This window comes from Plectropomus leopardus, chromosome 8 (genome assembly GCF_008729295.1).
Source record: "Plectropomus leopardus isolate mb chromosome 8, YSFRI_Pleo_2.0, whole genome shotgun sequence".
In the NCBI taxonomy this organism is placed as follows: domain Eukaryota; kingdom Metazoa; phylum Chordata; class Actinopteri; order Perciformes; family Serranidae; genus Plectropomus; species Plectropomus leopardus.
In genome coordinates, this window is record NC_056470.1 from 7,906,195 (window position 1) to 7,962,305 (window position 56,111).

General features: G+C 39.6%; 2 protein-coding genes across 2 annotated transcripts; one reads left to right on the forward strand and one right to left on the reverse strand.

Moving 5' to 3' along the window:
* Positions 1–1,012: 1,012 nt before the first annotated feature.
* On the forward strand, positions 1,013–30,532 carry LOC121947337 (LHFPL tetraspan subfamily member 4 protein-like). The gene is made up of 4 exons (XM_042492342.1): positions 1,013–1,768; positions 23,760–23,996; positions 28,486–28,502; positions 30,331–30,532. The coding sequence occupies exons 1-4, from the start codon at positions 1,360–1,362 to the stop codon at positions 30,382–30,384; spliced, it is 717 nt and encodes a 238-aa protein (XP_042348276.1). The 5' UTR covers positions 1,013–1,359; the 3' UTR covers positions 30,385–30,532.
* Positions 30,533–43,971: 13,439 nt separating this feature from the next.
* Positions 43,972–53,270, reverse strand: si:ch211-220i18.4 (SRSF protein kinase 3). The gene is made up of 12 exons (XM_042492446.1): positions 53,114–53,270; positions 52,193–52,296; positions 50,519–50,627; positions 49,148–49,235; positions 48,848–48,935; positions 48,422–48,528; positions 48,102–48,264; positions 47,648–47,724; positions 46,861–46,968; positions 45,531–45,600; positions 45,284–45,376; positions 43,972–45,178 (listed from the first exon to the last, which is right to left on the reverse strand). Exons 1-12 carry the CDS (start codon positions 53,155–53,157, stop codon positions 44,994–44,996), a joined length of 1,236 nt encoding a protein of 411 aa, XP_042348380.1. The 5' UTR covers positions 53,158–53,270; the 3' UTR covers positions 43,972–44,993.
* Positions 53,271–56,111: the final 2,841 nt, after the last annotated feature.

A 56,111-nucleotide genomic window follows, 5' to 3' on the forward strand; every position in this document is an offset into this window, starting at 1 on the left:
GTAAATACACTATACAGTATATTAGTCCGACACCAGCAGGGGATATTCTTACTATGGATTAGCTCATTGCATTCACTAATTAGCATTAGCACTAAAGGCTTGGAGTATTCTGATCTCAGGATGGACTCTTTTCATCTAACACGGTGACACACATCTCTTCCCACTGGGCTCCCAGAGTCAAACAGGGGTCCATGATGCAATGCGTGTTTTTTTTTTTTTTTTTAAGGTGTTCTTTTCATCAAAACGTCCATTGCTCTTGAAAACGTGAGGGAATATTTGTTGGTCTAATTATAAATTCAAGGTGAATATGGGCGGAGACGCGCTTTGATGCAAATCACCCCCCGCCCCCCACTACTGCTGTTGCTGCGCCCGCGCACGAGAGCGCGCCCCATCGCTGTCATCAGTACAACATCAGCATCTTCCGGGGGGCGCGCAGAAAAACGGGAGGAGGAGGACAGGGAGAGAGAGAGAGAGAGAGAGAGAGAGAGAGAGAGAGAGAGAGAGAGAAAGAGAAAGAGAAAGAGAGAGAGGAGACATACTGGATAAAGGCTACGACAAAAACCATGATGATAATGGAGTCGAGGCGGTGGAGGATGTCGGATTTACGAGAAAGGACTGTTGAAATTTGACAGAGGGCTCGCGTCGAAACCCCGTTCTCGGTTTTTATTTTTTCCTTTCATTCTGTTTGGTTTCCACATGCTGCGTGGACAGTGAAGGCGAGCAGAGAAAAGGGGAGCACCCCACGGATGCCTCGGAAGGTAAAAAACGGGGTCCACCGCTGGCGCTTACAGGCAACAAGACACATCTCGTCTCGCGGATGGTAATAAAGGACATCCTGAAGAAAGCTCTGTGCTGATGGATGAGGATGAAACACAGCTTTAACCCTCCCCTCCACCCGCGACCACTGTGAAATAAAGAAAATCCTGTTTTGATGGATTTTTTTAATCATTCATGGTGTAGCCCCAAGGAAACGAGCCTTAGACAGCAATGTTGAATCACTGGTCTTGGTTAATTATTCATTAGTGGTGTAGGTAGGCTATGATTTTGTATTGCTTCAATGTAGCACTCATTTTTACAATGTTTAGTCTTGTGATATCATACACATATTTGCAGGTTACATTTTTATCGTGTGGTTATGTAGGCCCATTTAATAGCCTTTAAAAGAAGAAATAGGCAAAGAAAGGGGGATTTTGGCGCGGGAGAGCTTTGATTTTGAGAGAGGGGAAAAAAAAGATCTGTGTGGTTGTGAAGCTGTCTGGGCATTTCTAAAGATTTACAATTTTTTCTTAAAGAGGAGGAGGACGGGGGTGGAAAGAGAGATTGCTATAAGGAGAAAGAAAGAAAAAAAAACGACCAAACATGTTGCCTTCCCAAGAAGCCTCCAAGATCTACCATGACAATTATATGCGCAACTCCCGAGCCATCGGGGTGCTGTGGGCCATCTTCACCATCTGCTTCGCCATCGTCAACGTGGTGGTGTTCATCCAGCCCTACTGGATCGGCGACAGCGTCAACACGCCGCAGGCCGGCTACTTCGGCCTCTTCCACTACTGCGTGGGCAGCGGGCCGTCGCCCAGCCGGGAGCTCACCTGCGTGGGCAGCTTCTCCGACTTCAGCTCCATCCCGTCCGGAGCCTTCAAGGCGGCCTCGGTCTTCGTGCTGCTGTCCATGGTGCTGATCCTCAGCTGCATCGCCTGCATGGCGCTCTTCTTCTTCTGCAACACCTCCACCGTTTACAAGACCTGCGCCTGGATGCAGCTGCTGTGCGGTAGGCATCCTTAAGAAATACTTTAACTCAAAGTAGGGTTTGTGCTTGGTCTTTTCAGTCATGCACATGCACAAAACAAAAAAGCCCAGGAAACCCACCCTAAACTGAACTGACCCTCATGTTTTAATTGCACGATTGGCCAGCTTGCAGCCAGGAGTGTTGGTGCTGCTGTGTATTACTGGCAATTTTAATGAATGCATTCTCTCTATATGAAACCAACTGATGATCAGCCACACCATCATCCCATTGGGTATTATTTCAGCCTTTTGTTCGCCCCCTAAGATCTGTTGGTCTTTATTACTTTAACCCTTTGTAACCCGGATCGACATCAGTTTTCTTGTGCCGCGTTCAGACGACTTTAACAAGCATTTAAACCTTTGGAACATGAGCGAACTGGTCTGATTTCTATCACAGACGTGGGAAAACAAGAGCATCTGCAAAATTGCGTGAAATGTCGCGCAAATTGCAAAAAAGGGTGAAATGACCTGAAAATTATCTAAAAAGGCGAGAGGGAATCATTAGAAAATTATATATAAGTATATATTCAAAATTAGGTTAAAGCTTAAAAAAAAGATTTTTTTTTTAAATGTATTATTTTATTTTTAGCAGGCAATCTCCTGTTTTGGCTCTTTAAGCTTTTTTGTGATATTTTCAGGTAATTGTCTTGTAACTTTTTACTAATTTCTTGCTAATTTTGAGTCATTTCTTGCCTTCTTTCCATGTTATTGAAAGAAATCGAGCAATTTAGGTTTCAAAGGGTTAACAAGACAAGACCAGACAATAAAATGACCCTCAGATACGTTTCAAAATGTTACAAAAAGGCCATATAAAAGTGCAAAACTGCAAATTCCCACGCGAAGGCTACTATAGTGACATCATCAAACATCATTACGGACTTCTGAGGTCAGTATACCGAGTACCACTGGCCATTCTTATAGAAATATCACATCACGTGACTTTCCCGTGGTGTGAAAGGTGTTTAAGCAGCCATTTCATTGTCTATTACTTTGCTTAAATCAACCTGCTGCAGTCTGAAGGGTACAGACCATGTTCTGTTACAGTTAATTAGGGACGTTGTGCAGATTCTCCAGTCCTGCAACAACGGGACTGAGACAGCAGGAATACATTGAGCGATTATTCACGCGCTGAAAGCAATATAACAGGCCCGGAGCTCCCCTGGCTGTTACCATTGATATTCCGAGGATACACCGCTGCATCTCCAAAGACAGCAGCATGCAAGCAGCGAGCAGGATCATAGCTTTATGCTGATGAAATGCAAATATCATTCATTCATCCATTTCAGCTCATCGTATATATACACGCTGCAGTGCTGAGCGTACATGGGGCCATATCGCTATTTTGAGAGATAATTCCAGGTCGATTGGATTACTGTTTTCGGGGATGGTGGTGTTTTGTCTCCTGCTCTTGTGGGTAGATTATTGTGCTACCTTCATGGACAGCTGAATAGCTTTAGTAATGACGATTGGAGAGTAGGTAACATCTACAAATGGTAGCGTTGATGGTTCACTTTGTGCAGGTAGAGCTGAGGCCCTTTTAGAGATGGCGTTGTATTAGAAACATGGGATTTTTATGAGCACTTATTATGTCATCTTTGGGAATGGTGTGTAACTAATAGCACCATAACTGAAGTATGTATCAAGTTCAGATTTCATTTCAGTTCAAAAAGTACAACATCAAATGTTATACACCTCTAGGGGTAACACTCACAAGTATTGTTTTTTTAAAACTTTTTTTATTTGTTAATCTACAGATTACACTATTATTGACATTAAATCATTAAATAACTGATTTAATGTCTGTGACATGGAAAATGTCAAAAAGCAACAACGTTCTGACAACAAGTTTTAGGAACTTGCCACCACAATTAAAAAATCTGCTGCAACAAATAGATTATATATATATATACATACCATTCAGTTATTCATTTCGCCACAGAATCAGAGCGCAGAGCATACTGTTGTCACCAGCACGTTGGTGTCACAGTAGAACACCCGGCACAGTGAAAGTAAAACATGGCATTGCCTTCATTCATTCTGCACGCTGCTTCTCCTCTCATCCATCGATCTGATCAGCTCTGATTGCATCAACTGATCAGTTATCTACACCATGACTCAAACTACTGCTAATGGATAAAAATAAGTCATGCTGACTTTTGCCTGCGCTGTGCTCATGGACTCATAAAAACATCTGAGTTTAGAGAGGCAGGACAGAATCATGAAAGAGACCCCATCCCTCGTTGCAAACTACTGCCACAAATAAAGGGAAACACCAAAAAGTAAGGGTGCATCAAAGGAACAAAATAACAGCATGTGATTTAAAAAAAAAAAATTCTGACCTCAATTGCATTGTGATTAACATGTTAATGCTGCCTGTCCTACATAAACTGTCTTGTTTACTTTGACAAAAGTCCAGAACCTCAAATCCTCAGTTTACTATTGAGGGGACCAAGAAAACCAGCAAGTATTCACATTTGAGAGGCTTTAATCTGAGAAATGTTGCATTTCTGGATTGAAGAATGACTCAATTGATGAATCAACTCTGAAAACAGTTTCTCATTATTGATGATCAACAATTTGATCAACTTATTTTTTCAGCTTTACTTTTCCAGATTTTAAACCTTTTTATTCTATACCTTAAGGATGACCACTCTAAAGCTCATACTGACTGATAATTCTGAGGCCCTCACAGATACATTATGACTCTTGGCCTGATTTATGGCTACTGTCTTTTGTAAATTCTCCTGATCTTCAGTGCTGGTGGTTGTGTTGTGTGCAACAAAATGTAAGATTGTTGTTTGAGAAAAAGGCTGAAATAACAGTTTAATCAATGGTGATTAGATATTATGAGGCCAAGTGAGTAAAAATGACCGTGTCAGCAAGACTTAACCTCCGTGTAGCGAGAGAGGCACACATCTATCAGGGAAAAAAAAAATCATGATCTCTCTCATACGCATATTTCTAGTGAGCCTCCTGTGTATATCCAACTTCTTTATAAGCTGATCAATGTGATAAATAGGCCAGGCAGAATAGTGTGGGAGTCAGTTTTCTGTACAGAAACAGTCAGCATACTGAATGAGAGGAATGGAGAAAGGAAGAGAGAGAGAGAAAGGGAGAGAGAGAGGGAGAGAGAGAGAGAGAGAGAGAGAGAGAGAGAGATCAGCACTTTTTTTCCTTCTGTATTGTTCTTTCCCTCATCCTCATCTGCCCACTCTGTCCTCGGTTCTGCCGAGTGTGGTGAAAGGGCTCGCTGCTCTACAATCAGCACGAATCAGACAGAATAGCAGAGGTACAGATTTTACTCTCTTTATCTAAATCTTCATGACTTAACAGGAATTGAACCCAGGTCTTCTTCCACAAACCATTAATCAAGCAAGACATTTGAAAAAAAGTGGAGGAAGGAATATTCAGATCCTGTACTTAAAGGGACAGTTCACCCCTAAATCAAAAATACATATTATTTACTTTTCTTGTGGTGCTGTTTATCAGTCTAGATTGTTTTGGTGTTCAGGGTTTTCAGAGATATTGGCAGAAGAGATGTCTACCTTCTCTGCAATATTGACGGCACTTGAGGAGGTCAAAGCGCCAAAAAAAGTAGAGAGGAAACTCCATCTCACATGGTACACATCTAGCAACTGTATCCCTTAAATTCGTTCCAGGTATATATTAGTTAAGCTGTATTCACATCACTACAATTCTGAGTATATATATTTACAAACCAACTTTTTGAAAAAGTTAGTTTTCTTAACCCTTAACTCTTAATCTTTTGAACCCCAAGCAAATTGGTATGATCATCAATATGCCTGGGTTTTTTTGTGCAAGTTTTCAGGTAAGTTTCTGTCTTGCTCATTTTTGGGTCATTTCTTTTCAAGATGCTCATTGCCTTCTTCCCATGTTTTTGAAAGAAATCAAGGGAATTTGTCCAGGTTTCAAAGGGTTGATTTTTGATATTCTTGGCATCCCACATATATTCAGCACTGACTGTAATAAAGTAAACCACTAATTATTTTTTCTAAAAGCAAATTTCTATCCGTTCCCTCTAATTTGCGAGTACATGTCAAGTTTGTCAAACTTCACAAGGTTTTCCTGTCCTTCCAGGGGATGCGTATGATGCGTGGTGGAGGTAAATTGTCTAATGGACTTGGTTGGCAGACAGCCTGACACTGCTTGCCACCTTGGAGATGATCATTTAATCATCCACTCTGCCCTGCTGGGTGCAGCAGCAGGTCTCCTGGCATTCCACAGTGACGGAGTATACCACAGCAAATACAGTAAGGGCCAATTTGAACCACTGGTGGACCAGATTTAGGCCAAATAGACCAAAAGTGTCAATTAGGGAGCAGTTTGGACCACGATCAGGATGGTCTGCTAGCATGCTATTGCAAAAGAAGGGCAAAACAGAAAAGAAATGTCATTATCCACTCAGTGTCATGTCAGCTGAAAAGTACAGTAAAGTCTGAACATCCAGATAGGACAACAGTTTTACTATCAGACCTGTCCAGTTCTACGTGAACAGTTCCACCAAACACGGAGACACCGCAACAACCACACCAAAGAAATCATTGCTGTGGTAAACTAATGGGACTTACTAATTAAACAAAGGTCAGAGAAAAGATGAATGGAAAAAATGGAACCAATGCCAAACACTGGGATGCAGACCTCTTGGCAGAGCAGAGTGACAGTGTGTCTTGGCTTCTACATGCTGAAAATGGGCCAATGTTGGCCAATAAGGTTAATGCACTCGAAAAGGACCCTAAGATGCCACTCATAACTCTTGGCAATAAATAGTGACTGTATTTACGAAAAGGCTTAAAAGAAGCAATATTGACCCGTACAGCTGCGGGACAACAGCAAAGCAAACCCAAGCCAAGGCAGAGTCTGCAAAAGAAACTAAAGCACCAGCAGAACACGCATAGTGCACTGCTTCTGCATTGCTGTTAGAAATACAAGAAGAATTGATTGCAAAACCCTGCAGCAGGGGCCTTTATCACACAGCAAGATTTATGGGTTATCCACTTATGGGCTTAACTCAGGTTTTCTGGTGTCACAAAGCTGGCTCACTAACTGGGCATGGTTTGAACTTCTCTCTCAAGTTCTCTTTTAGCATTTGCTACACAACTATTTCTGTTTTTTTTCCTGTGTATAAATTAGAGCAACACTTTGAGTGCTCTAAAAGTGAGCCTCATTATCCCCATATTCAAATGATAAGCTCATCTTTCCCCGCCTTTTAGTGATACAGTTAGGAACATCTGAAAACAGTTCTGTTGTCTCTTTTATTCCATTCACTTTTGTGCCCTTTATCAACCTAGATTGGCGTGAGTTGCTGAGTGTTGGAGATATTGGCCATAGAGATGTCTGTCTTCTCTCCAATGAAATGGACCTAGATGGCACTTGGCTTGTGGTGCTAAAAGCACCAAAAAAAGACATTTGGAGAACTCTAAAGCAATGTCTCGTTTCAGAAATCACGACCCGGTAACTCATGGTAATCCATAGACCTTGTTGTGAGTGGTTTAATAGGAACAATTTTCTTTCTACTGAACTACACCCACTAAATGTATCTCAGAGCAGAAGGAAGGGTGCATCTGCTCAGGCCTTTGACAGTGCGTTCACATTCTACTTGCTCAGTGATTTCCACAACAGACACCACTGAAAAAAGTAATCCTTTTGTGGCAGTATGATATGCTGCCAGGTGGCGTCACTTTATAATTCTACAGGACGGCACAAATTTGAAATGTAGCCAGACAATAATGCAACTTTAGGAGCTGGAAAATCCCCTCTGGGTGGGCAGAAAAAGTTATTAATGGGTCCAACAAACACCATACCTTTACCTCTTGGAGCCCTGCGTTTGCTTTCCCATCAATGTCAAGCCAAACCATGATGTTATTTGTAAACCTAACCATGTGTGCTAGCAACCTAGCAACATATGTTTGTTGCAAAAGGAGATTAACGTAAATATGAGGTTTGTTACCCACATTTTACTTTTTATTTTGAAAAAGACTATGCATCTAACAAGCAAACACTGTACATTTCCTGTGAAATCAGAAGTATATTTTGAAATGAGGTAACCGGCGTAAAATGGCACGGAGTGCCAGAACTTCAACAACAGATGTACCCAGCATACCTAGCATATTATGTATAGCTGTCAAAAGTCCAGTGAACTTGCTGCGATATGTGACAAATTGGAATTTAGAATATATTGTAGTTCAAAATGTAAGCATCAATTATGGCATCCTACTCGTCTGAGTTGTAACATTAGCTAGCTTAGTGATGCAAGGTGAGCTAGCAGTAGATGCACTCCTCCTTCCATGCGGGGAAGCAGTTGCTGAGTGTATTTCAATAGAAAATAAAAATGTTCCTACATGAAACTGCTCACAACAAGGTCTGTGGATTATCTTGAGTAACTGGGTAATAATTTCTGGAGAGAGACATTGCTGTTGAGTTTTTCAGTTTTTATTTTTGGCATCTTTTTATTATATATTTATTCATTTTTGTGCTTATGGAACCACAAACTAAGTTCCATCTAGTTCCATTATAATCAAAGGAAGGCAGACATCTGTACAGCAGATATCACCAACACTTTGTAACTCCCAACAAAACAATCTAGAAGGATAAATAGCACTACAGGTGAAAGGACCAATGTGTGTTAATTTTTGGGTGAACTGTCTCTTTAAGTCCTCCACTCATGATCCAGATAATGCTTCTTTTAATAATTCATTCAATGTTTGATCCTTATTAATATCAACTTGAGGACACCAGCTAGCCAGGATTAGCCATGTTGGCTCAGTGAAGCAGGTAACTTAAAAAGTGGCAGACTCAGTTGAACTTCCTTTGGTTTACAGGCCCCACAGCAACAGGGATGAATCAGCATCAATAGCTACCACTGAAATATTCAACAGATTAGGGTTCAAGGTGGACAAAGAAATAATACATATTTATTTAGTAGTAGGCAATAATGAAGTAAGGAGCAAACCAAATGTGGCTCTAAGTGGCTGCCTGCTTGGTGACTTCCCATCATCCCTGAGTTGTGTGCCACCTCAATGGTAAAGTGACTAATGGGCTCATTTTACACTTAGAATCTACACTAAGCAGCATTTTTCCACACACGAACAGAACAAGAGGAGGGACAGATTTCCCAAAAGCACCCAAGGTCTGTGATGAGCTTTGCTGCTCACACCTTTGCCTGGATTTAGATTAATTCAGAAGGAAAGGCTCCTGGGAAAACTGCTAGAGCTTTAGTTTTAACTCGCATTTCTTTGAACAAAGATGAATTTAGTGCAAGAAAATTAATTTCTACCTTCCCACAGACACTGAGAGGTCTACCTTGTTTCTTTATGTCTCCTCTTTTTTTCTGTCCATTTGGTCCCCAGTTCATATCATTTTCTTCCCTCCTTTCAGCAGAAATGAGGTACTAAAGGAAAGCTCAGTAGCCCACAAGCCATTGCAGCCTGATGACTCTCTTTGTCCTCCATCAGCTCATGCCTCCATCGCCCCTTTACGTCTTTCCCTGTCTGTTGCAATATTAAATAGAACTAAGCAGGACATGGGCCGTGTCACAGGGGAGGAGCTGTCCTGGGAGAAACGACCTGTCAGTGACTGTTCGGTCTCTCTCCACGCGTGTGTGTGTGTGTAATAGCAAGAAAGGAAAATGATGGAATAGTGGGACAGGAATAGAAAGCATGAATGAAAACCACCTAATGCTAAAAGTATGTAACAGTATGTTTGATATCATATTATTACAGCTACTATAATTTATTTTTAGGGGTGGGGGGGTTCTTCGGGGTGGAAGTTGTTGTGGTTAACATGTCGCCAAACAGCTGCCTAATTACATAGCATACACAGAGAAACATTAGAATTAATTTGGAATTGTATCTTCTGACACCTGGCAAGTCCAATATTTATCCAATATTAAACTTCTTTTAGTCCTGTTTTTGGTCTCTACCAACCCCTGAGGGAAATAAATGACTCTCTAGCTTCTAAATGATCTGTTATGTTCACCAGCTGCTAACCTTGTCCTTTAGTGCTGGGCATGTAGTCTAAAGTGGGTTTATCAGAGCCAAACAGGGTTGAAAAAAGCAGAATAATGCGTCACAAAACCAAAATAAACGGCTCCATAGAGCTTACAGATCTATGAAGGTGTATACTGTGGGTAACATATTTCTCTTTTTGAGCAACACTTATATAGCCAACTTATTATAGCCAAAATAGTGATTAAACTAATTGTTAATATATTGTTAAAAAAATTTTGATTATTGCACCTTAAAGGCAGGTCTTAACCAAGCAGCAACCGCTCAGGCTGAAAGATGAAGCCAACACGGAAGTGCTAAAAACTGCAGTTCTTTAAACGGCCACTTATGGCTGGCTCCAAGACAGAGATCTACATAGACCTCCATGTTAAAATACCCAACTTTACAGCAGAAACAAACATGTTTGCAGCCTGTTACAAAAACGGTATGGGGGTGAATTGTTATATAGTTCACCCATTTATATTTCATTAAGGTTTAAAGTCATTCATAATTAAGCTTAGGCCATTTGAGTGACAGACTGTCTGCCGATAGTGTCCTCGGCTTCTCAGTAAGATCCACCCCTCGCTCCTCTAAAGTGCCAGCCTCTCCCCAAGATATGGTCACTTCTGGCTCCAAAAAAACAAGATGGCATCTGCCAAAATGCCAAAGTCAAGGCTTCAAAATAGCAGTCTGCAAACCAATGGCACAAACCAGTGACATCATCATGAAAGCTACATCCATTATTTTTTTTTTACAGTCAATGCTATAAACCTGTCACTAATAGCCTGTTATGCAATTTGGTTGGCTGTTACCAATCTATTCTAGTGGCATTGTGGTGTTACGTTAGTGTTTTCTGCCTGCCTTTATGTTTTAGTAAACTTAAGCGTAATTTACAAAACAAAAAAGTCAGGCATAAAATGGATAAACGTATTTCACCTGTGTCCTCATTTTTTTAACTGGCATGTTTGCAAGTATGAAACAGCATATCTACAACTGGGCACAAAGTTGTATTAAATTGTTTTTTGGAAAAACAAAAATGTATTATCTTTAAGTTGAACAGAGGATCACTGACGCATAGAGCTTGTGTGTGTGTGTTTCTGTGTTTGTGATAGTGACAGAGAACAGAAAAACTAGTTTAGTGTGGTGGATTTGTAGATGCAAACTATGGTGTTAATCTTAGGGTCGGGGATAAACTGATTTTATTCATAATTGTTGACAATGAGAATGGTAGTTTTTTGTTGCTGGTTTAACAAAGTAAGATCTTGTTTACTGTTGTCATTTGGCAGATTACTGTGTAGCTTATTGTCCTGCATGGCTACTTGTTTCTTGGCAATAAACTTTTAGTAAAGGCCTGTAACACCAGGCCAGGTGTGGTGATCCTGATGTGAGTGTTTTGCAAATATTCTGCCAACTCTGGTCAGATTTGGCTTCTGAAGACATGTCGCTTCCCTGTTTTCTCATCATTTATCATTTTATTATCCTGATGTCACATGAAAAAAATATTAGGAATTCACTACCGAATAGCCCCCAATGAATGCAAGCGAAATCACAAGCTACTAAATGAACTATGGAAAGCAGTGTTAAATCCAGAAACAGCACTAAACAACACCAACAGTGCTGACAGAGCTAATGGTGTTAACTGGGGGGAAACCGGCAGGTGACACTATACGCTCCTGCTGCAGCGCATTCCGCAAAGTGCAGAACGGCATTGAGAAGGTAGCCAGTAGGATACACACACACTAATAATTATGAGTGGAGACTTACAACAATAAACGACAGAGAAGCTCAGAGCATAACAAATCACAGAAAAGCTAAGAGCACAACAGACCACAGAGAAGCTCAGAGAATAACAAACCACATAGACGCTAAGAGCACAAAAAAACACAGAGGAAGCATAACAGTATTTTGCAGAATCAGCAGCATAGTGACACTTCATGTCTGTGATTAACTCTGAATCACCTGTTAAATGACACATACAAATATTTATGACTTATAATGTCCTAATATATGCATATTGCTTACTATTTTTCTGTTCCCTTGAGTATTATGTACATAATATTTGGAGCTATTACTAGAAATGCATCATTACTTAATGATTATTTACCATTACTCACCATTTCTGTGTCCTCTCAAATCCACACATTCTTCAGGATTGACATAGACCAGAGAGTAGAGCACATCTCTGGTGAAGAAAAAAACCCACACGTCATATTCTGAGCACATTAGCGCTAATTTTCACATCTATATGCCACTTCGCTTGATAGAATATGTAGTTTAAATGCCACCAGAGCAGCTCTGTCTCCAGGGGTTCAGAACCTGGAATTTGCTTACATCTTATTTCTGTTGCACCCTGGACTCTTGTCTTCTTTTGGAGAAATGACTGTAAGTTGTGCATTGTAAGAGGGCCTATAAATGTAGGTGCTCCGGAGGTGCTTAGATAGCATGTGCACACCAAATGACATGCGATTTTGACCTAATATAGCAGCTTGAGATGCCAGCCCTATGTTTCACTCCAGTCACTATGGTCTCAATTTGGTTTGATTTACTGTATCAGAAACAGACAAAAATGCAAATAAACAGGCTAAAAAAATCATTCATTCATTCAAGGTGCAATTCCATCTGTGACCACAATGCGTGTTGCATTGGCAAAGTGGCGCTGTCCATATTTTCACTCTTTGACTTCATGGAGAGAAGAAGAAGCAAGTTATTTATGAAATATTTTCATATAAAATGGACACAGGCAGTGGGTGAATGAGACAAACGGCTTTGTCAGGAGAAAAATGGAGGCACACTGACAGACGGATAGACAGAGTTGTGTTCATTTTATATTAGGATTTCTACTACAAAAGCTTTTTATTTTGAAGTGCCGTTTGCGATTACTCTTTCAATATGATTGATTCCATTGTATTCTAAGCTAACATGTTGTTTACATTTTGTGAAATAAAATTGAATATACGATTGTTTATCTTACGTGTGGCCTTTAACTATTGACTAAGGAAAAATCTGGAACCCCATGGCTGGACCAGTTGGGAAAACCTGTACTAGCAAACAATGACACAATTACAAACTGTTTTTGCTAAAAAGCTCAATAGTTTTAAAAAATATCTTACCTCATAATACATTTGTTCCGCCTTTGGCCATTTGTTTGCTTTCCTCCTTCACATTTCTCCTCTTGTGCACTGAGCTGAACTGCCAATCTGAGTGATTTCATTTCACCAACAGGCTTTATTATCTCCAACTCCACTACAACATGCTAAATTGGCTGAAATGCCCCAATCCAAGAAGGGCTGACTAGTGCAAACAGTGCGTGACACACAGTCAAAACTAGGGCCAAACAACGGCTGATTTTCAGCTTGGTTTTGCCCTAAAGGTGTGAGCACCTCCTGCTCCTAGGAGTGCAGTTGCAGTTGTGTTTTGCAGGTGCTGCATGGAAGCTTGTTAGCTCTATGAGCTGCACCTGGGCCCAGTGTGCTCTGCTCTGCAAGCACCTCTCTCATTCTGAAGTCTGTCTCTCTCTCTGGGCACTATGACAGCTTCTGGTTTCTTTTCTTTTGTGTTTTGTTATCCACATTCACTGCTATACATTTATACATTACGTTACTGATTTCTACACACTGGCTTGTGTTTGTAGTCGATAAATGACTTTTTGTAGCAGACAGCTCAAGTTTTCTCTCTGCTTTTTTGCAGCCTTTGAGTCAGGTTGTGACACGGCACACTTTTTCCTGCATTGACACAGAATTTTGGTATTTAACAAATATCATGAATTATGGAATGGTCTAATATAATCACAATTCCTATGGATACTGGACAAGTGTATTATATTGTCCATAAATATCCTAAAACTGCATGGCTGCCTTCTTGTCCACAGTTTTTGTGTTTAGTTTGCAAACCAAAAGACAAAATTGGATGTCACTATATTCCGAAACAACCCATTTAAACTTCCTCTTTGTTTTGAAAAGAATAAAACATACATCGCATCTGAAATTGTACACTATGCATTACATTATTAATATGTACATGATATGTTCAGCAAACTTTCGCATAAATTAACAATAGTATGTATCTTTTCAAACCAAGAAGCATCCTCCAGAGCTAAAAAAATGAAGCCAACACAGAAGTGTCAAAAAACTGCACTTAATTGATAACCACTTGAGACTGACTCCAGATGTTAGTCAATCTCCATGGGAGCTTATGTTAAAATGCCCATCTTTAAAACAGAAATTTGTTTAAAGTCTGGTAGATTGAAAAAACAAAGCAAAAGAGAATGAATGTTTGAGTCTCTATAGCTTACTTGGGGCTCGGGGGTACAATTTTTATATAAGTCACTGGTTTACATTTCATTAAGTCTTAAAGTTACATATAACTAAGGGCGGGCCACTTTGATTGACAGGCTGGCTGCAGATAGTGCCTTCGGCTTCTCAGTTTGCCAAAATTTGCTCACTTCTGGCTCTCAAAAAACAACATGGCAATGGTTGAAAAGTCAGATTTGAGGCTTCAAAATTACAGTCGACAAAGAAATAGGTGTTGTCATCCACCACAGGTCCCACCTGGCCTTATTTGGTATTTCCAGCTCCTTATATAACGTCATCACGTCCAGCATTTCAAGCTGACGCCGATATTATACCCCCATGACAGGTTCCATTCGGCCAGGGTTATGAACTGACACTGACATGGCGTATCATAATCTAACCACATTACAAACTGATGCCACCAGGAGGCCAACAATACCGCCATGATAGGTGGCGGTGGTGGTCTGACAACAAAATTACTGACAAAGCAGCAAAATTGATGACTTTGGAATTGCACTGTTTTAGCATACTGAGTCCAAGATAAATTTCCCTGCATGGACAATAAAGTATATCGTATCGTATCGCATCGTATCGCATCGCATCGCATCGCATCGCATCGTATCTTATCATATCTTATCTTACCGTATCGTACATAGCATATCAGTATGATATTTTGAACGCAATAGGTAGTGTTTGAGAAATAACCCATGTTGTCTCTTTGCTGCTCTCTCACGCCATGTCGCATTTTGCTCTTACAAGCAATATGAAGCATACAGTATTTCTTACTGCAACAGGGAAGCAGCAGAGCCATTGAAAGAGAGCATGTGCGAGAGAGACAGAATGACAGTGAGTGAAACACAGTGAGTGAATGAGTTTGTGAATGCTGACGGTATGCCTTTGCTCCTATGGGTGTGTGTGTGTGTGTATTAGCGCATGTGTCTGCGTGGCCACACATGCGTCTGTTCACGTGAGCATGTAAGACAGCGGGTAAATGTGTATCTGATGGTGTGAGAGCTGAATTATTAATGAGAGTGTTTTCTCTCTCCTCTCCAAAGCCAGTGTAGTGTGTTTGTTGGTTTTTTTTCTGTACTAGTAAATGCGTGTGCTTTTTCTGTTTGTCCATGCGTACAGCTTCATATGTGTGGTCGTGCAGTATGTAGATTAATGCGCCCACATGCATGTGTTTCCAGCAGGAGCTAAATAGATGCTGCATTGGTCGAGTTAAATATAGAACTACAGATAGAGAGAGAGAGAGAGAGAGAGAAAGAAGAGGTTCCCTGAGGGATATCCCTGCCTCTCTCTCTCTCTTTTTCTCCCTCTCTCTCTCTCTGTGATTTCTGGCCGGCTTTTCCCAACCAAACGTACATGTTTTAATTATCAGGCGCTTAATAAATAATTCCAAAGTCACCGGGGTGTTTCTAAAAATATCCTGACAGCTGAATAATAGATTCCTTTGACCCTTCTCAGCATTGTCACTGTGTGTCTCTGTGTGTGTGTGTGTGTGTGTGTGTAAGGGAAAGAAAGAAAGAGGGAGAAAGCCCCTAAAGCATGTTGATAAGATGTATAAGTATGAGGAGAAAAAAACTGAAATTTCTCTGCTATGCATCATCCGTGCTCCTCATTAATATGCTATCTTTACTGAATCACATATACCTCAATTTCAAAAGGATATATTGTTCATTCTCTTTCAGTGTATCTGGCTTCATATGAGGCTTTTCAGGCTGTTTAACAAACTGTATTCTTTTGAAGATGACTGTGATGATTTGCAGCCGAGTGTTTCATCCTGATCACATTATGATCAGGGTGTTTTCACTCATGTATGTACTGTGCAGAGCCATCAATGCAGTGGTTCCTTTCTTTTGTTCAGTTGACCAGGAGCATTTGAATGCATTTTTTTCAATGAAGTAATTCAATGAAATAGCTGTTGATATGGTAGGCAGATTGCTTCTGTGTGAATCGAACCTGCCAGTATGTTCTCGTGTTTGCTAAAGTTATCTGGTAACCCACTAATTTTTTTTTTTTTTCCAGTTGGTTTTTGGACTTAATTGTCACAATTTTAAGACTCCATAACAATAGATAATCCGCCGCACTGTGACATTTTGTTGGAACTCATCTTTACATGCTGTAGATTATTCCAGCACAGTCATGAGAAAATGTTGGCATGGTACATTTCTGCAAGCCATGGATACATTATGCTTGATACGTATTATATTGATGTTTCTTGTGACATAGTGTATAAGCTGACTTTTTCAGCAGGAGGACGAAGGAATAGTGGATGGTGTGAAGTAGGCGAGACGTCTACCAAGCAGCTAACCAACTACAGACCACGATTCAAGACAGAGAAACAACAAAACCACTTGTGTCTAGAATCATCTCTACATCTCAAGCTGCTTTTTAGCCACCAAACATGGGTGTTTTTCTTAGTAAATCATTGCTGTGTTTGCACAAGGTATAGTGCCACAAAGAGCAGTTTTTAGAGCAATATTGTGCATTTCCAGCAGCTTTTTTAGCCTCAAAATATGTTTTTTCATTAGTCAACTGTCACTCTGTTTCCACTGGGTATAGTGCCATTTTTTTTTTCAACTTAGTAAATGCTACATTTAGCCTGAATAGTGCCAAAAAAGTGATGTTTTTTACAGAGGTATTGTCCCTGCTTTTTAGCCTCCAAATATGTTTTTATGAATGAACCATTGCTCATTTTCCACAAGAGATAGTGCCACAAAAAGCAGTTATTTTTTAATGAGACATCACTATGTTTCCAGTTGGGAAAGTGCCACCAAAAGTGGTTGCTTTTGTAAAGAGATATCACTGCATTTCCAGCTACTGTATAGCGACCACACATGCATGGATTTTAGTGACCCGTTGCTCTGTTTTCCCCAGGGATAGTGCCAGGATTAGCTTCTTTTTTTCTTTTTCTTTTTTTTTTCTTTCTTTACAGAGATGGCACAGCATTTCCAGCATTTTTTTTGCCAATTACCCCTTTGCTGTGCCATAAAAAGTGCTGTTTTTGTTTTTTACCAAGATATTGCTGTTTTTGCTGTGATAGTGCAATGAAGAAGTTGTTCTTTTTACAGAGACATTGCTACATTTTCAGTTCAGATTGTGCCACCAAAACAGTTTTTTTACACCAAAACAAACCAGATGTTTTCTATGCCTAAATCTAACCACGTGTTAACCACAGCTTTATTGAAACATAAAAAAACTAAGTAGTGACTGCGTGATAACATATTTGTGGTTTGCAGAAACATACAATGCCAACATTTATTCTGGTGACTGGTTTGATTATCCAGGGAAACCTGGACATTGTTTCTGGAATGAGATGTTGTAGATTTATTTTTGTTTTGGTGGACAGCATCAATTGATGTTAGGGCGGACAGAACCAGTCTTGTTGTTATTATATGCCACTGGATGGCATCTGTGGTATGGTGTTAAGATTTAGCAATATGTGGTTTCAGCATCAGTGCTGGATCATAGAGACACTCCTCCTCTAATTATGAATTAGATAAATTGCCAGAGGGGAGCGCTCACTGATCCTTCAATATATCACAAAGCTGCTTCATGTGGCTCAATGAAAATTATGCTTGAACTTGTGAGATGACACATTATATGAATATGTTCAGGTTCTGTGTGCCTGCCAATCCACCTTCCAGATTTGGGACTCAAGCCAGAAACTTCCTCCTCAGCCACTGAAGGACACGGGGATGAGCGAGGAAAAGATAAAGGGGAGAACGGAAGGTTGGGTTTTCCCACAAAGAATTTTGGTAAAGGTATCACTTTTAACATGTTAGGTAGGTTCAGAAGTTTAGCATAGGTTTAAAAAAAGCCTTACATTCCCCAACTACAATCAATAAATGACAAATGTTTTTTTAAAAACACCAAAAAAGCATAGAGATTGTTTAGGTAGTGTTAGAGTGACAGACTGTAGAGACAGAATGAAAGAGGGGGGAAAAAAAGAGTGAAAGCTCCTTGCCAAGTGGGCCAGTGAACCCTGGTGGCAGCAACATCTTGTAAAGTGCCCCCTCAGCAAAACACACACTCACACACACACTCACACACAACAGGCTTGATCCCAACTCCAATAAAAGCTCTGTATATCAGCAAGGAGGCCGTCCATTAGATAGATGGAGGACAGCAGGCCAAGGTCTAGACACAGTAGCAGAAGGAAGGGCAGACCTCAGACAGCTTTATTACATTATAGACCGGACATGGCGATCTCTTAATGAAGTCATGTTCACACCTTTCCACTCTGCTGGTCTGTGTTGGACTTGAAACTGCTGGCCAATGGTGCCTTGTTGGTGGCCATATATATATATATACACACATATGATCTAACTTTCCAGCAAACAGGTTAGGTTTAGGCAAGCATAGTTATGTAGGTTAGGTGTAGACAAGTAAAATTACAAGATTAGGTTTATGAAGTGTTTGTTCGACCCCTCCACCCCCACAGCCTTTTTTCTTCATGCAGACTTTCACTCTTCACTTGACAGTCTTTCCACTTTGGTAACCATCGCCAAGATGTTAAAAATGCATGATGGCATGGATGGTAAGGATTAGGTAGCAAGGGCACATGGTAAGGTGTAGAAAGAAAAAAAATGTATTTAGACAGGAAGCAAACACCAGACTCTCATGTGAAAGTCCAGGGTTTGTTCAGTCCATCAACTACCCCTCCCACCCGCCCTACAGGGACCTTTGTGCTCCTTATACTACATTGTTTCCGTGGAGTGGTGTATCATGTGTATCAAAAGTTGGCTTTTGGCAGTGGGATCTTACACTGAAAGCACTGCAAAAGCAGCAGTATTTGATGTCTTCGGAATAAGAACAGGTTGCATCCACTGGGAGATTTATGGTCAAAAGTACAGTAGATTTAATCTGGTTTGAATACATTTAAATTCCAAATTGAATGGCAACTACCATGTATGAATGTGTGTCTATGTGTGATGGTGTGTTTATATTCCCACTGTGGTGCACGGAGTGAACCACGGACTGGTACCATAAAGTAACTTAGTCATAGCACATGACACAGTGTCAGATGACGTCATGGTCGTGCCAAGTCGAGCTGCTCAGGAGGAATACTGTGGGGCCTGGATCTGCTCCCATCAAAACTACTTCACACTTATATATAGCACACAGATGGTATTTTTAGAGCTCTTATATAATCATTTTTGGCTGTTTGTCTTGAATGAAGAATAAGATCCGTGTGGACGTGTAGATAAGAAAGTCTGACAAAATTATTATGTAATATGTCTATGAATAACTTTAGGGCACTATAAATAAATTGTTTCACAGTCATTTTACCTAGTTGGATCACAAACGTGTCCTGGCAGCTTATTTCCAAATGTTTTCATTAATTTGATCTGCTTTGATGCCTTGTTTCTAGCGGCTGACGGGCTGTGAACGCAGCCATGAAAAGGAACGACATGGAGTGATGAACTGAGATGAGAAAATTGACATAATGGAGTGGAGCAGCAGTAGCCATCTTGCTTTCTCTCTCCTTCTTCATAGGACTCGTTTTTCCCTTTCATTCTCCAGCTCTCTCCTTGCCTCTCTGCTGCCTCCCATCCTCCCTCTCTGTTCGATCCCTCCTCTCGCCGCCTTTGAAGTTCCTCCCCTCCAAGTTCAGAATGCAGTGTCTTGAGAGAGCGGAGGGGAGGGAAGGAAGAGGAAAAACCCCAACAACTTCAAAGGGCTTTTCTTGGGTTGTGGGAAGGTGGGGGTTATTTTTAGCCCATTGGTGCCCACTTAAACGCTTGAGTTGAGGATGGAGAAGAAGGGCAGAAAGAGTAGAGGCCACAGCGAGATCATGTCACACGGTCATTACTGTTATACTGCCCTGCAGTCAAGAAAGGGGTTCTCTACAATATGCTACATATGTATAAAAGCTAAATTATTGGGCCTATGTATATGAATGAATGACTTGTTGAATGACTAATTCTTCTCAGATTCTTCTCTGACTGGAGTCATTCAGTCAACCCACTCTTACTTTAAATTTGTCACATGCCAAATCTTGGTCAGTGGCCCTCGGCGTCAAATACTGACACATTGAGGCAACCTTAAGTGGTAGTATGAGATCCACCAGGCGCTAGCATTTTAAATAAAAAATGCAAGCAACAGCTGTCGCAAGAAAGTGAGAAAGTGCACTTAGGGTAGCTGGGAGTGGAGGCTTACTGTCCAAACAAACTCCACTGTTGTGGACTGTTGTGGGTTTTGATTTCTTGACTTTCTTGATTGCCATCAAAATTTGACCAACCTGCAGATTTATTTACAACCTCTCTGAATGTCTGATGTCACCCTGTTCCAAGCTTTAGCAATTAGTACAGTTTTGTAGTTCCTGACCAAATCAATAGCAGGAGTAGTGAAAATGAAATCTCAGTATTTTCATCACGACATGACACCACATAGTAATATTAAACGTCATGCCATAGTATGATTTCATTCGGAAAATGTGTTTTCAATCACTCAAAAGCAAAAGCACTGTATTCCTTTTACGCTGTAGGTCGGTAAACAAAATTGGTGCCTGCTCCACAACATATACTGTACCATTATAAAAAACAAACAACAGTTAATAACATTTACTTCAAAGGAAAATTATTGGACTGCCATGAGGCTAAAGTATTTTGCCCATCAGGATCCTTTCGCATCCACATTCCAAAAAAAAAAAAAAAGCCTACACTCAATAACTCTGGATGAGTTTCATGCCAGATGGGGGGACATTCATCAAAAATCCATAAAACATGTTACCTGATGCTCATTAGTCACTTAATGATTTTATCATCTCTCATCTATGTTAATATCTTGTATAAAGGTCATAAAAGGAGCCAATAACATGATGATTTCCCACGATGATTGCTTCCATTGCTCGTCTATTCTCTCATTACTTACTGTATTATCGTCATTATACTCTTTCTCATTACATTCTCTCATTACGCCCGCAATCATTTTGTCAGAGGAGCAGTCACATTTTCAAACCGTGTACGTCTCAGCCTGAAATAAGACTCCTCATATTCGCATGGCGTTCTGCTTTTAGACAGAGAGGTGGTGACTAATCCGATATCCTCCCTCATCTGTTGCCATGAGTTCACCACCCACCGTTTTCTCTTGATGGATGGCTAGTGGGTGAAGCACGGGGTCTTCAGAGGGAATCACTAATGTGACAGGGTTCAACCACATGACTAATGGACTTCACTGTAATGTACTCAGATCTATCACGTTAAGACCCCACAAGCACAACATTTTATTGCCGTTCTGCACTTTGTTGAAATTCATTCATGTTTTTAAGTCCAGATGAAATTAAAATAGCATGTTTATTTACTTTACTTATTTGCTTTGTAGGAGCGAAGGGTGGATCTGAGTCAGGGAACACTATTGCCAGACTGCCTGTCACTGAAGGGGCCCCACTCTGTGCAGTTGTCCTGAATGTTGAAATTATCTATACATACCAAAACCGTGTTTTCTACCAGGCTGTAAACAAGTTTATTTCTGCTGTTAAGTTGGGTTTTTTAACATGGGATTCGGTCATGGATGTATTAAGAGACCTAGATACAGCACCAGTAGTGGGGCCCCATTTATTCCATTGGAAGTTGCTTGGTGGCACATGAAGCAAAAAAAAAAACAACAACAACAACAAAAAGCTCTATTTCCGCACTATTTCTTATCCACTGATTTACAGACATCTCTTTCCCAACGTAAGTCAATGGGAAAATGTATTTCTGGGCCCGGTGGCACATACTAATACTGGATAGGCTAAAAAACTTTAGTTCAGTATATTTAGAGGTCCAGACCAATGACTTCCCAGCATTTGTGTGATGCACCCTGACATGCTGAACGAGCTAACTAACAAACATCTCCAGCGCAATGCTGTAATCCTCAACTTTACATTTCAGTCAGTGATATCTCTGTGTTACTGTATGCCTCATTCCACACAACAGCTACTGTGTTTGAATGCTGCCCGACATCCTTCTGTACACACATGGCAAACACGTCACTTGAAATATTCACAATTGCTCACCAATGGGGTTCCAGACAGGCTAAAGCTTAATAATCACAAATTCAGCCAAATCCATCCAACTTTTCATGTGTATCACAAGCGATGTTGCCCGTGGAAAAGACATGTCTGGTCTGGAATGAAGATCCAGTGTGACGTCCGCCATGTATGTTCCCCATTTCCCAGTAGAGCCCACTGCTTTGCTTACAGCCCCTGTAGGCACAGGCCGGCTGCTATTTAAAGAGTGCTGGTGAGCGAGGAATATGGCACAATCAGCTCCCCAGTGATGCTCACTTTGATGAATGAGCTGAGGTGTAAAGTATAGATTACCATTTTTGTTGTAGCGTTAAAATTGCATGTATGCATTTCCCCAGAGGGCTTTGTACTGTGCAGTACGTGCCTGTGGATATGTGTGCGCTCTGTTGTGTTTGTGAGTGTGCAGGTTCTGGTGTGATCTGTATATTTTAAATTCTGTCGCATACTTGATTGTCTCCAGGTGAATAATCTATACGGTGCATGTATTCCATCTTTCTGCCGTCTCACTGTTAACCTCTGTGCACCTGGAGAGGCGTCGGAATCCACACACATATTTCCCCTTACCAACATACTGCCCCAGTATTGAGTCCCTAAAACCTGGAAATGAGTTACCATTTCAGCACCCCGATTTTTTTTTTTTTTGTGGGGGTCAATGCCTAAAATAAGGTCTTTCACATTTTGTTCCATGCTATAAAATATGTCACTAAATACCCCACTCACTAACTTTAAAGTTAGAGTGGAGTTCATCTGTGAAAATGATCTTGAGTATCATAAACCTGATATCATGCTTACATCATTATCAGTTGACACAGAAGCTGTGATTGTGGTTGCTTGCTAGGAGAAGATTAATTTGAATAATCGAGGAAATATGACATATTTCATGAAGAAATATCATGAAACTGTTGCCAATATTTGTAAAAGGAGAGATTTAACCTGAGCAAATTGGCTTTAGATCTTTTCAAAACAAGAAAGGAGTAACACGAAATTTCTTGACATTTAGCAAAAAAAATAATTAATTAATGCATTTTAAAAATAAATAAATAAATAAAAATAAGTTTAAAAAAAGAAGGTAAATAGATAAATAGCCCAGTTATCTTAATTGATGGCCTATATGGTCTTATGGTGTGGTTATTCCTGGGATTAGCCTGCGTTTATGACTGACAATAGTGAAGGAAAGGTTAAAATTGCGCATAAACACAAACATATATGAATACAGTATGAGTGCAGTCCTGGGAGTGCACAACATAGCAATTAAAGAGTAGCTATAAGCAAAAAAATTACATGTGAGAGCTTGCTCAAAAACACATGGACAGACATTCGAATCAGTGCTGGTTTATAAGAATCAATAGAACTAATATGTGCTTTTAGTAGTCTTAGTCAATCTTTGGAACATTGTAGCATCACTTAGTCAAAAACATCCACCATATCATAATTAAGGAGCCTATTGTAAGAGCAGTTGGTTTGTCAAAGAACTGTGGTTTTCTTTTCCTGAGGCCATGAATTCTTCATTATATCTTTCCTCAACCTCATGACATTTTCCATTGAGAAGTGGCTTAGAAAGGAGATTATTTGACCTCAGTCTTTGTCTTCATACTCAAAATATCCCATTCCCAATCCTAGTTCTCACTTCAACACTGCTCTGTCCCCCTCTGTGACCTCCTGCAGGAGTGTGCCTGGTGCTGGGTTGCATGATCTTCCCCGACGGATGGGACGCCGAGGTGATCCGGGACATGTGCGGGGAGCAGACAGGGAAATACTCCCTGGGCGACTGCTCTGTTCGCTGGGCCTATATGCTGGCCATCATGGGCATCCTGGACGCCCTCATCCTCTCCTTCCTGGCCTTCGTCCTGGGCAACCGGCAGACGGATTTCTATCTTGATGATTTGCAGACAGATAACAAAGGTGAGTGAAGGAAGGATGAAACAGTCAGAATCCCCATTGGCTGATGATCCATGTCAATGTCCAGGCCAGTGGACAGAGTATAATGTTGGCATTGTACATTTCTGCAAACCAGGGATATGTTCTATTTGTATATTTTATACATAGTTCAGATTACAGGCCCTATATGAGCTGAGTTTCTCACCAGGAGGAGGAAGGGATGGCCGATGGCATGCCACCTTGGTGAGATGGTTTGTAGTGACAAAAGTGGGTATTTTTTTAACAATTGTTCAGGACAGCCAGTCATGTCCAGTTGTGTTTGTACCAAAAAAAATGGATGTTTTAGAACTATAGTTTGAGACATGTACACTGTTTTTTTGACATGTACACAGTTGACAGTTCTAGCCACTTTGAAGCAACAAAAGTGGGTGTTTTATAATGATAGTTTGGGACATGTTCATTTCTGTTTATAGCAATTTAAGTGACAATTTTTTATTATCATAGTTTGGGACTAATTATCTATTTTTTTACAATAATACGAAACATGTCTAGCCCTGTTCGTAGAGACAATAGTGGGTGTTTTTTGACAATAGTTGTCCATGTCCAGGTATTTTTTGCCCAAACACGTTTTCTTCACTCTAACTAGTTTTTGTGTCGATACCTAATCGCCTATTAACCACAGCATTGTCACAGCTTAAAATCAAAAATTAAAAACATAAAGTTTCAACAAATAAACAAATATGCACAATATGGAGGGTTTTTCCAAAACTTTAGAATGTTCAAGGCTGCATTCCAATATGTCTGTCAGCGTCTCACGACAAGGCTATCCCAGCCTGTAGGCAAGCTGTCCCCATCAGAAAGTGTCTGGCAGTTGGTTCTGGCTGGCAACCATGGCAGCCCACCACAGATGAGTGATCTGTGCCTGCACATTGATGTATGACGTTGAAAAACCATGGGTGTACGGGAAAAGCACACACTATTTCAGATATGACTGTGCTCGCTGCTGTCACATGGCCAGTGATTGGATATGTGTTAGATTTAGGATCACATATGAAACTGGCCCAGATTTGATTGGAAAAAATGTATTTTTTCTGTTCCCACACTACTTTTAAAATCAGATCTGTGTCACAGAAGAGTAAAAATAAATAAGATAAAAAATAAACAGATTTTGGATACACTTGCATGTTCTGTGCATGTAGCCATAGTTAGAAGTGTAGGATCATAGAACAAGCTGCCTTATTTGACAATTCAGAAGTATAAGAACGCTGCTATGTTAAAGTGTAAAGCTTAGAGTGACACTGGGGTTAAGGAGAGTGGCAACAAGGGAAGAAGCCAAATGCAAACTGTCAAGGCAGCAGGATTATTTCAGCAGTTTATGACAGAAGTGAGAGTATAGATAGACTCATGTTGATAGAAAAGCAGCAAAAGGCCAGTTTATGCAGCTGCCAGACAGACAAACAGAAAACCACATTGCAACCATGATGATCTGAAAACAAAGGAACCAGTATATGTAGTGAGTGACTGGTGAGGGAATGAGCTACAGGTGAGGAGGAGTGTGGGGAAGGCCAAGCAGCTGCAGGGCTGATGAGTAAAGTGGAAACAGGTGTCCAGGTGGGAGGGAGTGTCAGGTGACAAGCACTGGCAAGAAAGTCGGATGGTTTGAGGATGGCAGGTGAGAGGAGGGCCCATGGCTAGGGGAAAGTAAGCACAAGCTGGAGGCAGAAAGCCAATCAAAGCAAACCAAGCAACTATAAAAATTATTTACAGTAAATAAGACAGTAAGAGCACACAAAAGCACTGATGTCTCAAAAGAATCAACCCTCCAAACTCTTACTACAGACCTACACTCAACATGCAGAAATCCAAGACCCGGCAGACTTCCAGTGCTGAGTTGCATCATCAGTTTTTTGTTATGCTGCATTCAGATCCTATTCACTTTAAACCTCTGGAACCTGAGAAAATTGTTTTGATGTCTTTTGAAAACATGGGGGAGAAAAAAAGAAAATCAGCAACTTGGCATGAAGTGAAAATAAATACTCAAAGGTGACAAGGAAATGACTCGAGAATGAGCTGTGGGGAGATTATATATTATCCAAAAAAGAAAAAACAATGTCCAGAAAAATATACTTCTTAAAATTAAAAATTTAAAATTATGTTACAAAAGAATGTATATTTTGTAATCAAAATTTTTTTTTTTGCACTTTCCTGGAGCCATTTTCTTTTTTGTTTTATTTTGTTGCTTATTTTCCTGTGATTTTTTCTGTTAAACTATTTCTTGTTTAGTTTATCATTTTCTTCTTCCCATGTTTTTGAAAGAAATGGCAGATTTCTGTCTTTTTTTTCAATTCTTTCTTTCTTTCAATTTGCACAGGTTTAAAATGGTTAAAGAATTATATTGCAGGAAAGATGGCCTTTCTATAAAACTAGGCTTTCTAAGCAGAAGGAAGGCGCGAATACTTACAACTACAACTACCAGAATGCACAGTGCTACAATAGACCAATTATTTCACTTACTGGTGGGTGACGTAATGCAAGAGAAGGCAAGAAATATGCCACACAAAACAGAATATTGGTTTATATTTTATCAGCGCTCAGTTTCTTCTGCCTTTTTTTTTCACTGTGCAGAAAGCGGTATGGTACCCACTTCCTGATCACAGAATCCTGCTATTATAGCTTAACAGGGAATTAAATGTGACATGACATTTTAGGCGAGAAATAGGCAGTGCAGTAACACAATCATGATTCATATTGGCTCTGTAGTGCCAAGATTTATGGTTTGATTGGATTTCAGTCCCAAGTTTGAGAGTGAGAGAGAAAGAAGCGGATCTGTGTCTTCGTCCACTTCTATACTTTCTCTGTCCACAGTGACGGCATGGGTGGTGGGCAACACAAAAACAGGGAAGTTACAGACTGTTGTTTGCGCAATGGTCCAGGAGAGCCAGCAAAACTCGACCGAATTAGGTGTATTACATCAATATGCATCATCTGGCATAGTTTTGCCATAGAGGGAGGAGGGATATCTAGTCAGTGGTTGGATGGAAGTAAGTTCCCCACAGTTCATTTACACACACTATCCACATTGTTTTGATACAAAGCTAATTAAAAATCAGCAAAGTATCCCTTTAAGCTCTAATTGGACAATCACTGTTTAGGACAGGGGTTTAAATAGCCTGAATGTTGCTTTTTGTTGTTTTGTTTTTGCTCTTGTTGTTTTTATGGATATATGACGCAACTAAAAGAAAAGATCCAATCTAATCAATCAGATGCTGCTTTTATCAAATTCGAAGCCTTTAAAACCACATTATGAACCTGAAGGAGAATACAAACGAAATCAGAAGAGAAAACAAGAGCACTGTGTGTTACACAGTAACACAATGCCCCTAGAGGTGGGTTAGACAGTCAATCTTCCTCCAGCTTTTATTTTTAGGCATGAATTGTGAGGCCATTAACATGAACAAGATTTGCCCAGCTGAAAAATGACTACACTCCAGCCTGACCTCAGTAACTCCAGCCAAATTGCTTGCAGTGCTGTATTCAAGAGTGGGAGAACGTCCTCCAGAGGGTTTCTGACAGTTTGCATGATGTTGCATCAGGACACTTGAATTGCAATTGTTTCAGCTGTATGAAAAGAGAGAGAGAGGAGGAAAGCAACAGCAGAAGAAGGCAGCGGAGGAGCGAGAGACAATGCAAAACAATAAAAAAAGTCTCCTTACACAAGGATTATGTTTGATTTGACTCCATAAGCCCAATGTGCAACAACACAAAAAGAAACAGAGCGAGGGCGAGAGAGTTGGAGAGAGAGGGATCTCTGACATAAGACATAGTAGAGTGAGAGATATACAGACAGATAGAGAGGTGATGGAGTAGAGGAAAGAGGAGGAGTGAGAGGAAGAGACTGAGCGATAAAGAGAGAGAAAAGTGACATAAGATGTCTCGCTTCTCCGACGGTCTATCTCCATGATGGTTTCCATGGTAACTGGAGATATTCCAGAGCGTGGGCGTGTCTTTCTCTTGTTATCTGATTAACCTCATTGACAGTCTCCATGATGTTACACATTTAATGCATGCTTCACTCACGTTTCTTTCATAGACATAAATGTCCCTTTAGCTTCTTTAAATCGACTGACAGAAAAAAAACTGTGTGAAAACCTATGGACAGTCCACGAAAGCTTTGGTCCTGTATGTAAATTACAGAGATAAAAGTAAATGGCCATTAGGTCAATGATAAGGAAAAATGTATGTGGATTTCTATTAAGATACTGTTAAAGGATACATAAATCAACTATGACAAATAGATTAATACATGAAAAATGTAGACTAAAGCTGGGCATAGGTCAAAAATAATTGTTTTGTTTTTTTGTTGTTGTTGGTTTTTTTTACCACTAAGTGATGACCCAAATGCCTAACTCATACTTACATAAGCAGATTCCTGTTTTACCCAAATGTGCACTTTTTTCCTGTTCGTGCTTCACTGTGTCTATGCCAACACTTTTGTTCTTTTTTGTCCTTGCAGATTTTGCTGTGTCAAGGGTAAGTTGTCTTTTGCTTCATACACTTTGTTATATGTTCTGTTATGTTTGAGGAATGCATTCACATGTGCCAGTGTAAAGCCTCAGTTTTTCAGCACAGCCACATTAGCTGACTGTAAAGGAGTCCTCTGTCCTATTCATCAACAGCCCAACAGATCGTGCACTCAGCACATTGGATGGTTATTTATTGTCATGAGGTATTACCATTGGTTTTATCTTTCATGGTATCCCTCAATATCCATTTGAATACACCCACTACCCATATATCAGATATGAAATGTATGAACTGTCAACAGTTCTTTGTGAAATAAAAATGACCTAATTCAAAAAGTTAGTTGTTTTAAATTATAAAAAATCTGTTAAAATTTCTTAACTATTTTCAAAAGAAAACTTGCATTTTAGGTTTTCTGACAAAACAAACTTCAACAACAGACTTCACACATTAATTCTGTTTTTTATTTACGCTAGTCACTTAAATCATTCAACATATGCTCAAACACTAGTTCGTATGATATCTAACAAATTAGCGCCCCACAAATGGCATCATCACGTTAAGTACTTCATGTTAAGTTACAAAATGTATAGTGTTACTTAAATCAGGTCCAGAGTAGAAAAGTTACAGAAGTTAGGTTTCGAAAGAAAAAACCTGTTTAGGCTAGGTTGGATACTTAACGTAAAGGTATGTGGGTTAAATTTAGGAGAGTAAAGTTACATAGGTTAAATTTAGGAAAAGACACATGGCGATAAAGTAACTGAAAACATCTCACATGCGTTCACATGGGACACAAACACCAGTGTCCCTGGGAAAAGTTATGTGTTTGTTTGACCAATCCATCAAGCCAATCTGTTTTATGACACAGACTTGGTCTTTATGCTTCTTTCTTCTTTACTTCCTGGGGGGATTGTTTTATCAATCCACCAGCCTGGCCTGTTATGTAGAGTTGCACTCCTTATACTATATCCTGCTAACCTGTGCATTAGTCGTGTGACCACAGCCTTATGGATTATGTGGGTTATATATGAATTCTGACGCATTATTTGTTAACCGCCATGTCTTTGCTGCAGCACAGATGTGTGTTAAGTAGTGCTTTCAATACTGTGATGTTGATGTGGCTTACTTCTTTCTTCTGTTTGATGTTTGATGAATCATTTGATGAAATGTTTGTAAAAATAACATTTTAATGTAAATGGAACCTTGCTGTTTGATGTGGATAAATTTTATTGAGATGTGCAGTGAGATAAAATTGAAACAAATCTTGCTGCAACCTTTCCACATCCTCAAAGAACCCTGTGGTGCTGCTATACCACTTTGGAACCAATGCTTTATGTGCAACCCTTTCCAGATGTACCATTGCATTTATATATATAAATGGGAGACTTGCAAGAAAAAGTGATACAATAGAGGTTGAGATATCCTGATGTATACTGTAGCCTGTTGTGTACATCACACTCCAAATGCACCAGATCTTACATTTCCCATAATAAAACTAAAGAGCAACTTTTCATAGCAACTTTTTACGCCTAGCGTACACACACACACACACACACACACACACTCAGTTTGTAACACTGATTTTATGTAAACATTTTTTTGTCAATCCAAGATAACTCCGATCACTGTGATATCACTTGGGACATTTTCTTAGACTGCAGCCAAACACACAAGCTGCTGTCACAGAGTAGTAGATCACCATAAAACATTTATGTGTGACATTGGTGGGTTTCTTCTTTAAATATCACCTTTAACCTCTGATATATTCATTCATGATGTTTCACTTCTTTGGCTTGAGACTATAAATCTTTACAATCCTCTGTCTTGTTTTATTCAGATTGAGGTGCGGGACAGAAGAGAACCGAGGTACGGAGTGCAGCGTCTCCACTGAGGGCAACAAAGGCACTGGACAACTTCTCTACTCTTCTCTATCTGATTCCTTCCCTCTCCTCTTTTCTCCCCCTCTGCTCTCTTCTTTTCTTCTCTTCTCTCCAATGATCAGGATATCACCCAATCTTAATGCAGACACCAAGTGTACAGGATTCTGTAACATAAAAAAACAACAAAACACACTGGGATAAACTATATTTTGAAAAAAAAAAAAGTATACAAGATTGTACAGTGCATTTAACACTCGACTTTCTCAACAAATACCTTTATGATGAAGATAAAAAAAAAGGAATTACTGTATTTAAAGTCTTGATTTGTGTGTGAAATTCAATCCTTAAGATGAAGAACCATAACGTCCATCTATGATTTAACAACGATTTCTTTCAGATCTTGCTATTTAATGACTTTGAGTTTGTGTGTCTTGTGCATTCATATCTTGAGAAAGCAGATACTCCTGGTGCAGTGACAGAGTCGAGACTCGCAATACAGCAGCAAGTCCATTATTAAACATTCTGAACACTTCAACACATATGGCTCTTCATCTAAGGACTTTCAAATGTGAGGAGTTTTAAAGGAGTACCCCATTGCAGCTTTACAGAACCTAACATCTCTGGGAGATTCTCTACTGTACATACTTAACAATGTAAATAACATTACTGCTGACAAAAACAGCCGACAACAAAACCTCATCTGACTCTAATGCATTCGAATATAGTATTTCTACCCTTGGTTTCAGTGTTCCTTGTGCCAGAAGAGCATCGGAGTATGTGCAAATCCATTGTGTTTATATGACTCCTAGATTTGGTGGGATTACACAGATTGGAATAAAATGGATATTTTAGCCGTATATTCCACAGAAAAGCAGGGGGCTGTGAATCAAAGTGATTGTCTAATACAATTTTTTGACACAGAAAGAAAAAAGACGCTTCCCTTGCTTCAACGTGGCCTCAAAACAAGCCTCTTATTGTAGTATTTCACCCTACAATATAGTGAATACTTTAATCGCTGAACTGAATTGCAGCTGTCCAAGTCAGACTTACGAATCATGTTTTTTGGTCAGAGACCTCTCCTTTGTAACACCCTTTCACCAGTGTGCAGTTTACTCCTGTTGTGGTTCCAGCATACAGTGATCAGTTTACTCAACAGATGTCTTAAGACTGTGTGAATAGGGCTGTGTGAGTCGGCCTTCTCTCAGAGGGAAGCCCCAAGTGCTGCATTGTCTTAAGGTGATGTCACTTATTTGCCTCTTTGAATAAGCAACACTGCTTGCAGTAGTCATAGGAATCATACGTGGGACAAAATCACATCGAATAACCCCCGAAGTGAAGACAAAAGTCCTTCAAGAATACTAAATCGCCTCAAAATGTTGCCTCTGTAACGTCAGCAAAATACTGTGACTTGGTGTCCTACCACTGAATCCTTACAAACATGTTTGATAGACATTTTTATGTCATTACAGGCAGGGCCATAGCCAGGATTTTATAAATACTAAGGGTCAAGAGTCTCCCAAGGCACCGCCTGCACACCCCTCTCCCACATAAAGTAGCCTAAAAGTAGCCAAACTGAAAATATATTGGGTCTCATGCAAGAAAAAATTTAAAGGTTTAAAGGAGGTCTGTCAGGTGAGTGATCCTCATCAGATTCAGCAAAATAAATCTCAATTTAATGAGCGACACCCTCTCACAAGGAAATGCTTGTGAGTGTCATCAGCACAATCAGTGCTACATAAGGCTACGTGCTTTATTCAAAAATATTAGGTAAGAGTAAGCACACCGTTATTTGTGACTGTGTCTGTTCAACCAACAAAATTATCTCTATCAGTATACCTGGGATGGGCGGTATTTAGACCACAAATAGGTAAGCGGAAGTTCTTATTTTAGGCCTGATTTTATTAAGGGTTGATCTAGAGTTGCTATATTCACTATTTAGTGCTAAACTATTTACAGCCTCTGAAATAAGTTTCAGATTATTTTTGATCACATGAGTAAGAGATTTAATATAGCCCAAATGTGGACTTTCATTTTTCACAAGTACAGATATTGACGCAATTTATGCGGGTTATAGGCTAATCTTGCTTGTCAAAGGTATATTATGTATCTGAGTATTTGGCTAAACTATGATCATATTTTTGCCAAAGATTAAAAGAAAGAATCTTTAAGGTGGACTCCACCCTGACCTACGAGGGAGGCGTTCAGGGCTAGAATGCTGTATACAGTAGGAGATGTTACAATTTTGTGGGCAACACTGGATGTTCCTCCAGACATCGACCTGCTAAAAGACCTTAAGGCAACTAACAGTGACTAACTACAGAACTGCAGAAGTTGCAATGTAAAATATATTAATCAAATCCTAAATCCAAAATTTAGAAGAAAAAAGTCGTCTGTACCAGAAAATTTTCAAGCTCAACAAAATATTCAGTTAAATTTTAATGGATTTCTGCAATATATTTGAGCTTTGAATTCATTCAGTTCATTCAAATGAAGGCTTTATGATTCTTAGTTGTCGTTACTCTGTGGAGAAGTGCAGATTATCTGTTCATGACTGGTACAACAGGTTTGGACCATTGACTGGATGTACTGGATGTACCCACGGTGGTCTTTTGGTACAACTAAATGCTCATCAAGATCTATTTTAGGCAACCAAAATGTTATAATTAACTTTCATGAAGTGGAAACCTACTGAGATTGCGACGGCTAGCTTACGCCTATATTGCCAGATTCTAGGGTTACTCCATGGTAACATTAGTAACTGTGGTAGCAGCTTGTCAACAAACAGCAACCACTTGTCCCTCAAAGTGGCATTCCCCTTGAGAATGCATAACTTTAAGCCTTTATAACATTCAAACAAGTGAGTTATATAAAAATTCACCCCCTTACAGTTGTTATGAAGGGGAAAATTAGCTATAGAGACCAAAAATGTTTTCGTATTAGGCTGTAAGTGTGTTTATTTCTGCTGTAAAGTTGGACAGTTCAACATGGGTTTCTGTGGGAATGGACCCACTCTTGGAGCCAGCCTCACATGGTCATTCAAGGAACTGCAATTTTTGTCTCTTAAGGATTGGCTCCATTTTTATTTTTTTTATTTATTTTTTTGTTGAGCCCTGGAGGTTGCTGGATAACTCGGAAATTTTGTTTCTACCTTAAAAATAATTCAATATTAAAATCTAATACTGAAAAAATGATTCTTGCATGAGGCCCAAAGAGTCTAATACTCTTGGAATCAGCCTATAAAATGCCCACTATGTGTTACAGTAATAAAATAATAACAAAATAATGTCAAAGTCATAGAAAGAAAAGTATTATTTATGTAGCATTGTGACATGCAACTGATTCCAACCAGATAATTGTTGCTTCAACGACAACGTACCATGTAGCACTCAAGACAAAGCCACTAGTGTCATTGGTTGTGATCAAAAACAACTTTGACTTTAAATATTCACTGACACATTTGTCACAGTGATCACTGCTACACCAGCAACGTAAAAGTTGTGATTTGCCTGCGACGTTTCAAAGAAGACATCCGAAAGTTATTGACCTTGACACTCCTACAGTAAAAGGACAACTCTTAACCGGGGGAATACTGTAATTCTGAGTTTCCTGTTTTTAATCATACCATCATGTGCTACTTAATGAAAAATTGGCACCTGCTCCATGACTATTAAAATACCTGCAAGGGCATTCTGTTCTCAGTTTGATGGAGCTGCCAATATGAGGTCTGTTACTCACCACTATACCCCTGAGCAGAGTTATGGCCTCTGTAGGCTATAGCCACTTGATATGTCTGCATCAATGACACTGATTGTCATAATATCAGTGACAAGTACGATTTTAACATGTGACAAGCTGCAGTTGCACAGTTTGGGAGAGTAGGCCGCTGTAATCCAGAGCACCATGGGGCTCTTATCCCTCTTAGAGCAGCACTTCAGGCTGACATACTGTAACTGAACCTGGATCGAGTCGTCACGGGAATGAAATTAGTTGTGTAATAAAAGCACATGCTTAATTGTTTCATATGAGAAATTGGCAAGCTTTGCCCAGTTGGCGGGGGAGGGGAGGGGGATCACACCGTTAACCCTGAGAAGTAATTGAATCCATTTCACTGAGCAACACACAAGGTGATCCGTGTTCAGCTGCAGACGTGAGTTTATCTAATGGGCAACATCACAATAGAAAAACACTTGATTTTTCTACATTAAATTTAACTGAAATCCATGTTACATTTTGTTAGGGATGCACTTTTAACACAAGTCTTAAAATATTAGATGACACTTACAAAATAATATAGCTGAAACAACATTGAAAAAAGTGGACTTTTGACTAAGTTATCCCATTTCAGCCAGATATTGGCTCAGTAGTGTATTGGTTAGTGGTGCATCTCGACACTATATACATATAATGAGCAGATAGCTAGATGTGTAATGTGTTTTTCCGAACGGTAGCTAGCTAACTCTCAGGAAGCTGTATACAGTACTGTATTAAAGGCTCATTAATGGAAATGATAGACAAACAACTCGGGCCTAAGCATTTTTAGTTGATGCTCTTGTGATCGGCCAAATGACGCATTACTCCTCAGTGTCCCTTTGTTAGTTTCATTTTCGTATGTACTCTGGTTTTTCCAAGCTGGGCCTTTAAGACAATATGAAAAACAGCCCTTATGCTGAATCTAATGATGCTGTCCATGCAGGCTCTGCACAGACCTTAGTCTACATCTATCAACCATCTTAGAGTAGGAGTGGTGGGCCCTCATTCAAGCAAAGTTTCTTTCAACCTTGAAGTTACCGTGCAAGCATTTGAAAAAAGACAAACACATTAGAAACAATTGACATGGTATCTACAGACCTCATTCATTTGCAAGAAATATGTTTTGATATAATCATTTGAGACTTGCTGACATTAGCATGGTGATTTTTTATATCTAATGGTATAAATGGCAGTAATGTCTCTCATATAGTATGTATTGTGATTTAGACATCTATAGCGTGCATTTCTCATTTGGGAATTATTTTACGGGCCCAGGATGTATTTTACAACAAATCTACGGGAAAAAAGGAATTAACTAAGAAAAAAAACAAGCCCTGAGGCCAATGTGGTCACGTCAGGCTTCCAAGCATCATTACCTGTGTGATCATTGGTCTGGTCTCCTCTCCGGGTACTCTGTTCCTGAGGACTTGACTTGATGAACTGAAAAATACCTTAACAAGGAACTGACAATACCTTAACCCTGATGAGCACATATTTGTACCACTCCAGGTGCCTCTAAGAACTCTTGATTTAATTCAGATGTGGTGCAGAACCAGCAAAACAAGTAGTGACACTGTAGTTTTTTTCTACTAAAGACTACATACATGGACTGAGCTCTGAAGCTAGGTGGGTTTTACTGCAGATTTGAGGTCAATTCAGTTTCAAGTCGGAACAATTCAAACTAAAATATTTAAGAATATTTTTTCTCCCAGTTATTTAACGTGATTCTGGGAAACATTTTGATATGTAAAAAGAAAAACACAAACATTTCTTGATTTTCCTTTATTTTCAGTTTGATTGGACTCCAAAGCTGAATTCACCTCAATGTTGAATCATTTAAAGACATGTAAAAGTTTGAAAAGCTAATAAAAAGGACACAGAGTCGATGAGAAGTCATTTCCAATCTCTAGCAGCAAACAAAGTGTTTGTTGACTATGTAAATGTCACTGACATGTCAATGATTTCATCATTGTTTTTATCATGCAATATCATGTATAAAGACATAATGTTGGGGGTGGGACGGGTCGGGGACAAAGACGAATACTGTCCAGTGACTTATGTTATGATAATAGTTGACTTTCTGTTAACTCCTGAAATGCAGATGTTGCCAAAATACCGTCGACTATCATGTTTTAACATGAAGGGGGAAAAAAAGAAATAATCTGTTTTTGTTTTGTATAACAAAAGAATGATATAACTGATATTTGTCAAGTATTTCTGATGAGATCTTGGTTGTATGTGTTAACTACAGAATCTTTCCTTTCTGTTTAGGATTACTTTCTATGTATTTTTTGGTATGATGTATGACGATTGTTGTTCCGTCACATCCGACTTAACATCTCAGATTCAATTTTTGACTCACTAATGGATGACTGCTTGTTGAAATGTCAACACCCAAAAATGTATAAAAGTCTATTTATAAAAGTTGCTTGATCGTGGACAAAGTGGATAGAGTCTGAAAGAGGCTTGTTGCTTTTCATGAATTATGATGACATGCTGATTTTGATTTGAAAATTATAATGTCTAATTAATTCCTATTTGTGAATAGTATTCCAACTCATCATGATGACAATTTCTGTTATTGAAACACATTTTGAGAAGGTCGAATAAAGATATTTTACATTCAAAAACATTTTCCTGACTAAATAAATCAGAAAACACTGATGATCCTCTCCTGACCACAGACTGTACACAAAGCTGGATGGCATGACAGCTCCCCAAAATTGAAGCCAAAATATCTTAATCGCCCCCTGGTGGCTTGCTGCAGTATAGGTCATAAGCTCCACCCCCTCCATGTTATCAGATGGTACATGAGCCAAACTTGAAATTCAAGGTACACATCAATTAATTTTTTCTCAGAGATTTTTATTTTAGTAGTTCTTATCACATTGATGTATCTTCAAACATCCATATTTCTCATAAGTATGTTTTTAATATGTTATTTCATGCTATAAAAAGGGATTTGACAACATGATTGACAGTTGTGTGTGCTAATCAGTGTCTTCGCTTTCAATGGCACTGCTTACAGTTGGTCGCACAGGCTTATAGGTGTGGTCTCAAGGGATCACTACTGCACAGACTCTGGCTTTAAAGTACGTCACCAGTGCAAGATTGCAGAAGTGGTATCGAGGGTATTTTTGCTTAATTTTTGTACAAATAGAGAAAGCAAGCTACAGCGGCAGAACAGCTCTATCATGCCAGCATCACATGTACCCTCTGGTTCCCCCCAAGGTTAATATCAACAGCTTTTTCAGTACTGACTGGCCATTAGCTGCCAGTCAGCTTTGCCACCTCCATGTTGAGAGCCATGTGCAGACAATCGTGGCTCTGAATCTGAATCATACATATCCTCTGAATATCACATACAGTTTGTTTAAAGCAGAGCAGTAAAAACCCTTCTGGTACACATTGCTTTATACACAGTTATTTTCCACTATAGAAAGGTCCTGATGCCTGTATCCATCATCATGCACAAAGTTGTGGTTGACACAGGACTACTTATGTAATTAACAGCCAAGCCAGAGCACCCAGTTCTGCTGTAGTGTTGAGAGTGAGTCACACAACCAAAAATATCACACAGGGCCACTGCACACAGATGCGCACGAAGAGGGTGGCATAGCCTGAGACCGCCAGTGACTCGAGAATCCGCAGCTTGTCACAGTAAGTACCTGTAATTCATCAGCGGGTTCATCCTCTGTGTGGTCTGCTTTTAGTAACTACCACACTGGTCACCCAGTAGTGCTATTTATTGAATTCTGTGTTGTGTCCATTTGGAACTGTGAAGCAGGATGAGACGCATATACCACAAGGCTGGCTCCACTAAAATACAAAGCTCTACTTTTAGAAACCTCAAGAGTTTCACTGCCATTTGGGTTTGGAAGCAAGTTAATTCGTCACCTGGGACCCACACCAGTTACAACCAAAGCCCTACACACTACAGCCAAATGATACAGTGTATTACTGAATTGAAATCATGTACACATAGATTGCAAAGAATATAAGTCCCAGCATGAACCAGTGATACTATTTTTTTTTCATCATAAGCTGACAAAGTAGTCTTGCTGAACTTTAATTTAGCCTAATCTGATTGCGTTTTAGTCACTGCTTCCACATGCAAATACTGCATGTACTATATATAATCAATCACAATATTTCCAAAAGCAGATTAATTTGTTTCATGAAACTAAAGCAATGTTTTGGCTTTGTGAGGCTATACTTAGGTTACACTAAATGCATACAAATGCTCACTATGCACACATGCAACCTGGAGTGAGGAAAGTGAGAAGAATGCTGGGAAAAACAGGCCTGCTAACATGGTCTGGAGATGTGTTCCTGCAACAGCAACAGTGTTTTCATAAATTCTGTCCAAATGAAGCTATTTTTTTGTTGTTGTTGTTTTGGGGAATTGAAAAGCACATGTGCATTATGAAATTGTAAAATTACTTTTTTATTTCAATTTGTGTTGCTAAAAAATAATATTGGCACTTTTCTCAACATTGTCTATTCTATCTCAGTCTGTACAATGCATAATTATCCCAGGGGAAACGGTGCAAAGACAGTTTAACAGCTTAGAGTCACAGAGGCAGGTGTTGATCTACAGTAGCAGTCGGTTAGAGAAGGTGTGAAATGAGACTAATAGAAAAGCTTTTGACTTATGGATCCGCACCTTGTCATAACGTTGTGATCGTAAGTGGTTTGGGAGTCTGTGTGGTCCTTCTCTGCTGCCCTCAGTCCCACTCGACCTACCACGCTGTTACACTCCAGGGGCAAAACCTCTTTCGCTTGTTTACAGCCAACCTACCACAGTCAGCCTCACTCACATAGAATCTGTTAAGTTTTACCTACCACACTGTGTGACAGCCATTTATCAATATATTTAGGATACCACTCTGCAAATGCGCTGCTTTCCATGTAGTTCTTCCAAAATGTGGATTAGTGATGCCAATGTCTCAGAAATACAGCATGTGTAAATGGTCATGAGGTCTGGGCACAAAGATACAATTTGTTTCCCTGTCATCATTTTATTTTCCAATGAGTGCAAAAATCTTTGCAACAACAAGGTATAAAGCAGGCAGAATCAAACAGACCGGACAGTGCTGGATAGCTATGAAACTCCAAACAGTGAATACGTGATCTGGACTGATATACGAATGAGTGGCTGATGAAGACAATGAGAACCAGGTGTGGAAATGGGCAAAGAAGCACAGGTGAGGGGAATGGGGTAATTGCAGAGGGGGTGAGGGTGGCATGGATTTGCAATGACAGGAGAGTTAGTGATCAGGCAGGTAAATGCAGAGCAAAAAAACATGAAAAAATACTATCAAACTCATGACAAAAAATACATCCAAACAAGAAAGTGCTCACAAGGTCTGTGGATTATCTTGAGTAACAAGATCATGATTTCTGGAAAGAGACATTGCTGTTGAGTTTTTCAAATGTATATTTTGGTGCTTTGAACTCCAAAAGCTGAGTGCCGTCTTGCAGATGTAGTTCTATTATACTGGAGAGAAGGAAGACTTTTGTATGGCTGGTATCTCTAACAACCAAACCAATAGGGCTCATTATTGCCCCCTGCGGTGAGCCAAATACTTCCACAGCAACTACTAATCTAGTCTCACAGAAATACCTGAAATGACCACAACCTCTTAACACCACCTTGGGTGGTGGTATTAAATAATGTATTAAAATTAGCTGACAGTGCCAATGGAAAGTCAATCATGATCCTTTGTTGTGGTGGGCACAGCAATACCCTGGTTCACAACAACGCACAATAGGTGTTGGTAATGTTATGACTTCGTAGGTGTATATGATGTGGATGGGGCAGTTGCTATCCAGCCATCTGCTGGCATATGATAATATCGCAACCTACATATAATAACACTGCGGTCTGGCCACGTTCCTACCTGACACCATCCAGTTTCATGCAGACACGAAAGGTGGCTTTCATACACCAAAAGCACTTTCAAAGCAGTTAGGAGTTCAGAATGGGTTGCAGTAATACACTTGCCAATTGTCGATAGCATGTATGGCTGTCAAAAAAAATCAAAGACACATACAGCAGACCGAAAGACACCCCTTTCATTTTAGTTCAGACACTGCAAGTTTGAGAATCTCCATTTCACCTAATGTGCTCCCTTTGGTAGAAACCCAGACCGCTTTGAAAACCGATAGAGACCCACAAAGAACATTCAAAGTCCACACATAGAAGCATCAATTAGTTTAGATTAAAACGGAAAAAAAACGGACCTTCTTGCTGCTGGAACCACCACTAACCAGGCTGCCACCGAACACCGTGAAAGTGTTCCCGTGTGACTAAAGGGCTTGACGTGGAGACAGTGGTGGTTTCTAGCTGCAGCCCCTCGGCCACCACAAGTTCCTTCCAGTCCCTTGATGTCCTGTTTGTTTTCTCTTTCGTCAGAGCGTGGTGTGTCGAACGGATTTTGGCCAGAGGCTGTCAGGAAGGAAAGACTGACCACAAACTGCCCTGCAGTCAGTCACACATGCAGTAGAATCTGCCTGTGTGTGTTTGTGTGTGTGTATGTGTGTGTGTGTGTGTGCGTGCGTGTGTGTGTGTGTGTGACTGAGACCCTGAGAGATACAGCTCTTTTCCTTTATAGGTCCATTGCCCTCAAATATTTGAGCCTTTGTTCCAGATGTTAGACTCCATTTACACACCATATACAGCAAAAAAAAAAAAAATTGACACACTTTCTTTGCAATATTGTGGTCTTGCAAAATGTACTGCAACATATGTAAACAGTTTAAAGCACAAAATGTCCTGTGCAAACCACAGCACACTCATCATTTCCTTGCTCTGGCTTAATATCAGGTGCTGTTGGCTTCCTGGTTTGTGAAAAAAAACTGAAACTGTGCTGCTACAAAATACTTGTATCTCCAAAGTTTAAGATGCTCTGAATACGAGAAAAATTGATTTTGACGTTTGTAATGTTTTTCATGCATTTTTGATGTTTTAGAATGCAGTTTTGTGATCATTTGGCTCGAACCAATTTCCTCCACACAAGGGACAACGTCAGCACAATGAGTTGTTTTTTTGACACTGTCAGCAGTCATAAAAATAGGTTTATAGTCAGCATCTGTGCGTCTCGGGAGGCGGTGAGGGGGGTGATAGAAAAAAGGGGAAAGGAAAAATGGAGGTGTTCAAGATAAAATACAGGTAGATGGTAAACAGGCTGATAAAAGATGTCCAGAAACCTGAAAAAAAATACAGCTGGTTCGAGGCCACAAATGAACCGATCGACCGTCCTTTCGCCCACGCTGTCTTGACGCAGCGAGCCAGGTCCAAAGGTAATATTTAGGGACGCTAAACTCTAAACACACGTCAATCCGAAACAAAAGTTGGACGCTGGGAAGAAACCAATGAACTAAACATGTGGGAGATGGGTTTTTTTCTGTCTCTGCCCTGTAGTGATGTGAGACTATAAATATTAGCCAGTGTCTATGGGGCCATCACTTTACTGGATGTAACTGGACAGTTGCATAAGAGTTGAACTGGGGAAACTAGCAAAAGTCAGATTTTAACACTCTTGAATTATTATTTTTGCAATGTTACATTCAAATAGCAACATTCATGGATGCTCTTTGTCGCTGGTGTGTGCTTTCTGCTTGACCCTCATCCTTCTGTTGAGCGACAGATACTCAGAAGCCTCAGTGTACCACATAAAAGGTAAGAACTACTCCTTATCCCTGTAGAATTATTAGTCAGAATCATGTGTTTGTATGCCCCCAGCGAAGTCCTTGGGTTGCTATTTTCCATCCTGGGACCATAAATCAACACTTGTGACTTACCTCTAGCCGTTAAACCAACTTCAACTGGCTGACCGCAGACTATGTCCTCTATCCCCTGACCTTGCATTCAGGCCCAGAGGGGCTTTTTGCAGCAGATCAGTGTGTTCCTATTGATCTGCTTCTCAAGGTGACTGACATGCCCCACGAGAATAGTTCCTGCAGGCAGCAGGAACGGGAGGATAATTCACTCTGGATGTTAGCTTTAGACATTAATGTGCCCGACCTTTTGCAACAGGGCTTTTGTATTTTGCCACAAGGGCAGATATTTATAGAATCTGCAAAGTTTTTGATGGAACCTCCAGTAAAAGATGAATACTGTCACCTAGAAGGGTCACATGTGGAACTAGAAGGGAATGAAATGTGGAAACAAAAGAGACTGATGTGTCATTGTGGTGCTCATTTCTTCCACAGGCATCTGTTCATATAAAGACAAGCACTATAGACCAGGAGAGTCTTTCAGAAGAGGCTGTGATAAGTGCTTCTGTCATGACTTTGGTTTCTACTGCTTTGCGTGAGTACATCATTCACTTTAGGTCATTTTAATTTATTTCAATTATATAAAGTCTTGCTTATGCGAAATCTGTCATTGTTCATTGTGTCCATAGTCGCTCATCTCCTAAAATATCTATTTTCTGTCTTTCCAGGCCAATGAAGCCCACCTCCTGGCCCAGGAAGTGTCGTCGGATTCAGACACAGTGTGGCTATACGGTGGTTTATAAAGAGAATCCACAGGTGGAATGCCGAGCCTACAGCTGGATAGGATAAAATACTGGACTTTACTTTTAAGCTATTTTAAACATGTAGATAATGTGTGTTCTGCATACTACCTACTGTGTATATATTGTTGTCAAGGAGATTGAAAGCAGGGTATCATCTGCAAAGATCAAATCCCTGCAATTTGATTTCAGCACATGAATTTTGTTTGATGATGATCAGTTTTATCTGATCTGAAATTGTACATCTTAATGGCTTTGCTTCAAAAGAGATTCAGCATATTGCAGTTAAAAATTTAGTTATGTCAGAATCAGAAAATCTCATATACAGTAGGTTATGGTTTCAGTGTATAATAGCATGTTGTAATAGGCTAATGGAAAATAATTATGGTTCTAAAGAAGCTACTGTAATATGAAGTATTTAGAGGAAGCTGAACCACATTAAAAGTAGCAAATGAGGAATAAAAGTGGCTATGAAACTGACAAAGACAGAAAACAGTTAAATAGCTAATTCAAGCTAAATCAAACAGCAAATCAGTCAATAAGTTATGGATGTATGGATATTTTATTAAGTTGTGTGACATTATATTTTTGTATTTCATTTTGTTATTTTTGTTATTATTGTTAAAAACATTCAAGTATGCTACATAATTTAACCCTTTATACCCACTATTTTGTATATGGGCAACACAGACTTTAAAAAAAAAAAAATGTATGTACTTGGCTATTCTGACGTCACCCACTGGTTTTTGGACAGTTTTAAAGCCTCGAGTTTGGTATTTTTACCATTGCCATCTTGTTTTTTTGTGTTTGTGTTTTGAGGCCAAAACTGACCAGATTTAAACAAAAGGGTGGAACTGTGGTGGAGCAAGGGGTTATGTGAAAATTTCTGAAGTTGTCTTGCAGAGACCAAAAGTGTTTTTGCACCAGACTGTCAACATATTTATTTATGCTGTAAAGCTGGGCATTTTAACATGGGGCTCCATGAGGATTGACTAGCTTCTTCAGCCAGCCTCAACTGGCCATTTGAGGAACTGCAGTGTTTGGCACTTCTGCATTTGCTTCACTATTCAGCCCTGAAATTCCAACTTGGTGGGCAAGCACTTTATTCAGTCACTATTATTTTTTGGCAACTTTGGGGCAGCAGAACCTGCTAAAAACACAGCAGTGTCATATAATGCCTTACATAGTACATGCACACAAATTTGTGAACAAATTGTTGCTTGTTTTCACGCAAGAATAGCATCCATTCAGACTTGTGTTTCTGGTTACTTAATTATGAATAACATATATCCTTTTAGCAACAGTGCCAGCAATGCCCATCTGCTGTCCCCTGCTGGGCAGGGAGTGTACAGATGTTGTAGATGTTTTAGCTTTTTTACTGAAAACAGCTGCCTGTTGTGTCTTGAAATATAAGTTGAGTAGATAGTGGTTTGGAAAACCAAAACAATGACCTAAAAGAGGCTCACAACTCTGGAGAAATTATGTGTGTCACTATGTACAAATCCTTTCACCTTACAAGTAGTCACTAAATAAACTTTTCATGTTAAAACATTGATTAGTGCGACTGTAAATGTTTTAAATAAAGTGTGAGAATGTGTCCTTTGTAATTATATAATTGTCGCCCTGTGGATGCTGCCTGGAAGGTCTAGAAAATTAATTTAAATACAGATTTTAAAAAAGAATAAAATATGGGAAATGCATGAGAAATGTTAAATATAGGATCTCTGGGACATGAATATTAATGGGGAACAAAACAGATTAGAATTAAATGAAAATTGACTTGACATAATTTACAATACATTTGCATTACACTTAATCTGGCTGTTCATGACACCATACAACAGTAAATAAAATTTGAATTATCATGATTTTTTCTTTTAAATAATCTTAATCACTACCATTAAAATCACATGAAAAAATAGCTGCACTTAAAATTTGACTCCACACTGGCTAGCAGTTGTTAGACCTGTTAGTGTGGCAAAAGACAGTGCAGAATAATTTTCCCATCAAAAGAGCTGCTACGTATGTGACTCAAAGATCTGGCAGTTAAATACCTACAGCTACACTAGAGAAGCCTTAGCATAAAGTGCGTAATAAAGGTTCCTATTCGCTATCTGGTGTTGAATAAGGACAGCACCATATTCCACAGGAATTCAAATCAGTGTAAGTGGAAAAACAGTCTTCTAAACAACTCTTTGTATTCCTCTAGTACAAAAACTTTAAAGATGCCTTATGCATTTTCAACATCCCACTGATTGAGTTTGTGGCTGGTATGTTCAGTCATCGGCTGCTGACAGTATCTGGCTGTGATAACTGCAGATGAGGCCTGTGGGGCCTTTAGGAGGCTATCAGGAGGTCAGCCAAGGGTGGCGGAGGCACTGTGCAGCGGTTGCCCTCCTCTCCGGATAGTAATCCAACATTTGAAGAAGCAAGTCTGAGAATCCAGTGGCATCCTCCAATAGAAAGTGGTATTTCTCCACCAGAACGTCATAAAGGCCCCAGAACCTCAGTGAACTGACGCAACGTAGGTCACCTGGATGACATGCAACCAGTATGAAATGATTTAGTAAGAAGATAACAATAAACGTTAAATTGTAGTTGCACACAACAGATATGAAAAGTGAAATTGCAGACTCACCTCTGCGGCTGAAATACTCTGCTGAGTATTTACCAGAAAAGGCAACAGCTGGTGGGATTTTACCAAGCAGCTCCATAATCTGAGCTATATGGTCTGAGGTGGATGAAGAGAAAAAATACACATATGCAAGTACGGGGTACACATAACAATGCATCAACAGTTACAATGCAGCCACAGTGTAATCTCAATTAATCCTGTCAAAGATTGTCATGCCTCTGTCAGTGTTATCACTCTGTAATAAACGTACCTTCCTCCAGGGAAATGGACTCGCTGGCTTTGGGTTCAAACAGGGAGTCTCCAGTGACTAACTCAAAGGCCTGAGAGAATGCAAGAGAAAACTAAGGGTGAGATGTGTGGCCAAGTGAGTGTCTATGAAGGGGACCAGTAAAACAGACTGATTGATGACTACAATTTCCATTTTTATATGTGCCACAAACTGCTACAGCATGTATCATAATGGTTAAACTACAGATTTATTTAGTTATGCTAGTGTCATGTCTGAAATATATCAGCAACTGCTGGATGGATTGCCATAAAATTTGGTGATCCCAGGTGATGAATCCAAACAAATATGTTGAATTTTGTGCTCATAACACCCTAAAAAAAGTGACAGTGTTGTCATGCATTATCATTCCTGCAGGTACAGGTTACCAAATACCTTTATTCTGACACCACCTTTCAATTATCACATTATCTGCACCGCAACTGCCAAAAATCAAACACTTTGCTCTTGATTACAATTCTTAAGGTTCCTCAAAGCTCAGTGTCGGGCCCATTTTTGTTCTGATAAAGAGAAATGAAATTTGTAGATAACATATATTTTAGTTTTGTTAAAAATGTGAAATATTTTCCTCAATATTTTGGAAAAATAAATAAAAGCTTCAAAGAGTTTGTTTGATTTTTACCGACTCAAATATCACAAAAAGTGATTGACATTGAAAGGGTATTTTGTGTGGAGAAACACCTTTAACGCAAATCTAAATTTTACACCTCAAGACAGAGCTAAACAACTGTAAGCAAAACCATTTATCAATAAGCCACTGTAATTTAAGGCTCTAAAAAAGATGTTTGATAGATTTGATTAGAATAAGCATTCATTTTTAAATCTGGTACAAATTGATAGTTCATATCACAAAAAGTAGACTAAAACATCTCTTTTATTTTTTTTGTAGACAGATACACAGGTAAACCACTGCAATTGTACTGCATTATCATTCCTAATATTGTACTCATTTCAGATATTAGAGATCTAATCTGAACCCAGCCACCTCAGGCAGTCCTATTATAAATCTGGCAAAAACTCTGATGAGTGGATAAAACCCACTCCAGCCCACTGACCCACTAGAGGATCTGCCACTTTATGCTTTTGCTTTACAGCCAATCCTTATTAAAATTCCAAAAACTTTATTCTAAAATTAAGCTCCCAAACATACAGTTAGGTTGAATTTTGAAAGAAATGAATATGAAATGATTCACAAGAATATAATTTCCATTTGATGGAATGGTGCAGCCAAAACAAACGTGTGGTTTGAATATTTCACACAGTGTAAACATCATATTACATGTTTTTCTCTCACCATGCAGGCGACACTCCAGATGTCAGCAGGCGGGCCGTACTCAGATCCCAGTAAAACCTCCAGTGAGCGATACTGACGGGTCTGAATCTCCTCACAGAAATGTTTGTACTGGCCCAAGAAAGAACAACAGACAGAAATAGCAGACAAGATCATTTACATTTTGATCTGTCTGTTTTCACAGTGTAATGTGCAGCATTATGGGTCTCCACTTTCCTACGAGTAAATTCTCATAAAACTGTTTATTCTGAATCAACACAGCTATTGTTGATTTTAAAGCACTGACTACAAATTTTCTCCTTCAGTCTCTTACTGTGAATCATGAAATCCCACATAAACACATACTTTATGGTCTCTTCAAACTACGTTTAAATTCAGATTTTATGATGTTGAGTGGTTCTTTACAAACATTACTGGAACCATCTTATCAAATCTTATCAAACCACAACCACACAATCCCGGCAAAGGATATGACTAGTTTTTGATGGGTAAACCTGCAATAATTTCATTGTTTTTGGCCATCGGGGACAATGGTGATAGGTTGCATGTCAGTGGGATACTCATGCAGAGCCTTGCATACACTAACATGCACATGCACCTGGACCATCTATCACAAAACAACAACAAAGAACCTTGGATAACAACAACCTTAGATGCCTGTTGCTTATATGTCATTTCTTGTGACATCCTTGGACCCTTCTTGTAGGTCTAGAAATTTCAAACAAATTGAATCAGCCTACCTGGCTATTGTAATATTTGAAAACTTTTAAGAATAGAGGAAAACACTGACCACCCAGCATGAGCTTCCCAGGTCAGCAATCTTCACTCTAATGTCCTTTAAATTATATGGGTTCACCTTCTCCTTCTCTGAAAGACACAACAAAAAAATCATAAATCAACATCTTATTCATTCCAAGAAAAAAAAGTACATTAAATTCAAATATTGGGCAAATATTAGATGTTAGTTTTGTCTATGTCTAACATTTTGGATTTGCTTGATGACCTATTATCATAGAAAGTGATTTCTTCATATCGCTCTATTTAGTTTAGGTATCAATTTACAACATTTACAATATAGGCCTTAGGTGTGAACAGAGCAGAGACTATATATTAAAAGCCCGACATTAGCAGCACACAAGTTGACTCTAAGTATATCTGCTTTGTACACACACACAATGAACCCTTCATGGCCACTTCACTCTTAAACAATCTCCAGCATCTGTAGCAATAAAAAAAAAATGTGCCTGTGGACTTGGCATCTTTCCCAGTCAGTACAGAGGAGCAGCTGCTGTCCCCTGCTGGTACTTTGTGGGACTGCTCCTCTAGACACAGCAGGATGTTCTCAGGCTTGATGTCTGTGTGGATAATTTTACACTGAGTGTGAAGGTAGTCCAGGCCCTGCAGAACCTAAAGAAAATACAAAGCAGGTATATGTTTCTTTCCATATAGCTAAACTTTTTTTTTCTGACCTGTGATTCCAAACTGGTAGATCAAAGAGATGAGAGAGACCATGTGAGAAACTGATGGTTTTCTGCATCTCATCTAACTCTCAGTGGCTCTTTACCTGAGTAAGTATATGTTTGACCAAAGGCTGCGTCAGTCCAGGATTCCCAAAACAGAGCTGCCAGTCTCTCAGGTCAGGTCCCAACAGCTCCAGCACCAGGCACATGTCTAACCACCAGGCATTAAGGTCAATTTTACATTTCTGCAAGCCATTGGCTAGTGTTATTCACTGTATGATGCAATGCAATACTGTCTCCAGTGAGCCGACATAATGCCATCTGTTTTTCTATCTCCATCAGAGTTTGCACAAATAAATCATTCATGTGATATATTAATTCATCATATGGTTGATATCAGCTGTCTGACAATGTGATAGATGCCTTTAGTGTCTCTTTTAGACCCACAGGTACACACCTCACACATGGTAAGTCTTCAGTGACAGGTTTAGAGTATATGCCAGAGAGGTGGCTGTCTGTAAAGAGGATACGGACCCCATTGACCCCAGCCAGCTTGAACTCATCCAGCAGCTGAACGATCCTTTGACTGGAGGGATGTCGGCTCGTAGGACCACTTGCCTGATTAAAGAGAGAAGAGAAGGGTGGGAGCACAAGGCAGACATTAGCAAAAAGGACTTTTTTAAGAGGCTTAAAAAACAGGTGGAAAGGAAATAGTTGACAAGGGAATGTGAAAATGATCAGTTAATAGTGAAAAAAATAAAATCAGGAGAACATTTGACAGAAGGCGTAAGACATTAAAGAGGCGAAGCACAAACAAAATGTTCACTGACACATCGTAGGAGAGCAAGTTCATCCTGTCCTGCTTGAGTGAAGCCAGCTCCGCTCTTCAGCACCTTCACAGCAACACGCCGACCCAGTCTGCAAACACAGGTACCGGATCAAAGGGACAGAATACAGTCCACTATCTCCTAAATCCATTAAAAAAACTGTTTTAGTATCAGACAAATATGTATTTTGCTATCTAAACATTTATCATAACCACATAATAATTGTCAGAGAAACAAAGTTCAACACCAACACAAGTTGTGATCAACAAAAAACACTAAAACTGTGAGGGACTGTATACAAATCATCAGAGAGGGAGGAAATATTGTAATGTGGGTGTGGCTATGTTTGTTTATTCATTTATTTATTTTTACTGGAGGGTGGGTGGTTAGATTTTCTTGCATGTGTATATTTCAGTGTGTCCTGCTCATGCCACTGTTACAGTAGTTGTGGTGATTGGTCAGAACGTGTGTTAGTGGTTTATTATGTGTTTATAAAATTATATCATAACAGAAATTGTTTGAATGTGGCTGTGTAAGAGTGTGTTAATTCACACAATGAAGACTCATTTAGTTGATTATACTATTGCAGACAGTTCAGTTTTTTATGGCATAGCCGTGTAAAGGTAATTATTCCTTATTATCTTAATGAAATTATACAGTAGCCTACATACATAATACACTGTTGGGTAAAAAAAACATAAAAAACAGTATTTTAATTCATGGCTTAAAATAGCTGGACTAACAAAGCAAAAAGTTTTAAAGAGCTCTAGCAGTTTTTCTCCATAAGCTAGCTAATGAATTTCTGCAACACACAGTAAGCTAGCTGAGGTAGTTCTTAGCTAGTTAACTCTGTAGGTAACTTTGCACCCAGGATCATATTTTCTTTGTTTTGTTTTGTTTTTTAAATCTATAATAGCCACAATCCATAGTGAATGTGGTGGTGTCAGGTCATATAGCCTCCTAAGAAATGTGGACGTGTGCTCCCTGCCTTATGAAATACATGAAAGTTTAACTTAAACTTAAGTTTACTTTAGCTGGCAGTACAAGAGAAAGTTAGGGGACAATACTGGAAATAGAGAATACAAAGGGATAGTTTAGCCACATAATGCCATTAATTAAAGTTCATTCAAATGCATTCAAAAATAGAGAATGATTGGAATAGTCAAGATTTTGTTTCAATTTCAATTTGAATGTACACATAGATGGTGTTTGTGAAAATTATTCCAATAATATAATAACATTAAAGTCAAGAGAAGGGTCCAAAAAATACTTATACTTCCAAGAAAGCACTTGTTTTTAGTTTTCTTTAAGGAGTGGAATATGAGAATTCAACCCCCTCCCAAACTTTTTTGTACAGTCCCTGATTAAACCTGCCTGAGGTCCAGACACAGCCAGACAGTGGCGAAATAGCCCCAGCCGAGCTTAGAAACCACCTGGTATCTTCTGTTGAAAGTGTCACCTATCTTCACCGGGTGGTACCCACCTGATGATATAAACAAGAGAAAACTAAGAACACAACGTCATCAGTATTCCGTGACTGAAATGTGAAGCATGTTCATAATTTACATCATCTGGTGTTTAGAAAGCTTAGAGAGGGGACTAAAATGTGACACTAAAGCTATTTCTAGCATTACAACTTCCTCTGAGCTATAACATGTCTGTAGTGAGTAATACATTCAAATCTCCCAGCGGGACACTGAAACATTATGACGCGTAAGCCTGGATCAGTTCTTTTTCAGCCAGCATGACACAAAGGTCTTGGACATCATCAAAGATCTTGAAATTTAATTTCTATGAAAAGTTAACATAACATATGGCAATGTATGATTTATTACTGTGTCAGGTATATGTGATATTTCCACTTATAAGGGCAGACTTAAGACCTTCCTCTTTGATAAAGTTTATAATTAGGGCTGGCTAAGGTTGCCCAGACCTGCCCATAGTTAGGCTGACATAGGTTTAACTTGCCAGGGGACTTTCTATAGGGGTCAGAGAGCAGTGGGGACTAACACTGCTCTCTGACCTTTATATTTAAGCCATAATAGCAGTTTAGTGAACCTAGTTTCGTTAGTGTGTATATTCCTGGAGCGCAAGTTTCTTGTGCTCAGTTGAAATCCCCGTCCGGTGAGGAGAGGAGGGAGAGTTGGCAGAGCTTTCGGCCCAATCCGGCAGGGGTGGTTTTGAGTCCGTTCAGACCTGCCACTCTGGCTGCTTCCTCTCTTTCTTTCTGGCTCTGCTTCCTCTCTCTTTTTTTCTTTTCTATTACTGCACTCTGGCATTCATATTTAAGTCGGAATTGCTGATCAATGACTCTTGAACTGCACTACGCTAATCCCGTTGCCTCTCCAGAGCAGTCCTGCTCCCTTGTTGCCTAGCGTTTTTGGATCCTGGCCGCAACCCTGGCTGTGCCTGATCGTTGTGATATCTGTGCTGGCGCTGTGGCCATGCCTTTGGCTGTGCTCGTGCTGTGGCTGCACCACTGGTACTGTACCCCCCCACCCCCCCCCCGCCCTCGGTCCCGGTTGCGCCGATACTGTGATCATGCCTTTGGACACCTCCGTATCAATATATGCATGAGACTCTTATCAATATCCTCATGGACCCACAATGACCCACAATATAATCACAGAGTGCATTTGATAATTTCGCACCTATCGTTATTGTATTATGACATGCATCTGTTTACATTATTGTTGTGCCTCTACTGTGCTGACATTGATCATCTCAAATGATTTCAAACCAATCAGAATCAAAAAGATTTTATCTCAGTCATATCTGGACAGGCTTTTCTTCTCTGAAGCAATAAACTGCAGCTTCAGCTTGATCAAGAAATAGAAAAAATGATGAAGGAAAAATTTCACTGCAGCCTGTTCTTAGATAGCTGACTGTAAGGATCGAGAGTCTTGTTGTCGGGCAAATCATTTAGCGCTACCTTGTATGGGCTGCTCTGTGGGGACTGAGAGGCCTAGGATAAAAGTGTGGTGACATTGACAGCGGTGAATGAGTACATCTGCAGATGATGAAGTGCGTTACGAGACTCTGCTGTACCATAACAATATTCTCTTGGGTCTTCAGAGTCCTGGCTGTCCTTTGGATCCAGCTGCTCGTGGCATCCTAGGGCTTCAAAGTTATTAGATGACTCTGCTTCACTCCTACAAACAAAAAGACATGTCACATAAAAATGGGATTCTATAATCTTCCGCATTACTGCATGTGCATCTTTTGGAGTCTGTGCGTGAGTGTCAGTGTCGAGTTGCTGGGGGCAGCCGGGAGAGTCGAACTACTTTTAGAGTTTCCCACAGACTCAAAGATCATGGAAACTTTGCCTGGCTAAGAGTGGACAAGCAGCATCGGAAGTTGCACTATTTCTGACTCAGCTGTAAATCATTTTGCAATATGTTCATGCAACCTGATAAGTCTGCATCCAAGTTGCTTTGGCTATCTACTATAGCGTTGGTTGGGTCGCGTCATGTCGGAAAATACTGAACACAGATCAAATTTCCTTGTGACTGGAGGGACTTACAGTAGAGTTTAATGTGAAATATGGCATTCTTGTTCTGAGAGCTACTGAACATAGAATAATGTGCAGGATTTCAAAATGTCCAAATAGTTATTTTTTCCCATTCAAATGTGTACTATGAAGACCTGTGAGGACTTGACACTTATCCTACATGAATCTCTAAACTGCCATTGAAGTCACCTCTGTGATTCCAAAAATAATACTGGCACACTTTATTCGTGCATTGCTAAACTTGACTACTCCAAATGGCATTGCTGTGGCCATGGAAAAAATAAAGGTTTATGAGCATAGCTGCATTTTGATGAGATCAAGCAAGAATTCCAGATGGTATAAAAAACAGGTTTGAAACACTGTCTTGCTGCAGTAAAATTACAAGTTGCTTCCACTGTATCAAGTTCAATGAGAAGGTTTTTCAGCAATATCACAGATAAGAAAAGTCCTATACTTACATATGATTCTGCAAAGCAGCTTTAGAGAGTGGACTCTTCTGCATGGTGTGTCACAGCAGATGCAGCCTGCAGACTCAGCAGCCTTCAGATATCTTCAGTTAAAAAGTGGTGGATATCTAAAGGTGATATCTTTGGCATAAAGCATGAGGAAAAACAATTACAGTAGCAATTGCAGGTGAACTGCAGCACCTTTAATGTTGCACCACCACTTGAAAACAGTTGAGCAGCTGAGAGGTTGGGGGGTCCGGTAGATCTCTCAGGAGGTTGGGAAAGCCAGCAGCAGTAGTCAGCAGGGTCTAAACATGGAAATCCCCAGCAGCCTTCCAAGTCACTGCCTGTCAGGCCTTTACCTGCTGCACTGTGTCATTAATATCCTATATTCAGGTCTAACTGTATCTCTATTCCTCGATTTCTCTTTGTCCGCTACTGAGGAAGAGTCATTACAGAGATCAGAAGGGCTATAAGATGAGAGGAGGGTCACGTGAAGCCAAATACACCAAGAGAGGAGAGAGAGAGAGAGACAGCTGCTGATTCCCCAACCCCCCCTCGTCTCAAGGGGAGTTTGACCTTTGGGCCATGGGGATCTGGATTGCTAAACCTGGCTTGAGAATGGGATCCCCGTCCTCCAACAATATATAAAGTATCACAATAAAATCAGAAGAACACAGGTCAGTTGAGGAGATTTTTTTTTTTTTTTAATTCCAGACCAGAAAGGAGTGGCCCAGGTTTTAATGTGTGTGTTAAGTAAAATATGAAGCATTTTGCTGCTACATAATACTATTATTTATTTTTTATTGGGAGAACAAAGCAAGGCATATGAATCACAGAGCACCCAAGTACCCCTCCCCATGTTTCCTCCCCTTACCCACCTCCATAACAGGCAATAAGAGAAATCACACTAATGGCAAAAATCATGACAAAACTTATAGATTGCCATGGCACCAAAATAACTAATACCTTACACACATAAGAAAATAATGAGTAAATATTTGGATGAAAATGACAAAAAAAGTAGAGCAAAATCGGAAAAAATTGAAAAACATAAGACAAATACAAAAAACAATTTAAAACATGCAAACTATAATGGAAGGGGTTATGGAGGTGGTATTTTGTGTAAAAACGTGATAGTCACAACCTAAATCACTGTGATCACAAACATAACTGTCTCTGTGTGTGTATGTGTAGAAAAGAAACAGAGGTCCACGCTTGGTTGGTGTGGAGTCATTGTCCACCATTGGTATTATAGGAATGCACGTGTGTGTTTGCAGGTGCATATCTTCGAAAAAAACTCTCCACATCCTAAACCTCGATTCTTTGCTCTTCAATGCCAACACAGCACTGTTAACACTTCCTCTCTGATATGGCATGAGATTTCATGGCTGATACTGCAGAGCCAAAATAAAACACAGAGCAGTACAGAGAGAGAGAACTGATGGTGTTGAAGGGAGATAAATGAGAGGTGAGATGAGATGGGTGTTATGTGTATGTGCTGGGTGTGATGGGACTTTAGTGTGTGAACACTTGGCCTTCACCTCTCAGATACTCAGGGCCTCTCGACCTCACGTGAATAACTGTTCATTGTCAGACGGCACGTTATCCCAGGTCCTTATGTGGGCCCTTAGCTATTTTGAGTATATAGCAGACTGCGGCTGAAGTGGTATGCTCGCAATGTGGACATGTTGCCACTAACATGCTTTGAATTTTATCATAAAAAAATAGAAAAATGTATTTTTTATAAACCCCAGAAATCCTTTTTTTGCTGTTGCATTAATTTTTTTTAAGAAAAGGATATGAGTATTTATGCAAATTAGGAAAAGACACTTTGTTTATAAAGCACAAGAATTGTGCTTTAAAAACAAAATAACCAAAAAGTAATCATGATAAATTAAAAGTTACATTACTTATGACATTTTCACAGGATAACTAGCAATCAGTAGCATATTACATTTCAGAAGTTACCCATTATCATACCATTATTTCTCTAAAACAACAACTTGTTTTTATGTTTCTGCTTTTGTTCTGTTTAAATAAACAAGATAAGCTTTTGTCATTAAGTCAAATTTGAAGGCTCTAGAAGGCAGATTTGTTGACCTTTGAACAGAGCCTAGCTACTTATTTCCCCCTGCTTTCAGGCTTATGTTAGGCTTATCACCTGCATGTTTTACCTTGACATATTTTTACTGGTCAAACTCTCCAGTACAAAATTTCAACAAGAACTTTTATTGAGGCCTGCAAGCCTCAATAAAAAAGTCTTTGCTGGACTATTGTATTGCATTGCTTTAGAGGGTGCAGTTTTTTTTTTGTTCCGTCCTCCTGTGTCCTACTATTATTGTATAATGTTGGTCCAGTCTTAAGCTGAAAAGCCTGTGCTGGCTGTTACTATTTTCCATTTTCAAAGAGCTGTAATAAGACACTTCCCACAGGAGCAAGAAGCGTGTGTGTGTGTGTGTGTGTGTTTGTGTGTGTGTGCGCATGTACTGTTGAGAGACGTCCAAACGCCACCTGCATGGATCTAGATCACTGGGTTAGTAGAGGATAAATATCAGGTGATAAAAGAGGTTTGTAACACAACATATTTTTGTCCCAGTTTTAACTCTGAAACTTCATAATACATTTTTTTTAATAAATGACATTTATCAAAAACATAAGGCATGGAGGCAGCTGGTCGATTCTTCTTGTCACTGTATTAATAAGTTCTTTAAACCACATATAAATTATGCTGTTAGTGTTGGAGAAGCATCGTTAGAGAACAATTTCATACCAATCATGAAAAAAAAAAAAACATATTCAGGGACTTAAGTTCACAGACATGTACAAATTGCCATTGTACTTTATGTGCTAACACATGCACACACACACACACACACACACACACACACACANACCAATCATGAAAAAAAAAAAAACATATTCAGGTACTAAAGTTCACAGACATGTATAAATTGCCATTGTACTTTATGTGCTAACACATGCACACACACACACACACACACACACA

Excerpts from the sequence above, each read along its gene's own strand:
- LOC121947337 (XM_042492342.1), top strand. The coding sequence starts at position 1,360 with ATGTTGCCTTCCCAAGAAGCCTCCAAGATCTACCATGACAATTATATG. Across the intron at positions 1,769-23,759 it reads CTGGATGCAGCTGCTGTGCG|GAGTGTGCCTGGTGCTGGGT; the intron begins GTAGGCATCCTT and ends GACCTCCTGCAG.
- si:ch211-220i18.4 (XM_042492446.1), bottom strand. The coding sequence starts at position 53,157 with ATGCAGAAGAGTCCACTCTCTAAAGCTGCTTTGCAGAATCATAT. Across the intron at positions 50,628-52,192 it reads CCCAAGAGAATATTGTTATG|GTGGGTACCACCCGGTGAAG; the intron begins GTACAGCAGAGT and ends TTATATCATCAG. Across the intron at positions 48,265-48,421 it reads TCAAACATATACTTACTCAG|GTTCTGCAGGGCCTGGACTA; the intron begins GTAAAGAGCCAC and ends TATTTTCTTTAG.